Source organism: Varanus komodoensis, unplaced genomic scaffold (genome assembly GCF_004798865.1).
Source record: "Varanus komodoensis strain SLA01 unplaced genomic scaffold, ASM479886v1 scaffold14_1, whole genome shotgun sequence".
Lineage (NCBI taxonomy): Eukaryota > Metazoa > Chordata > Lepidosauria > Squamata > Varanidae > Varanus > Varanus komodoensis.
Window position 1 is genome coordinate 14166284 of NW_025335438.1, and position 72089 is coordinate 14238372.

At 44.0% G+C, this 72089-nt stretch overlaps 2 protein-coding genes across 2 annotated transcripts; one reads left to right on the forward strand and one right to left on the reverse strand.

The window, feature by feature from the left end:
• Positions 1-4537: 4537 nt before the first annotated feature.
• On the reverse strand, positions 4538-13849 carry LOC123020518 (uncharacterized mitochondrial protein AtMg00860-like). Its single transcript, XM_044424345.1, has 3 exons — positions 13732-13849; positions 6908-7226; positions 4538-4976 (listed from the first exon to the last, which is right to left on the reverse strand). Exons 2-3 carry the CDS (start codon positions 6997-6999, stop codon positions 4538-4540), a joined length of 531 nt encoding a protein of 176 aa, XP_044280280.1. The 5' UTR covers positions 7000-7226; positions 13732-13849.
• Positions 13850-14240: 391 nt separating this feature from the next.
• Positions 14241-34863, forward strand: GGH (gamma-glutamyl hydrolase). Its single transcript, XM_044424364.1, has 9 exons — positions 14241-14398; positions 20651-20762; positions 21289-21339; positions 24733-24817; positions 26146-26284; positions 27534-27640; positions 30124-30211; positions 32389-32526; positions 33520-34863. Exons 1-9 carry the CDS (start codon positions 14278-14280, stop codon positions 33639-33641), a joined length of 963 nt encoding a protein of 320 aa, XP_044280299.1. The 5' UTR covers positions 14241-14277; the 3' UTR covers positions 33642-34863.
• Positions 34864-72089: the final 37226 nt, after the last annotated feature.

Below are 72089 nucleotides of genomic sequence, written 5' to 3' on the forward strand. Positions count from 1 at the left end.
GAGCTGGGGGGGGGGGGTTCAGGCCCCCCAGGAACGTGTCTGCACTGGACAAGTGTGGGGGGAGGATCAGGGCTCTTGGAGCAGGGTTTTAGAGATACTGCAGGAACTGACAGGACTCCTTCAGAGAGGGGCCAGGTATTAGGGAGGATGGGAGGAAGGAGGAAGCTGGGAACTCCAAGGAAAGGAAGCGGTGGGAAGGAGTTGAGGTGCATGTACACCAATGCTAGGAGCATGGGTAATAAGCAGAAAGAGCTTGAAGCTCTCCTGGGAATAGGAGGGTATGATCTGGTGGGAATCACAAAAACTTGGTGGGATGAAAGGCAAGTCTGGAATGTGAACATAGAAGGGTATCACCTTTTTAGAAAGGGCGGGAAGGGAAAGAGAGGTGGGGGCGTGGCTTTATACGTCAGGGAAGGGATAAGATGCAGTGAGACAGAATGCAGCACAGATGGAGATTCGGTAGAGGCAGTCTGGGTGAAACTTAGGGGTTTTGACAGGGAAAGAGACCTGACAGTGGGGGTATGTTATTGCCCTCCAGGTCAACTTGAGACCCTGGATGATGTCCTGATGGGTCAGATTCTAAGGATATCTCGGGGGCGAGACACAGTAATTATGGGAGATTTCAATCTCCTGGATATTACTTGGAAGACTCACTCAGCGGTGACAGCCAGGTCACGTCGCTTCCTAGAAGCTATTGAGGGAGCGTTTTTCACACAGAGGGTCCGAGAGGCGACGAGGGGGGGAAACATCCTTAACTTGGTCTTGACCAATAGGGAGGAGCTGATAGATGAAGTACAGATTAGGGGAGCTCTGGATGCGAGTGATCACTCCATCCTTTGCTTTGAGATCAGGGGACTGCGGACGGGCAGCAGGTCGAGCACTAGAAGCTGGGACTTCAAGAGGGCCAACTTTGGCCAACTGAAGGTCAGACTGGGGAAAGTCTCCTGGGATAGGTTACTGGAAGGTAAGCGAGTTGAGGAGGGGTGGATAGCACTCAAAAGGGAGGTTTTGGCGGTGCAAGCCTTGACGATACCTCTAGTCAGTAAGGCGGGGAGGCGGAGGAGAGTGCCGCCATGGATGCAAAAGGAGGTGGTTAGAGGGATTAGATGAAAGGGGAACCTCTGTAGGGAATGGGTACTGGGGCAAATAGACAAAAGGGTATACCGGGTGGAGGAGGCCCGTTGCAGGAGGATTCTTCACAAGGCTAAGGCTGATTACAAGCTGAGACTTGCCATGAATATCAAGAGCAACAAAAAGGGCTTCTTTCAGCATGTAAATAGGAAGAGGAAGGGGAGACAAGTGGTGGGGCCACTAAATAAGGAGGAAGGAGATCCAGTGACTGATATGAGGGAACAGGCACAGATGCTAAATGACTATTTTGCCTCTGTGTTCTCCCCGAAACAGGACGGGGGATATCCGCATAGGATATTAGATGAGGCTGGGGAGTTAGGGGCACAGATTAGAGTCACCCCCCTTGAAGTCGAGGGGCTCCTCAGGGCATTGGTCATTACAAAGGCACCAGGCCCTGACGGGTTACACCCGAGAGTACTTAGAGAGTTGGCAGGGGTTCTCTCACGCCTGCTGGCCTCAATTTTTGAGACCTCGTGGAGAACAGGTGAAGTTCCAGAGGACTGGAGGGTGGCATCAGCGGTCCCAATTTTCAAAAAGGGTAGTAGAAAGGACATGGGGAATTACAGACCAGTTAGCCTACGTCCATTGTAGGAAAAACAATGGAAAGGCTCATAATAGAGATCTAGTGATGCTAGATAGGGAAGGGAGGCTGACAGCCACACAACACGGCTTCCGCAAAAACAGGCCCTGCCAGACAAACCTTGTGGAATTCTATGACAAGGTTTCGAGATGGCTAGATGGAGGGGATGCAGTGGATGTGGTATACCTGGATTTCAGCAAGGCCTTTGACAAAGTGCCCCATGATACCCTGGTGGAGAAACTGAGGAGTTTTGGGATACACCAAAGCACTGTCTGGTGGAGGGCATGGTTGACTGACCGAAAGCAGAAGGTAACCATTAGCGGGGAATCATCAGGATGGCGGCCAGTGACAAGCGGGGTCCCCCATGGCTCTGTCCTGGGGCCAATCCTGTTTAATCTTTTCATTAACAACATGGAAGAAGGGGTGAACAGTCTGCTGATCAGATTCGCAGACGACACTAAAACTGGAGCAGTGGCCACAACTGAGGAGCAGGTACTCCAGATCCAAAAGGATCTGGACAGACTATGGAAGTGGGCAGGAGACAACAGGATGGCGTTTGATGTGGATAAGTGCAAAGTCTTGCACTTGGGGCACAGGAATAGCTGTCACAAGTACAGGTTAGGTGACAAGTGGCTGGAGAGCAGCACTTGTGAAAGGGACCTCGGGGTGCTGGTTGACTGCAGGCTAAACATGAGTCAGCAGTGTGATGCGGTGGTCAAGAGGGCGAATGCCACCCTTGGTTGCATAGCCAGAAGTGTGGCTTCTAGATCAAGAGAGGTATTACTACCACTCTACACGACTCTAGTGCGCCCGCAACTGGAGTATTGTGTTCAGTTTTGGGTCCCTCATTACAGAATGGATATAGCCAGGTTGGAGTCAGTGCAGCGTAGGGCCACAAGGTTGGTGGCCGGTTTGCAGGGGATGGGGTATGAGGCGAGACTGAGGGAACTGGGTCTCTTCAGCCTGGAGAAGAGGAGACTCAGAGGGGATATGTTGGCAACATACAGGTATGTGAGGGGGTGTCACATGGAGATGGGTAGAGACCTGTTCTCCCCTGCAGAGGAAGGCAGGATGCGCTCCAATGGAGCAAAGCTCAGGGAGCCAAGGTTCCATTTGGATGCCAGGAAGCACTTCCTGACAGTCAGGACCCCGAGGGTGTGGAATGGGCTTCCACGAGAGGTCGTTGAGGCCCCATCGGTGTGGGTGTTCAAGGATATGCTGGACGTCCACATGGTGGGCATGTCGTGAGCGGAGCCGGCTGGTGCCGGAGGTCAGACTAGATGCCCCGGGAGGCCCCTTCTGACTCGCTCTGTTTTCTATGTTTCTTTGTTTTACTGCAAGTGTGCAATTTTTTCTACATTTCCCCTGTATTACATTTGCATAGATTTCCCCTCCATTTCCCTTGAAGACACTAAGTTTGCACAAATGTTTCTGATTTTTTAAAATGCAGAGTTTGGTAGAATGGGAGAGAACAAAAGGTGTGTGTGTGTGGAGGGGGTTAATATCTCCCTTCCTGGAATAGCTGCTAGATTGCAGAAATGTTGAAAAGATGGGCTTCACTGAAGAACAGAAAGATCACAATTTATGTTGTTCCCCACCAGTTTGGTGCACTTACTTTCTTAACCTGCAGCCCTTTTTCAGTGTTTCTACATTTGCCGTGAGGTCGTAACTCACGTCTCCAATTAATTCATACAGCAGCTGGCCATAAAACTAAAGTCTTTTATTGCTACTTTCTACAAGATTTACAATGTAACTGATGAGCTCTAATGGGAAGCTCCTAGCAGTACAGGTGCCTCCTCCTTTGTGAAGTCGAGCACTGCTCGAGTGTTGTGTTAAGCCATCTGTTTGGCCATCTATTTGCGGGTAATGAGCCAAAGAGAGGCACAGGTCAACTCTGAGCATGGACTGAAGTTCTCGCCAGAACCGCGAGGTGAACTGACTGCCCTGGTCTGTTATTAATGCAAGGGGCCGCCCATGTGCCTTATAAATATGATGGACAAACAGAGAGGTGGTGCTGTTGGCTGAAGGAAACCCCGTGCAGGAGATGAAGTGGGCCATTTTGGTGAATAAGTCTGTGATGACCAATATGTTGGTGAAGCCACTTGACGGGGGTAAATCTGTGATGAAGTCCAAGGAAACAGTGTGCCAGGGGCCAGGAGGGGTTTCCAACGGCTGGAGTAAACCTGGGGGTTTGCCGGGTTGGCGTTTGGCCCGTTGGCATGCGGGGCAGGAGAGAACATACAAGTTGACGTCGTAGCTCAGGCAAGGCCACCAAAAGTCTCTGGAAATTGTATGCAATGTTTTATAAACCCCAAAATGTCCTGCAAATGGGGAATCGTGACATTGCTGCAATACACGTTCTCTGAGTGGTAATGGTACGTACGGGACCTGGTTGTAGAGCAAGATATTGTCCTGGAAGGTGTAGGCAGCAGGTAGGGTGCCAGTCCCCATTTCTTCCCTCTTGGTCCGGACGAAAGGGTCAGCCTATTCGACCCGGCGAAGGTCCGTATGCCAGGAGGTGGAGGTGGTGGCTGCGGCAACCATTTCCGGCTGCAGGATAGGAGCAGGGTCAGGTTTCACTTTGTTATCTTCAAAGTATTTGGGTTTCTTGGACAGAGCGTCCGCTAGGAAGTTTTTGGAAGGTGGTATATATTCTATGCGAAAGCGAAAATGGGCGAACAAAGCCCACTGTGCTTGTCTTTGGTTGAGGATTTTGGCTGAGTCGAAATGGACCAAGTTCTTGTGGTCCGTTTGAATGAGGACCGTGTGGGAGGATCCTTCAAGCAAATGTCACCATTCCTCTAGGGCAGCTTTGATCGCCAACAATTACTTCTCCCAAATGGTGTTGTTCCACTCTGAACTTGAGAGTTTGCGTGAATAAAACACCACCGGTCTGAGGTCATTGACCGAACTCTTCTGTGGCTGCAATAGGACTGCTTCAATGGCCTTATTGGAGGCATCAGTTTGTAGTACGAAAGGTGCAGATGTGCCAGGATGAATCAGCTGGTTTTCTGAAGCAAAATGGCGTTTAAAGGTGTCGAACGCTGATGCAACATTGGGAGGCCAGTTCAGGCATCGTCCCTTCTCCTTCAAAAGGTCCGTCAATGGTGCTGTCAAGCAAGAGAAGTGAGATATGAAGCGGTGATAGAAATTTGCAAATCCCCAAAATTTTTGTAGTTCCCTCTTCGTTCGTGGTGGTTGCCAGGATAGTACAGCTCGTGCTTTCTCAGGGTCCATCTGCAGTCCGTCTTGGGAAATCTGGTAGCTGAGATATATGAGAGAAGAAGTGTGAAACTCACATTTTTCAAGCTTAGCAATGAGGTGGTTTACACGCATACGTTGGAGAACGGTTCATACGTGGCATATGTGAGAGTCTGGGTTGTTGGAAAAGATTAACAAATCATCCAGGTAAGCGATCAAAAAGACATCTAGAAAATCGTGGAAGATTTCATTTACTAGCCTGCAAAATGATTGTCCTGCATTTACAAGCCCAAAAGGCGTCACTAAAAACTCAAAAGTGCCGAATCTGGACAAGTATGCCATAAGGTGCTCGAACCCAGGGCGGATGCGCAGCAAATTGTAGGCGTTGCGAAGATCCAATTTGGTAAATATGCGTGCTTGGCCCAAGCGTTCTAAAATCTCAGAGATTAGTGGCATGGAGTGTGTGTTGGGGACTGTGATGGCATTCAAGCTGCGGTAGTCAAGACAGACTCTGGGTCCTTTGGAATTTTTCCGGGGGATGATGATGGGTGTGGCCGAAGTAGGCAACAAAGATGGGGGGATGAACCCTTTTTTTAGGTTGGTGGAAATGAATTCTTTAAGGACTTGCAGCTCTTTAGCTGGCATGGCCCTCAACTTGCCATCTGGAAGTGTGGCTCCCGGCTGTATGTGGATTTCCATGTCACACGTGCGGTGAGGAGGCAGTTTGTCTGCCTCCAGTGGGTCAAAAATGTCCCAAAAATCCTGATAATGGGGAGGAAGAGCGGTGGAGGAAGGCAGGGGGGAGATATGAGGAGTTTGGTTGGGAGAATCAATAATTGTATTGAACAAAAAAAAATGTTCAATACAATTGGGAACAAAATGTCGAACTGAAATGTGTTTTTCCAGAGTCCCATGATATCTGGGGTTTGTGTTTGACTAACCAGTGCATGTCAAGTACCAAGGGGTACTGTAAACCCTTCACCAACAAGAAAGCAGTCTGTTCAAAATACTTGCCAATTTGCAGGGTGAGCAGGGAGGACTGGCCAGAGGAAGGGCCTCCCTGTAAGGGGCGCTTCTGGATTGAGACCACCTGAAGTGGGGCTGGTAGCAAGGATGTAGGAAAGGAGTGTTTCTCAGCAAATTTCTCATCCAAAAAGAAAGCAGTGGCACCACTATCAGTCAGTGCTGTGGCTCGTATTGCAGGATGTGGGTGTGCCTGTAAAATGGCATCAATCAGTAGGTGTCGGGTTGGAGAAGGTCTTGTGGGGGAAAGGCACCCTTGTGACCGTTCTATAGATCCCAGTATCACGGTGCTTAACGATGCTGGGACTGGAAGTTTCCCACCTGTTTTTTCAACGAACAAAATCGGGCCAAATGGCCCATCTGTCCACAAACAAAACATGGTCCGGCTGGATGGTGGTAATCACTTTCTCCTCTTGGAATGCGAGGCCTGGCAGCTCCCAGCTGCATCGGCTCAGGCTCTGGCTCTGGCTGAGTTGTTGCCTAGGCCACATAGTAATCAGGCGGGAGTTGACGGGGCCTGGCTGCTGTGCGTGGGAACCATTTTTCTCTAGCTGGCATTGGGCCAGGGCGGCGTTCCCACCTTTCTTGTGCCCGCTCAGTCAGCCTCGCATCAAGGTGTATGGTCACAAGCATTAACGGTTGCAAAGTCTCTGGCATAAGAGCATGGGCTAAATCATCCAGAATCTCCTCCCTTAGGCCCTCCTGGTACTGCACCATCAAGGCCTCTTCATTCCACCCCAAGTCATTCATTAAGAGTTGGAATTTGGTAGTGTAATCTGTAGCTGAGCCTGCTCCCTGCTGCAGGTGTTTAATTTCATGGATGACCATCTCTTTGCAAGATCCCATGACTAGGAACTGTTCCAAGGTATTGAGAAAAGTTGTCACATTATTCAGAATGGGGTCCTGGGCAATTAGCTTTGCTGTCGACCAAGGAACAGCGGCTCCAGTAAGTTGATTAATTAAGAAGCCTACCTTGGTCTTCTCATCGGTGAAGTCGTTTTGGTGAAGATGTATGTACAGCTCACATTGCGCTTTGAAAGTCGTAAATCCTTCTTTTCCCCCATCGTACTTGGCGGGAGGCTCTACCAGGCAGCGTCTCAATTTTAACTCTTGAGCTTGTGGGGGAGTTGCCACTGCCGCTGGCTGAGCAGCTCAAAGTGTATTTAATTCTGCACGCAGGGCGTCTGTCTGTTGAGTGACCTCTGTATATTTGTTCCTCAGAAGGGCGTTTTCATCTCGCAGATTCTGGACCTCTGGTGGAACCTGGGCCGCTGGATCCATTGTTGCAATGCTCCAAAAGAAGAAAGAGAAAAAGAGAAAAAAAAAATCTTCACCTGGCTGTGTGAGATTCAACGCTCCTGTTTGGGCTGGAGTGTGGACGAAGGAGGGGGCAAGCTGTAATGATGTCGTAACTCACGTCTCCAATTAACTCACACAGCAGCCAGCCATAAAACTAAAGTCTTTTACTGCTACTTTCTACAAGATTTACGATGTAACAGATAAGCTCTAAAGGGAAGCTCCTAGCAGTTCAGTTCCCCCCACTTTGTGAAGTCTCTCAGGAGCCCACGTGGGATTAGCTTTTCCTGTCATGTCTTTCAGCTCATGGGTGGGACAAACCTCTGCCCTGTCTTCTCATTTGTTCCAGATGTCGTAAACTCCTCCTAAATAGGGCGTCTGCCAAATTCACTGTTCCCTCTTCTTGATCTCCTGAACTCTGCCCAGCAGCTTCAGAGTCAGGAGGTGGGGGGGGGGGGGAGCTTGTTCAAGCACCTCAGTGTCAGGATGAGGAGAAGCCACCCGTGCAGAAGCCTCATCGTTATGCTGTGGGGTGGCTATTTGCTCAGCGGTCTCAGAGTCATGCTGCAGAGGGGTCGTTTGGTTACTGGGCCCCAAGTATAAGTCCCCTTGTTCTAATGTCTAATTCTCATTGTGAACATTTGACTCTTTCTCGTGAGTCGACGCCTCTGTCGAGCCGTCAGGCATGACAATATTGCAGTATTGAGTCCCCCTCCTTACTGTTACATCTCCTTAGCAACTCTGCACAAATTACCCTGAATGCAAACCTGTCTTGTGAATTTCCTTCTATATTACATACTCCTGTTTTCTGCTCCTTTCCCCAACTAAAGCAGACAAGGAATTTGACCAGGCAATTTTACACATAACAGTTAGCCATAAATTCACATTTGCAAAGACCAACAACAATCATTTTAATATTATGGACCCATATGTGGATTTTTGAAGCAATGAAAACTAAGCCAGGGGATGAAAAGAGGTAGAGGTCAGAGCAAGCTGAAGGAATGAGGGGGAAGAAAGGAGAGAACAAGTTACAGGAAGCACATTCAAATTGCTGGGTACTCCATAGGTTGTTCCAGGCACAGCAAACCCTCCATGGTTTCTTTTCAAGGAATAAGTATTATTACAAGCAAGCATTTATATCCCATCCTTCTGCCAAGTAGTACTAGTACTAGTAAATTTGTTGTAACTAGAGATCATAACAAATATCACTGAATACCTAAAATAATTATAATCCCAATAAGTAAGCAAAATACTTATGACGCCCGCTGAGGATGCCGCTGCCTCATGGGACAGACGGTGCCATCTCGGGACTGGGAGCCGGGACACTGCCGGCCTGCGGGCCCACCATCCTGCCAGCGAGTGCTCCACGGGCCCTGCTCCTGCCCCCTCCCGGCGTGGGTGAGAGCTGCGCCGGTCTGGGGGCAGGGGGCGGGGATGGGGCTGTGACCTTTAACTCATCAGCAGCGACCAGGGCCGGTGGCCGAAGGGCATCGGCCTAAGGGCGGTGACGCCGTTTGGGACCGTTTGGGGCCATGTAGGGGCTGAACTGGCCAGGGACTTTGCTGTTGGCCGGCGGGTGGGATTGGTAAATTGGGCTGCGGAGACTGTGGGGGTGTTTTTAAGTGTTTTTAATGTGTTTTAGTTTATTTCAATGGATTCATCTTTGGCTTTGACTATGGGGTTGCCTGGAGAGCGTGTGGGCACTGCCCCTGGGGTGGTTACGGGCAATGGGTATTATGGCATTGGGGGTTTAACAAGTCTGCATAGAAGGAGGAGGGACAGATGGTTAATACCTGTTCCTCTTTCTGGTTATTCCCCCAGCTGGCGGGTTCCAGGTAGGCTTGTCAACCATCCCCCGGGCCTGTCGGTGCTGTTGCTTAATGCCAGGTCGGTCCATAATAAGTCATCACTCATCCACGACCTGATCGTGGATGAGAGGGCCGACCTGGCTGGCATAACAGAGACCTGGGCGGGAGGGGGGGATGTGTCCCTCTCTCAACTGTGCCCGCCGGGATACTTGGTCCAGCACCGACCACGCCTGGAGGGGAGGGGAGGGGGAGTCACTTTGGTTTACCTCTATTTCCCTCACGGGGCTTCCTGTTCTTTCGAGGCCGGGTCTAGAGTGCCTCTACTTGGTGTTGGGCAACCAAGACAGATTGGGGATTCTGTTGGTGTACCGTGCACCCTTCTGTCCAACAGTCTCCCTGCCTGAGCTGACGGAGATCGTCTCGAATTTGGTGTTGAAGATTCCCAGGATGCTGGTCCTGGGGGACTTCAATCTCCACACCAAGACTTGTTCTGACCGGGGCAGCTCAGGACTTCATGGCCTCCATGAAGGCCATGGGGCTGTCTCAACATGTCACTGGCCTGACCCATGAACGTGGGCACACTCTGGACCTGGTTTTCTTGATGGGGCAGGAAGAGGGGGATCTGAGGGTGAGGAACTTGTGTCTGACACCCCTGTCATGATCAGATCACTTCCTCATGAGGTTTGAGCTTGAGAGCGACCTTCCCTCTGTAAGGGTGTGGACCTGATTGTGTTGGTCCTCCCCCAGAGCCAGATGGATCCGGATGGATTCCTGAAGGCCCTGGGGGAATTCCTGGTTGATAAGGTTGATGCTCCTGTCGATGCCTTGGTTGAACTGTGGAATGGGGAAATGACCAGGGGTATTGACATGATTGCTCCTACGTGTCCTCTCCTGCCTGGCAGAGCCCGTTCATCCCCCTGGTATACACCTGAACTACGGGTGATGAAGCGGGTTGGGAGACGTTTAGAGCATAAGTGGAGGAAATCACGGGATGAATCTGACCGAACACACTTAAGAGCCCATTATCGGGCCTATGCAGTGGCAGTGAGGGCGGCAAAAAATAAATTCTTCTCCGTTTCCATTGCCTCCTCACAATGCTGTCCGGCGGAGCTCTTTCGGGTGGTACAGGGGCTGGTTCATCCGGGCCCCAAGAAAGATCTCGTGCCACCCTCGACAGCTCGCTGTGATGACTTTGCCAAGCATTTCAAGGAGAAAATCGCTCAGATTCATCACGAGCTGGACTCCACTAGTGACTCAGAACCTTCTGGGGAGGTGCCAATGTTGCCGTCTGGTCCAAAATTGATGGATGAGTTCCAGTTGTTGCAGCCTGATGATGTGGACAAGGTGCTTGGACAAGTACGTCCCACCACCTGCTTACTGGACCCTTGCCCATCTTGGCTACTTAACAAAGCCAAGCACGGGATAGGGGCCTGGATCCTGGAGGTTGTCAACGCCTCTCTAAAGGACGGCCGGGTACCTGCCCCTTTAAAAGAGGTGGTAGTCCAGCCAGTCCCAAAGAAGGTATCCCTGGATCCAGAGATGGCTGCCAATTACAGACTGGTGGCCAACATCCCGTTCTTGGGCAAGGTGTTAGAGCGGGTGGTGGCGAGACAACTCCAAGCACTCTTGGATGAGACTGATTATCTGGACCCATTTCAGTCCGGCTTCAGACCTGGGTATGGTACTGAATCTGCCTTGGTTGCCCTGTATGATGACCTGTGCAGGGAGAGAGACAGGGAGAGTGCGTCCCTGTTGGTCCTCCTGGACCTCTCAGTGGCTTTCGATACCATCGACCATGGTATCCTTCTGGATAGGCTGTCAGGATTGGGAGTTGGAGGCACTGCTTTTTGGTGGTTCCGCTCCTATCTCAATGGCCAATTCCAGAAGGTGGTGCTGGGGGACTATGGCTCTGTGCCATGGCAGTTATGCCATGGAGTTCCGCAGGGGTCCATTTTGTCCCCTTGCTATTCAACATCTACATGAAACCGCTGGGAGAGGTAATCAGGAGGTGTGGGCTACAGAATCATCAGTACGCTGATGATACCCAGGTCTACCTCTCATTTTCAACCAATCCAGGTGAGGCAGTAGCTGTACTGAACCGGTGCCTGGCCGAGGTAATGGGCTGGATGAGGGCCAATAAACTGAAGCTCAATCCAGACAAGACAGAGGTCCTGTTGGTAGGTGGCTCAGGCTTCGGGGTAGGGGACCTGAACCTTGTCCTGAATGGGGTTGCACTCCCTCTTAGGGACAAGGTTCGCAGCTTGGGAGTGCTCCTCGTCCCAGAGCTGTCATTAGAAGCTCAGGTGACGGCAGTGGTGAGGAGCACTTTCCTTCAGCTTCGGCTGATCCATCAGCAGCGTCCCTACCTGGAGAACGATTGACTGGCGACAGTGACACATGCATTGGTAACTTCCCGATTAGACTTCTGTAATGCCCTCTACGTGGGGCTGCCCTTGAAGATGGTCTGGATACTTCAATTGGTGCAAAACAGAGCTGCCAGGTTGCTGATGGGGACTGGGCGTTGTTCTCATATAATTCCAGTCCTCCGTCAGCTTCACTGGCTTCCCATTGAAGTCCGGGCCCAATTTAAGGTGTTGGTTATCACCTATAAAGCCCTCAATGGCTTGGGACCTGGTTATCTAAAGGAGTGCTTGTGTCCATATATGCCCTCCCACCCCTTGAGATCGGTGGCAGAAGCCTTTCTCCAGGAACCCTCTGTGAAAGATATTAGGAGGCTGAGTACCCGGAGGAGGGCCTTCTCTGCGGTGGTGCCCCACCTATGAAATGCGCTCCCCAGAGAGGTCCACCTGGCGCCATCAATATTTGTTTTTTGGCGCCAGGCCAAGACCTTTTTATTTAAAAGATATTTTAATTGTTAATTATTGATTAGGGGCAGCATAGAAATGTTCTAAATAAATAAATAAATAAATAAAAACAAAATTCAGTCAAAGTTTGAGTTAGTAGATATAATATTTCTAATTTTAAAAGATAAAATGGTAAAATGGCCACCTGATCACTAAAATGGGAAAATATATCTGCAAGCAGAAAATGAATACATTCTGCTTCTGAAGCTGAGAAATTGTTGATAATCTGGCCCAACGTTCACTCCATTATGGTATTATAAAAGGGGCAATGTAGGTCATCATATTTCAGGTCCTCCATCTGTCCCTGGAGGACAAAGGACAAAGGGGGTGTTCCAGAAGGATCTGGGAAACATCTCCCTAAGATATGCTAAGGCATTGTTTCAAGACATAAGCTAGTAAATGCCTTCTTTAATGGTATGCTAACCAAGCACTTCTTCACATAAAAGATTAAAGGATGACAGATTCTTCACAGAGGAATCCTATGAGGAAGATCCTGCAATATTAGAAAGTGAAGTGAAAGATGCTCTGAAAGCACTCTCAAAGAATGAAGCATGTGGAGTAGACAGAAGGACTCAGAGTGCAGGACCAATTCAAAAGTAACCGTGACACACAACAGGAAGATCTTCTGCAGGATTAGTCTATTCTGCTGTTTCCCAGACCCAGACTAGTGAGAAAACCTCCTCTTTCATTTGTTGTTAGCCTCTCTAAAGCTAAAATTAGAGGTAGAAACAGCTGTTGCTGGCCAAGAAGAAGCAAGCAGGATCACAGATAAAGCAACTGATGACATTTGAATACCTATTCTCCTATTTTGGAAACATCCGTTTGAAACTTCTTGCAATGTCTTTTTGTTTCTACCACCCTAAATAACTTGGCATCGTCAAGAAACTTGGGCACCTCAGTGCTCATCCTTAAGTTCAAATCATTTAAGAACAATTAAATCCTTCCCTTTCATTCCTCTTTTAACAGAATTGGGACATGTTTGCTGTTCTTGCAGCTGAGAGGTTTCATTCCCAGAATCTGAGATAGATGGATCACAGCTTTGCCAGCTTCTTATGTTAGGTTTGTTAGATAATATTTATCTTATTGGATATATAACATTTTATTGAATATATGACAAATTTCAGTGGCAGTTGGGCTTCTCAAGTGGACAAAGAGTATTTTACAGGATGCCCAAGACAGCTAACAAAGCCAAGAATATGCAAGACAGCTGGAGTAATCCCCATAACAGACAATAGGACACTGCGTAATCATACGTAGGATTGCACCACGAAACGACCGGTCAAAACCGCAAATGTCCCTTAAGTGCTGTTACTTTACTATTCTTCACTCTGCTGTGTATTTTGTACTTTGGGCTTAGGAAGTCACTTTAGATTTTTAAAATAAAAGTATGGTACAAATTCATGCCTGGAGAGCTCTCCTAGTTATGCTTTTCTTTAAACAAACAACAAAACAAACACTCTTGGTATTTCTTCCACCACACTTCCTTATTTCCTTCCACTCCCACTAAGCTATTGCAACTTGTGCAAAGGAGCAGGCTGAAAATGTTCACTCCTTTTCTCTTTCTCCCTTCCGCTCCACGATCAGAAAAGTTAGGTTTTTGTTTGGGTACAAATGCTGGATTCCCTGTGGATTGTATTTCAGAGCATACTATGAAAAACAAAACAATACCCGCAACAGCAAAGCAGGAAGTAACTGAAAAGCGTGTCAGCGCTTAACTTAGCGAATGTAAAAAGCTATCAAAACTACGATCTCTCCACCAATTCATTTACACCACTAGTACTCAAATCTCTGAACGCATTAATTAATACACACTTTAGATTGGACTCACTCGCAAAGAGGAGCTTCGGGGACCGAGTGAAGGACGAACGAACTTTGACTGCACTTCCTTCATTCCCAATATGCATTGATATCCGTTATTCACTTTAGGCTTATTACTGTCGGTAATTACAATGCAAACATCGCATAGCAGGCTTCACAAAATACAAAACTACATAATAAGCCACGAGGCGGATGGTTTGGAAAAGGTGCCATTTATTTCCATAAGATTCTTGTCTGGAAAAGCCCCTTCCCACGCACTGTTGCCCGGGAACCATTTCTAACTATTCTTCCTATAGATAACAACAGCGATAAACAACTAGCTCTTAAGCGACAATAGAATGAAACAAGGGAGAAGGAATCGAACATATTTCGCGAATGAAAAGTGGCTTGCCCACGCCCAGCTCTCGCGGGACTACATTTCCCAGAGTGCCTCTGGCGGCGGAGAGCCGTGAGTGGGCGGGCTTGCCTCCTCTTACGGGCATATGAGCGGACCGCGCACTTCAGTCTGGCTACCCGGTGCCGAGCGGCTGGAGGAGCTGCTAAGCGGCAGATAGCCATGGGGAGCCGTCCGGGACTTGGCTGCGCGCTGGGCGCTTGTTGCTTTCTCGCTGTCTTCTGCAGCTTTGCGGTCTTGTTCGTGCTGCCTTCTCGGATTACTAATGACAGACCGATTATTGGTGAGTCTTGGCACCGACGAAGGATAACCGAGGGTGTGCGATCGTGTGTTCCTTAACATAAAGAAACCAGTTGTCTGACTGATGACGGTATATCGATAGAAAAAGGGAAATAACGTTGATGATGATAATGACGACGGTAATAGCAACCTTCTTTCCTCGTCAGCTACATTTCGAAAGCATGCTTTCCCGAGCGGGCATGTCTAAGGTGGTCGTCTTACCCTTTGTACCCCGCGTAGTGTAAGCGATTAATGCATATTGTTTCCTGGATAAATATACGGATCGATCTTGGTGTGGACGCGGTAGTCAAGCTAAACAAACGGAATCCCTGCATCCAGGAAGCTTTCTAGTCTTGGTGCCACACCTCGTCTGAGACGAAGTCCTCTGTATATCCGCTCTGACCCTAAGCCAACTTTTTTTTTTTTTTTTTAATTAGTGAGTGTGTTAGTTGGACAGAGCACTATAGCGGTTACTTCCAAGAGCTGTCAGGTGTCCTCTCACTTTTGATCCAAGATCAGTGACTATCTGTTTAAATGCCCTCTTTCACATATCTGGAGCTCTTACACTTGTCCAGATCCTTCACTTTGGAAGATCCAGAGAAACCCATTGACTTGTACTTACTTTTTTGTTACATTTTTAGCCCACCTTTCCTCCCAAGAGCCCAAGATGGAGCACATAATCCTCCTCATCTCTGATTTATCCCCACAGCAACACTGTGAGATGGGGCAGACTGAACCTCAGCGAACTGGCCCAAAATACATGGTTGACGGTCCATTCTTTTATGCAGGTGCATGTGGGGATTCAGTGAGGTGTACCTTGATGTAAATGAGCACAGGCTTACAGCCTTGGTCCTCAAAATATGTTCAAAATATGTTGTAATGGTTGTAGTTATTGCTGTGCTAATATAGCGTGCTAATAGGAAGAGGTATGTCAGCAGAGATCTATGTGAAAAGAATATATGCATGTAATTTGTGACCTGTTCTCCCTTTCAGAACAAACTTGCAGTCCTTGGCAAGGCTTTTGTAGATGAGGCAGGGAGCAGATTGCACTGAAATATTTGGAGCCTTGTATCCTGGTCAGAACAGCTCCTGAGAGAAAATGCCCCTAGCCATATGCATATGGGATGAATAGCTGGTCAGATTCTAGATTTTTATTGTGTTTGTATTTCCCTCCCCTAAAATTTAACAAAACATAAATTCATTGCTATAGTTGAACCAAATGTTATTGGATATTATGGGCTTGAGGAGAACTTCACTAGAATTCCTTCTGTGAATGAGAAAGCACAATCTCAGTGTTCATGCAAAACACATTTATCACAGTTGAGGCACATGCTAATGAATACAGCACAATTTCCACAGTGTTGAGAATGTGTTCATGTGTCACACACAAATGAAATTGTGGGAGAATTAGGAGTTGGAAAGCTGGTATGTGCAAGGAAATGACACTTTACAGTGCACTTGTTTTTGTGTTTTGTTTTTACTTTAGTTAGCTATGCACAGGTTCCCTGGAGTGAAGGAGTGGGGGCACTTTTAAAGGGGAGATGAATTGACAGCTCTTCCTGCCCTCTCACAAAAATCATGGAGAAGGATGGGGAGAAAAAATGGGTAGCTCTGGCAATTTTTGCTGCTGTCCTCCCACCTTCCCAAGGGTGAAGCCTGCAGAATCAGTGCCCCAATTCCTCTCCACGCAAAACAAATGCAGCTCCCACGCTGACTCTCCCCCTTCCCCAAGTTAGCTCCATGGAAATCAATGTGATTTATTTCTGCATAAGGCCATTTAAAACATGTGATTTATTTCGTGCATTTTTCAGGCTTAAAGATATTGCAACTGTTATTATTTTTCCAAAGGACATAGAGGGGAGGAAAAAGAGGAGACAAAACCATGTGAGGATGAGGGAGGTGGTGAAGCAACTGAAGAATCTCCTCAAAGTTGCTGCTGCTTGCCAAAGCCCCAAAAGGGCATTTCCTCTCCCTTCCCACACTACCCAGTGAAGCCATTCCTCAGTCCTGATAAGCATGTTACAGCTGTGAACAAACTGCAACATGGGAACAAGTTGTGCTATAACTCTGGAGATCTGGGCTCTAGTCCACACTCAGCCATAAAACTTCTGAGGTGATTTTGGGCCAGTCACAGACTCTCAAGCTAACGTAATTCACAGGGTTGTTGTTATGAGGGGAAAAAATGGAGAAGAAGAGAACTTTGTAAGCCACCTTGAGTTCCTTGCAGCAATTCAATGTAATTAATAATAAAAGTAACTTCAACTACCACAAACTGTGGAAGAGGCTTTACTGTATGTATCCTCCTTTCTCATTTGTGAAGAGGCTTCATGGGTAGAAATGAATGACAATGTTTTCTGGAATCCCCAGTTTTATGAAACTTCCTGTCTGAGGAAGTCCAACACAATCAGACACTGAGAGTTTCTGCATTGTAGGGATGTTATTCTTTCTGTTTTGCTTTTGGGCTGTGTATCTGTGAGTCTTATTTTGTTGCTGTTATTATTTAATGGTTCTATTATAAGCTTTCATGTATTGTCAGCTGGTTTGGAGACCCCTTGAGTCAAATGGCTATAAATACTTTTGCACTATGGATTAGATTCTGATTTAGTAATACTTGGAGTAGATCCACTGAACTCAGTGGGACTTCTGTGGGTGTGACTAACTTAAATTCCATTGTTTCATTGTGTCTATTCTCAGTTATTCTAAAATATGTTGTGCCCTACGCTATCTATTTATTTAGGAAATTTATAGGCCGTTCATTACTGTCATCTCTGGACAGCTTACAATATATTATAAATCCTAAACAAAATAAATTGGCTACACCATGACTGAGTATAAAATGACATGGTTAAAATAAATTATATGAATAAATATACACATAAAATTAATTAGCTGTACAATATTGGTCAAATAAAAAGGTCTTGACCTAGTGCTGAAAAGCATATAATGATGTCGCCAGGCAGACCTCTCTAACCCTTTGCTACCATTATGCCAAGAGATGGAACCCAGAATAGAGTTATGCAGAACTATGTCAAAGCAGAACTGTGTTGAAGCAGATGGGGCTGACTTCTGGAACATGGCTGATGAAACAGAACCTGACCCTTTGGCCCAGATATTGTGGCTACCACAGAAAACGGGGCAGGTTTTATCCCAGCTTCAGTGCTGTCCCTAAGTGTACCTGCTTTACTTTCTCCTGAAGTACATGGCCGCCTCGCAGTCTAATGTGCAAAGAAAACATATCACTTGTCTGGCCTGGGCTCCACTCTCTAGCCCCATCAGGAGGTGAGATTATAATATGGGTCTGTACACATGGCAATGTGTTGTGTTCCCACTGTGCTTCCTGCAAGGTGCAGACAATTCCCATTTCAATGCAAGAATATCTAAAGTAAACAAATAGGGTAGTGTCCAAAGTTGGCACACACTAGCAAGACTTACCACTAGTGGAATGGAAAGCTAGCAGCTTCTGAAGTGAGCACAAATGAGCTTTATTTTTTCCCCTTTAAGGGACAGGTTGGTGGAACTGGGAAAGGACACTCCATTGCTTAGTCAGTCCCAGAAACAAGTGTTTCTGCTGATTTCCAGGGTTGCTTCAAGAAGTGCTGGTTTCTAATGTGCTAGTGATAATGGAAATAGTGAAAGCACAGTGGCAGTACTGGATACAGCCCCAAAATTACAGTCAAATGCACTGTAAATACAGCTTTGCTATTTTAAGTGCCATTTATTTATTTCTGTTGTATGTCTGTATTTCCTGATAAGAATGATGTCTCCTGTCAGTGATCTTTTAAGAGGGTGTATCTGTGCAAAACTGTCAGAACTTTAAAATGGTTATGATTATTCAGGCTGTTTTTCCCCCTCTTCATTGGCACTTGTATTCTGTTGTTGGTGAGCTAGAAGAAGTCATTCTAGGTCAAATTTCAACACCTTGGTTGCAGCAGATAAGCTAGCGTACTGGACAGGTTAAGTTGTTTTTTGAAAATGGTGGCAAAATAGGTCATGTGGCAACATTGCCAAGATGAATGAAAATCTTTGCTTTGTATGCATCTAGGCTGATAAATGTTTGGAAACATGTCTCCAGATATTTTCATAAATATTTATTAGGGCTAGTTCATGATATACCAAGTGTAACAGAATAATTGTTGGACTCTGCTTGCTTTGTGGGTCTGGCTGTATGGATTAGACCATGGGTCCTCAAACTACAGCCCATGGGCCAGATCTGGCCCACCATGCCCATTTAACTGGCCCGCCCCAGAGGTTTTGCACTCTCTGTGTGTCGTGCCTGACAGCTCGACAGAAACATCACCTCGCGAGAAAGAGTCAAACATTCAAAATGAGAATCGGACATTAGAACAAGATGACTTATACTTGGGGCCCAGTAGCCAAACGGCCCCTCCGCAGCCCGACTCGGAGACTACTGAGCAAATAGCTCACCCATGCCCTGACTCTTTGCCTTCTGAACTAATAGCCTCGTCACGGCCCGATCATGAGGCTTCTGAACGAGAGGATTCTCCTCATCCTGACTCTGAGGTGCGTGAGCAAGATGCCCCCCACCTCCTGACTCTGTAATTGCTGGACAGAGTCCAGGAGATACAGAAGACATGATATCTTTAGCCAACGCCAATCTTAGACGCAGTTTAAGACGATTGGAACAAATGAAAATAAGACAGAGGTTTGTCCCGCCCACGAGTGGAAAGATGTGACAGGAAAAGCTAATCCCACGTGGGCTCCCCAGAGTCTTCACAAAGGCGGGAGAAACTGATCTATTTGGACCTTCTCATTAGAGCTTATCTGTTGTATCGTAAATCTTGTAGAAAGTAGTAATAAAAGACTTTAGTTTTACAGCCGACTGCTGTGTGAGTTAATGGGAGGCGTGAGTTACGACCTCACGACACCGTGCGTGCGCATGCGGCTTGCTCGCACAGAGATCAGTTTGGATTCACTCGGAGAAATGATCTCGCAAGCAAGCCAGCGCCTTGCCGTGTGTGTGCCCAGCCTGCTCACGGGGAGATCATTTCGGACTCGCTTGGAGAAAATGATCTCTGCTCGAGCAAGCGCTGCCTCGCTTCGCGCGCCCCCCACCCCCACCTTGCCATGTGTGTGCACCCTAGCCTGCACTCCCCACCCCCACCGGCAGTGCCTTGGTGGCCCCCGCCCACCGTGGGCACCTTTCAACTGGCCCCCTGTTGGAAAAGTTTGAGGAGCCCTGGATTGGACTGTGAAGAAGGAAGATAGTTAAAGAAAATCTGTAAAAGAAACTTTGACAGCTGACCTTTATTTTTTCAGGAATGGGACCAAGTCACTGCTTTTCTGTGCTAGAATCCTAGATGTAACCTAAGCCCTTCAGCATTAAGGCACAATCCTATTAAGCATGCTTTGATATAAACAAATACTAGAACTTCCAGCATTTCCTAGCTAGCCATGCTCCACTAGGGAATATGAGGAAGTCTTGGGCCTTTTAATTGTCTAAACATGCACAGGATTGCAGTGTTAATTTTTCAGTCTTCAATCTCTATCTTGGAAATGGGTCTAAAATGCAGACCTTATATATGTTTTGTACTTCTTCAATTTCACCATTATCCCCTGCATTTGGTATCATGCAGCCTGAAGAAGAGTTCTGCAGAACACAAAGTTTGTACATTCTTTTATGACCATTTATTTGTTTCTGTTAAAGTATTGTCCTTTTATGTTTGACATTTCAACAAGCTGAATTAGAAACATAAGTACTTTGAAGTTAAAAATATGCAAAATATACTTTAAAGTTGCCACATTGTAGTCTCAGTATTCACTCCCTTGGACTGTTAAGTCATTTCACACATTACACTTTCATTTGAAAAGCATCTCAGTACAGCATAAAATAAATTTGTTGATGTTCATGTATGATAATCACAGATTTGTACAGAAAGAACTCCCCACATATACAGAGTAAGATACACATAGGACCACTGTACTAATCATCAAACCCAGGTTTCAAGCTATTTTCATAGGCATTATTTGGAATAGAAAATTAGTAACATGCAAAATGGTCTCTGATATGGTTGTGCTTAATTTCTTGGGAAAAAGTTACCTTTATGATGGTTAGTCAAACACCATGGTTGTTAGTTCTTAGTTTCAAACATTTATGAAAAAGTATGAAAAACATTAAGGTTAATTAATTTTAGATATAACTATTACAGCATGGGCTACTATTTTATCCGAAGCATGTAAAAATATTTATAGCAATATAAACATATAACACATGCTTTATTAATCTGTGTTATTTTAGGAATATTGGTACAGCACACTGATAAAGTGTTGCAAAAATTTGGACAATTTTACATTGCTGCTTCGTATGTGAAGTTTCTTGAATCTGCTGGCGCACGAGTAGTACCAATAAGGTAAGTGCACATGAATACTGTGCTAGTATTACATATAAATCCACAAAGATGTATGCCATTATACATGCATTAAGTCTTTAAAGTGCCACAAGACATTTTGTTATTGCATGCCATGTAAAATAAAGTATACAGTATGCATGGGCCTTTTGAGAGCTAGAATAGCTTTCTTTAGGACAGGAGATTGCATTCTCCCATATGATTGTATTTGTTGATCTCGTGTGCTGTAGCAGTTAAAGTGTTAGACCAGATCCTTATGTCATGCGGTACACAGGGTTACCCTGAACCAGTTGAAATAGCTTAACTAAACTGGGTTGTTCGGAAGATAACATGAGATGAGGAAAGCTTGTATGCTGCCATGAGTTTCTTGGAGAAAACTGTGAGAGGAAATGGATTATTAACAAGACCTGCAGCACATCAGGTTCAGGAAGGCTAATGTAGCCTTTCTGTTACCATGCTAAATATTGTTCTAATCTGATGAGGGGGAAGTCTATAATTATGTTAACTTTTTTTATTTGAATTGTTTCAGATTAAATCGTTCTGATGAAGAATATGATAAGATTTTCAAGTCTATTAATGGGTAAGTGTAATAATGAACAGCTTTTTGTAGCCAAAGGCAATGTAGTACAGTGGAAAGGGCTGTTAAGATCAAATATGACCTAGACAACAGTGTACTTGAGGGTATGGTGTGAGCAGTTGACGGGTTAGGAATTAGTCCGGGTTAGTCTGGGGGCAGGGGAGAAAGAGGGGAGGACTAGAAGAAAGTTATAGCGATCCTTTTTTCTGTGGCATAACCTTAATTGTCTGATGAGGATCAGGAGTGGGGAGCAAAGGACTGTTATATGAAGAGGCTACCCAAAGATCTCACCAAAAGAAGGTTATACAAGTAGGAAAAACCCATAAAATTGTCCAGGAAGGCAGTAAGACAAGAGGAGTTTTTGTCAGATCAAGACTGTACCCTGGTTGAAAGTTTATTTGGCTGGGGTAGAGGTTTAAGGAATTTTGCCTGAAGGAAAAGACAATCTTAATGCTTTTAACAGCACCAATGTCTCTTGAGTCTTAAAGAATTGTCACTAAGCAGCCTCTGAGAATCCCCAAATAAATATTACATACAAATTATTCCTTTAATACATCATTTGTTTAATAGTTCATCTTGCCTCTAGTATTGGTGCCCTTCTCACACTTAAGCATCTTGTATCAGTTACTATTTATATTTAAAGCATTATAATAAAATTAGGGTAGTGGGAAGGTTCAGTCTGTAGATCTCTGAGTCATAGTGGCAGAGAGTTCCTTAGACCCTGAAGTACTCATATTTGCTCTAAATAAGAAGCTGTCTAGGTGGGACTGCTCAGTGAAGAAGCAATGATGATAATGGCATGATTATGATGACAGTGGGGAGAGGAAATTTCCCCATACGTGAAGCAAACTCTTGTGGTTTGCTTCATCAGATAAAGTGTTCGCGTATGTGTGCACAAATGTGTGTGTGCAGCCTGCTCCTTATTGCACAATCTGTCATTCATTGCTTCTGAGAAGCACTTTCCTTTCTGGATTTTTGTTTGTGAGAACAAGTACCGTAATATCTAAACCTTCCTATGACTAGTCTGGGAAGAAGTGTTCTCTTTTCTTCCTGCCACAGCCATAGAATAATAGAATCATAGAATAGAAGAGTTGGAAGGGGCCATGAAGGCCATCGAGTCCAAGCCCCTGGTGTTGCAGGACACCACGTTACACCATCCCACTCAGATGGCTGTCCAGTTTCTTTTGGAATGTCTCTAGTGTTGGAGAGCCCACCACCTCTCTAGGCAGCTGGTTCCACTGTCATATTGGTCTGACAGTGAGGAAGCTTTTCCCGATGTCTTCTCTGAATCTGGGTTGTTGCAACTTGACTTGATTATTCTGTGTCCTACACTCTGGTATCAGCAAGAAGAGATCTTGCCCTTCCTCTTTGTGACAGCCTTTGAGGTACTTACAGAGGGATACCATGTCCCCACTCAGTCTTCTCTTCTCCAGGCTGAACACGCCCAGTTCTCTCAGTCTCTCCTCACAGAGTAGTGTTTCCAAACCCTGGACCATTTTTGTTGCCCTCCACTGGACCCTTTCTAATTTACCTGCATCTTTCTTAAATCTTGGTGCCCAGAACTGGAGTTGAGTTCTATATTGAGGAGTATAGAAGAACTACAATTCTCGTGATTTGAAAGTAATACTTCTTTCTGTCAGTGCATCCCAAAGTAGATTTTGCCCTTTTGGTGGCTGCATCATATTGTTAGCTCATATTTAACCTATTGTCCACAATTACTCCAAGATCTTTTTCAGTTCTCTTGAGCCACATATTCCCCATCTTGTATCGATCAATTTGGTTTCGTTTTACTAGGTGGAGGACCTGGTCCTTACCGAATCTCATTCCGTTGCTCTCAGCCTACTGTTCAAGTTTATCAAGATTGCCCTGGATCATCATTCTGTCTTCTAGGGTGTTTGCTATTCCACCCCGTTTTGTATCATCTGCGAATTTGATTATCTTTCCTTGTACTTCCTTATCCAAATCACTAATAAAGATGTTGAAGAGCACTGGACCCAAGACTGAACCATGTGGCACCCCACTAGTTACCTCCATCTAATTTGAGAAGGTGCCATTGATGAGCACTCTTTGTGTTTGATTTAGCAGCCAATTTTGGATCCACCTAATATTTTTTTCATCTAGTCCAGTTTTTGCTAAATCAGAATGTCATGAGACACTATGTCAAAAGCTTTGCTGAAGTCTAGGTAAATTATTTCCACAGTGTTTCCCCTGTCCATTTGGGAGGTTACCTACTCAATGAGATTAAATTAGTCTGACAGAGATTATTTTTGATAAATCCATGTTGGCTTCTATTAATCACTGCATTTTCTTCAAGATATTTGCAGATGGATTTTTAAATAATTTGCTCCAGAATTTTTACAGGAATTGATGTCAGACTCACTGGTCTGTAGTTCCCAGGTTCATCTTTTTCCCCTTTTTGAAGATAGGGACATTGTTATCCTTTCTCCAGTCATCTGGCACTTCTGTGTTTCAAGATTTATCAAAGATAATAGCCAGTGGTTCTGGGAGCTCCTCTGCTAGCTCTTTATGACTCTGGGATGGAGTTCATTGGGCCCTGGAGATTTGAACGTGTTTATTCCACTTAGGTATTCCTTGACCATTTGTCTGTCAGTCTTGGGTTACCATCTCTCACTTTCAGCTTATACTTCCTCTTGATTGTAGATTTTCTTGTGGGAGAAGACTCAGGCAAAGTAGGAATTAAGAACCTCTCAGTCCAGTATGACTGCCTGAATGATGCTTAATAGCACTCAGAATAAAACAGAAGTGAAGTGAAGCAGAGTTGGATGTGACCTAGAAGACCATCGAGTTCAGTGCCCTGTTCCACCTCCCTATGTGGTTACCCATTTGGCTATAGGTCCCTGCCTTTTCAGCTTAGCAAAGGTGACATGCTAACTTGAGGTATAGCTATGCATGCTGGCTAAAGACTGGTGAAAAAGCATTCAGGTGACTGAACAGAATATATCGCAGCAGACAGCTGTCTCTTCCCAGATGCTTTAGAAAGCTCCCATAAGCCCTTGCCTACTTGACCAGTGGTCAGGCATTTTGGGAGTTGGCAGAAACATCTGGAAGGCTCCAGACTGTGTACCACACCTTTAGTATGCCACTTTTTAGAAGTTAGAATCCAAGTTTATCCAGATCATGCTTTGTGTTACTTAGGCTAAGGTAAGAGTAAGCAGCCCTGAGTAGGATAAGGATCAATTCACACAGGAGGAGAGGTTTAACTATTTTGAAATAATACTACACCCAGCACACACATACACGTTTAAAAAAGTTAAGTTCAGAGAGGAGTCAGCTGCATGCCGTGTAATTCACATAATTAATACTTTATCTCAATGTAGCCCATTCAATTGGTAGTTCATTTCTGCCAGTAAAACTGCTGTCATCTTATTTTTGCAGGATACTTTACCCTGGAGGGGGTGTTAGCCTTGAGACTTCTGAATTTTCCAGGGTTGCAAGGATATTCTACAATAAAGCACTGGAGGTAAGCCTTTGGGTGTGTGAAGGTTCTGCATTGTGAGGGTGACAGTACTGAGGAAAGAAGACTAGTTGGCTCTTGTGTGTGAAGTTTCCAGCTGGCCTACCTCATGCAGCCTTACCTTTGTGTTTTATCGTTATGGGGCTGGTAAGCCTTCACTGCACCAGTGTTATTGAGTCAAAAGGTACAGAAAAGCTCCATCATGATGGCAACATATATATGAATAAGAGTTCAGTGGAAAGTGAGTCTGCCTGAGATATACAGAGATCTAAAGAAATACAGAGATTTAGTATATTAAAAAAGAGTTTTTTCTTCTTTTTCTGAAAATAACTAAATAGCTTGCATATGTTTTGACTAATTTCATAGAGGTGGCCTGCCTGCATACAGCACTTGCTGAGGAGCTTGGACTGGTGGCATTCTTGGGCTCATCCTGCTTAGCAATCCTGTGGGGAGCTGGTTTGCCACCGTGTGACTAGGTGAATGTTTGGTCTGATCCAGCATGGCTTTTCTTATGCTCTTAACTAGGCAGAAAACTGCAAGCATACTTTGGTTCTTTCCAAGCTGTGAGACAGAATATTTCTTGAACTCTTCCATTTATTTCTCATTTAATAAAAGCACTGAACTCTAACCCTGAAAAAAGAATGGCAAACACTTAGTGACCGGATTATCACTGTGGTGCTAGGCTCCACATTTCTTCTCCTGCTTCAGCAGGTTGCATGCTTAACCAGCTGGAATGAACAAGCCAACATGCTAGTTCACAAGGTTTATTTGCCCCTGCTTGACTCTTCCTGCCAGCAAGTTAACTGGTTAGCATTGCATCTAGTACTAGATTTGGCTTATCTCACCCCTGATAAGTCAAACCTGTTTCTCTGGGGCTTCAAATCTGGCTTGCCTAGGAAGAGACAAGCCAGAATTCTAGGTTCAAGTATAACACTAACCATGCTGCTTTCACTGCAGAAGGAGCAAATTGGGAGTGATTGTGCTATGAGATCTATTGTCTAGACTTCTAGGTAGATCTAGTAGGAAAAATAAATGTCTAAGGGTACAATCTTATGCATGTTTAGACATAAAAATCCCTATAAATTTCTGTCGTGAGGTGTGCTGGGAATCGTAGGATTTCACTCTGTGTAAACAGATATGGGATCGCACCATACATTACCCTTCAATAACCTGGATTCTTCCAGATGGGTTGGCCTACAACTCCCATCAGACTCCCTGTTTGGCCTGAGGGAATCTGTCCTCCAAAACATGTGAAGTGACTGAGGTTGAGGAAGGCTTATCTAAGATATGTATGTATTGATCGTGTTCTACTTTTTCACCTTGTTATTTTCAAGGCAAATGACAACGGGGACTATTTTCCAGTCTGGGGGACATGTCTTGGACACCAGTTGCTCAGCTACCTCACTAGTGGAGAAAACTTGCTCACTCGAACTGATACGAACAACATTGCATTGCAAATGAACTTTACGCAAGGTGAAAAGTCACAATTTTAGTTCCTAAAACACTTCTGAGTTGGGCAGAGAGGAGGAATAGGAAGGCAGCTAAATGGAAATAATAACTTGGAGAATACTTGCCTCCTTCTGGTATTCTTGGGTTTTTATTTAGATGTCATATATTGATGCCCTGAACCTGTGCTGTACTGGAAACCAGGAGCGGAAAACAACACTTTAGAACAGGGGTCTCAAACTCAACTTACCTGGGGGCTGCTGGAAGTAGAGTCTGGGTGAGGCTGGGCCACATCAAGTATTCCACCACCGCGGTGGTGCTGGGCCGCTCATCCGGAGGCCGGCCCGGGCGCCGCTGGCGCTTTGAAGGCCGCAGGGCCCCTCCCCCGTGCCCTGCCCGTCCCGGCAATTGGCCTGCGGGCCGCGAGTTTGAGACCCCTGCTCTACATCATTTACATCTGGAACGTGAAGCTACTGGTATTAGTTTTACATCAGTGTTGTGACAGTTGCATGCTACCTTCAGGATCAGAGGCACCATGCCTCAAAATGCCAGCTCCTGGGAGAAGATGGCCCTTTGCTTCACACTCTCCAATGGGCTTCCTAGTGCCGTCTGCTTGGCTCCTGGCAGAGATCCTGTGTGGACTATGTAGCCCCCACTCAGAGCTGCTTATATCACGGAAAGAACGAGAGAGAGAGAGAGAGAATGCATGTTTATATCTGTCTGAAAAGGTCCTGAGCTTAATCCTTTTGTGATGCCTCTTCCCACATGAATACAGAGTAAGCCATAAAATTATGAACAATGAATTCCTCTAAAACTTATGGTTAACAAAGTGCTTCTGAATGCCTGTGGCTTTAGGTAACCCTTGCTATGTGCTAAAATTCAAAAACAGGTTGATTGAAGAAGTTTCTTATATGATCTGTTTATGATAGCTCTGGTTTGATAAAAGGTTGATCAGGTTTCCTGGCTGGGGCAGTATCCAGTGCTGTCACAGCGCTAATGCTAAGGATGCTGAGTTAGAGTAAGCCGTTGCTAGTGCCATGCCTTTAGTGCTTGCTATGCAAATGGAAAAGGGTGATTTGCTGTCAAATTCCTGCTTTGCCTAGCAAGTGTTGATGCTGTGTTACATATGGTTTATGCTAGGGCTGTGTGACAGCACTGGAAATTGCCACAGCTTAAAGGCTGTTAGAGTTCTCCTTAAATGCACAGGTGATGAAACTGAACAAACAGGCACTCTGCAGATGGTAATATTGATGTTGCTTGCCTTTTTTGGAATAAGTTGCCAAAGACAGCAGGATGTTCCAAGGTTTTCCTGATTATTTGCTGAAAGAAATGGCTTCTGAGCCTGTGACTTCACATTTTCATCACTGGAGCCTTTCTGTGCAGGTAACTTTATTAAAATGTATTTATTTAAAGTTTTTCTATACGGTCCTATTTACAAAAGATTAGGATAGTCCTACATTAAGTAAAATAAGATACAGCATTACAGTATTCTATAAAGCTCCAATTAAAATAACAATTAAACCTTAATATTGGGAAAATAAAAAGGTTTTGGCCTGGTGCCAAAAAGAATAAAGTGTCAGCACCAAGTGAACCTCTCTGGGGAGCATATTCCATAACTGGGGCACCACCACCTAATCTCCTTCACTCTCCTAATCTCCTTCAAATCGGGCTCACATAGAAGGACCTCTGACCCAGATCTTAAGAGGTGGGCAGGCACATAGGGAAGGAGATGCTCCTTCAGGTCCTAAGCTATTTATGGCTTTATAGGTCATCACCAACACCTTAAATTGGGCCCAGACTTCAGTTGATAGCCAGTGTAGATAGTAAAGGACTGGCGTTATGTGAACGTATCTGCTGGTCCCTGTTAAAATCATGGCTGCTCTATTCTGAACCAACTGAAGTATCCGGACCAACTCCAAGGGAAGCCCCACATAAAGCACATTACAATAGTCCAGTCAGGAGGTTACTAGAGCATGGGTCACCATTGCTAGGCACTGCTCATCCAGGTAAGGATGCAGTTGATGAACCAGCCAGAGCTGAAGGAAAGCGCTCCTTGCCACAGCCGCCACCTGGAGTTCCAGGGACAGCTCTGAGTCAAGGAGCACTCCCAAACTGCACACCCTATCCTTTAGGGGGAGTGCAACGCATCCAGAAGAGGGATAAAATCACTTACCTGGAAGGCTGAACCACATATCAACAGGTTCTCCATCTTGTCATGATTAAGTCTCAATTTATTGGCCCTCATCCAGCCCATCACACTGGCCAGACACCGGTTAAGAAAAGCCACTGCCTCACATGGATTAGATGTAAAAGAGAAGTAGAGCTGGGTGTCATCAGTGTACTGATGACTCCACAGCCCAAAGCCCTGAATGACCTCTACCAGCGGTTTCATGTAGTTGTTGAAAAGCATGGGGGATAGAATGAAACCCTGTGGAACTCTATGGTAAAGCTGCCGTGGCACAGAGCCACAATCTCCCAGCACCACCTTCTGGAATTGGCCAGCCAAGTAGGAGTGGAACCACCACAAAGCAGTGCTTCCAACCCCCAACTCGCCCAGCCTATCCAGAAGGATACCATAGTCAGTGGTATCAAAAGCCACTGAGAGGTCCAGGAGAACCAACAAGGATGGACCCTCCCAATGCAGTTTCAGTCACATAGCCAGGCCTGAAACCAGAATGGAATGGGGCCAGATGATCAATTTCTTCCAAGAGAGCCTGGAGTTGTCTGGCCCCTACCCAGTGGAGCACCTTGCCAAGAATGGGATGTTAGCCACCAGTATATAATTTGTGGCTAACTCTGGGTCCAGGTTCACCCTCTCCAGGATGGGCCTGATCACTGCTTCCTTCAAGTGTTAACAACTTCCTAGACCCTGTCCTTGGCTTTGGTGAGCGCCATGAAAGGCAAGGGTCTAGTAAACAGGTGGTGGGACAGACTTGTCCACATCCTCAGGACGCAACAATTGAAACTCACCCAACAATAGCATACCAGATGGCACTCTGGACACTTCCTATTTTAGGGCCACATCAACTGTTGAGTCCAGCACATGGCAAATCTGAACAATTTTATCCCTAAAGTGCTGGGCAAGGTCGTCTCAGTGAGCAGCTGATGGTGCAATAGGATCTATCTGAGACCCAGAATGTAATAGGCCCAGCACCACCCAAAAAAGCTCAGCTGGACAGCACTGTGAGGATGCAATGGGGGCAGAGAAGAATTCCTTCTTTGCCACCCTCACTTTCACAGCATAGGCTCGATAATGAGCTCTAAGCAGTGTTTAGTCAAATTTGGCATGGAATTTCCTCCACCTATGCTTTAGTTGTCTCCTAGCCTGCTTCATCATCCGCAAATCAGGTGTGTACCAGGGTGCTGCGTGGGCTCTGCATGGCAGGAGAGGACACTTAGAAGTGAACATGTCAGTCACCCGGGTCATTTCCCCATTCTACAAATCAACCAGGGCATTGACAGGAGCACCAGTCATATCAACTGGAAATTCCCCCAGAGCTCTCAGGAATCCATCAGGATCCATAAGATGCCAGGGGTGGACCAGTTTAATAGGCCCGCACCCTTACGAAGGAGAAAACTGACCCAAGTTTAAACCTCACAAGGAAGTGATCTGACCACGACAAAGGAAATAATATCAGATCCCTCACTTCCAGATCACCATCTTCCTGCCCTGTCAAAAAGATCAGGTACAGTGTGTGTGGCCTCTTTCATGTGTTGGGCTAGTGACATGTTGAGACAGCCCCATGGTTGTAATGGCAGCCATGAAGTCCTGAGCTGCCATGAATTTCCCAGGACCAATATCCTGATGCAGAATTAAAAATGCTTTCTTCATAAGAGGATGTTAATATATTTTTCTTCTCTTACAGAATTTCACAAATAATAAGAAACTGCAAAAGTTCTATAAGATATTGACAACAAATTTTCACAATGTGGACTTCATATCCACCATGGAAGGTAATGGTTTGATCAAACTAAATTCTTGCCAGACTTTACTGATATGTGTGTGTGTGAAAGAAAAAATGAAAATATAGCAATTTCTTCCATGTGATTTAAATATTTCTATTATTTCCCCCTATATATTTTAAACATTGCGAGTTATGTTGTTATTATTGAAGGTGTTCATGTATGGACTTCAGAAAGGCAATCAAAATATTTATGTATTTGTCCATTTGTAGATTACACCTGAAAACCACCCATTCAAGAAAGTTTCATCAAGTTCTCCACCCATTGTGTCATTGAAGGTGGCCATTTATCATTTCAGTGCTGAATTATTAGTCTTTTAGCTGTCAATAAGACACAGAAAATTCATTTATACTGCAGTCATTATTACGTTCCAAAAGACAGGCAGCTATTTATTTATTTATTTATTTATTTATTTATTTATTTATTTATTTATTTAAGATATTTGTATGCCGTCCTTTGCGAAAGCCTCAGGACGGCTTACACAAATAAAATACATAAACATAAAAGTATGTTGTTGATGTTAGTCGCGAAGTCTTGTCCGACCCATCATGACCCCATGGACAACATTCCTCCAGGCCTTCCTGTCTTCCACTATCCCCCAGAGTTCACTCAAGGTCACACTAACTGCTTTAGTGGTGTGTATCTTTCTCTTTCTTCCTTGCCTTTCACTTCCTTTCTTTCCTCAGCTATTTGTAAAGCTTCCTCAGACAGCCATTTTGCTTTCTTGCATTTCTTTTTCTTTGGGATGGCTTTAGTTGCTACCTCTTGTACAATGTTGCGAACCTCCCTCCATAGTTCTTCAGGCACTCTGTCTATCAGATCTAATTCCTTAAATCTATTTGTCCCCTCTATTGTATATTCATCAGGGATATGAATTAGGTCCTACCTGAGTGGCCTAGTGCTTTTCCCTACTTTCTTCAATTTAAGCCTAAATTTTGCAACCAGAAGCTCATGATCTGAGCCACAGTCAGCTCCTGGTCTAGTTTTTACTGACTGCATAGAGCTTCTCCATCTTTGGCTGCAGAGCACATAGTCAATCTGATTTCTGTGTTGACCGTCTGGTGATGTCCATGTGTAGAGTCGTCTCTTGGGTTGTTGAAAGAGAGTGTTTGCTATGAGCATTGTATTCTCTTGACAAAATCCTGTGCCCTGCTTCATTTTGTACTCCAAGGCCAAACTTGCCTGTTATTCCAGTTATCTTTTGGCTTCCTACTTTAGCATTCCAATCCCCCATGGTGATAAGGACATCATTTTTGGGTGTTAATTCTAGAAGGTGTTGTAGGCTTTCATAGAACCAGTCAACTTCAGCCTCTTCAGCACCAGCAGCTGGGGCATAGACTTGGACTACTGTGATGTTGAATGGTTTACCTTGGATTCGAACTGAGATCATTCTGTCATTTTGGAGGTTGTATCCCAGTACTGTTTTTCCTACTCTTGTATTGACTATGAAGGCTACTCCATTTCTTCTGAGGGATTCTTGCCTGCAGTAGTATACCTGACGGTCATCTGAATTAAATTCACCCATTCCTGTCCATTTTAGTTCACTGATTCCTAAAATGTTGATGTTCAGTCTTGTCATCTCTTGTTTGACCACATCCAGCTTGCCTTGATTCATGGATCTTACATTCCAAGTTCCTATAGAGTATAGATCTTTACAGCATCCTTTCACCACCAGATACATCTGCAACTGAGTGTCCTTTCAGCTTTGACCCAGATGCTTCATTCTTTCTGGCGCTGCTAGTACTAGCCCTCTGCTCTTCATATTGGTCACCTTCCGACCTGAGGGGCTCATCTTCCAGCATCATATCTTTTTGCCTTTTGGTACTGTCCATGGGGTTTTCATGGCAGAGATACTGGAGTGGGTTGCCATTTCCTTCTCCAATGGATTACATTTTGTCAGAGCTCTCTGCTATGACCTGTTTGTCTTGGGTGGCCTTGCACAGCATAGCTCATAGCTTCATTGAGCTACGCAAGCCCCTTTGCCATGACAAGACAGTGATCCATGAAGGGGCATCCCAATATAGAAACTTATGATTACAAATGAAATAATTTTGTGTGAACTCTGTAAAAGATTTGAGTTAATACTACGCTATTGTGGATCCAAGTTCTTAAGAGGCTTGTTCACATGCAAGCATGCAGGCATGAATTAAAACTCCTTTGTTTCCTAGCCTACAGATACCCTATTTATGGTGTCCAGTGGCATCCAGAGAAAAATCCATTTGAATGGAATATCACAAAAAGCATTCCTCATTCCCGCCCAGCTGTACAAGTAACATTTTTCACAGCTGACTTCTTAGTAAATGAAGGTATGGAATCTTTGCAAAGAATATATGAAAGCATTTATAAATGGAAGTTGTGACATTCTACTTTCATGTGCAGAGGCTTATTTTTGAAGGGTTAAAGTGTAAAAATATAAATAGAATAGTTGGTGACAACACAACCACATTTTCTCATTAGAGGAAAATTAAAGAAAGGTCTGTGACCTTCTGTCCATAAATTCAACAAAAAAAAACATTTGTTTTTTTAAATGGAACCTTGAGCAGACAGACCCATGCAAAGGGTATAATTTTTTAGAAATCTGTAGTCTAGATGTTTGATAATCAGAAGCTGCAGTACTAAAACTGCCCATGTTATTGATGCCAAGAGGACTACTCTAGAGCAGCCTTTCCAAACCTGGTACCTTCAAAATGTTTTGAACTACAATTCATGGCATGCCACACCATTGTTCATGCTGACTGGGGCTGATGGGAACTGTAGTGCAAACCATCTAGAGGGCACTAGATTGGGGAAGGCTGCTCTAGAGTAATTTCTGTGCCATTGCTGTGTGTTTTTTCATAATGTAACAAGAATAATAGAGTAGTAGAGTTGGAAAGGGCCAAGTCAGAGTGGTATAGTGGTTAAGAGTGCAGGACTGGAACTCAGGCAATCTGGGTTCTAGTCCCCACCCAGCCATGGAACTAACTGGATGTCTTTGGGCCTGCCACAGACTCTCAGTTCAGTCTGGCTCACAGGGTTGCTGTTGTGAGGATAAGATTTTAAAGAGGAGAATTATGCAATTATTCTTGAATTCAATCATCTCTTGAAATGTGTTGATCTGGAGGCACATGGAGGGTTGGAAAATGGAAGGGGTAAGGGCATTTCTTACATTGCTCTTCTGAAATTTCTCTTTTCATAGACGAGACCATGACGTCCTAGTGTGCTCTTTAGTTTTAGGATGTGCATTTGGCAAACAGAGGGAGAAGAATTAGTCATAAAGCTGGAAACAAGGAACTAATTAATATTTCTCCAATATTTTTCAGCCCGAAAGAGCAACCATCGTTTTTTAAGCAAAGAGGAAGAGACAGATGCACTGATTTATAATTTTACTCCTGTTTTCATTGGAAAACATTATTCCTTTGAGCAAGCTTATTTTTTTGATTAAATTTCCAGACAGAGAAAGAACTGAGTGGCAGCATTTTTAAGAGTTTAACTGAAACAATGTATTGCAAGAAGTAAGAGGTCAAATTGCTTATAGCTCTTTCTAAAATTTGTTTTTTCCACTCTCTTTAGAATTGCACTTTTTGTTTGTATGGCAATGGAGCAATCTACTCCAAAGAACTTTTTATTAATTTTTATTCTCCCATTAATTACAAATAACACTCAAGACAACTAACAGCATTAAAATTTAAACATAAAAGCAAAACTCTTAAATGCATCAATCCACAGGAAATAACAGCTATTTCAGTAAACAGCTAAGCTTGTTTGAATAAAAATGTGTTTACCTGTAAGCAGAATTAGCTTGGACTGCTTTTGTAGAGAGAAACCACCAACAATACCTTTCCAAATGTGTATCTGATGGTGGCAGGGCAAGGATAAGGGCCTGTGCCAAGGATCTTACAATTTCCAGATTGGTACTTTGGGGAGAACTTAACTTTTTCAAAATTGGAATGAATGGCATGTGTATAAGATGGGAAGCTATAGTTCCAAATGTTGTTGGACTACAACTCTGATTACCCCTGATGATTGGCCAGACTGACTGGGGTGGATGGCAATTGTAGTCTAACAGTATCTGCTCCTAGTATAAGAGCACTGTAGTATTGCCGAGGCTTATGCAGAAATATTTCAGTGTCTCTGAAATAACTGTTCAGTTCAAGGATGAAAGCTGCAACTTGACAGTAAACAAGAATGGAACAGGAGGAGGACTTGGCAGCTTTTTCCTCTACAAACTATGGAACTGCTTTACCATCTAATGCAACTATTGGTCAGGTGAATTAGCTTGTATATCCCCATCACTGTCTGTAAGATGACTTCGTACTGCTGAGCATACCCTCTTTCTAAAGATGGAAGCACTGCAGATATGTATGGTGCTCTATGCAAATACAGGCCCACCACCTTGTTATATTGCTGGCTGGCAAACACAGTGACCAGCCATAGGTTTTTTTTGCAGATTGTGTCTGCCACAATTACATCATTAACACACTTTTTGGATGCACAACAGAAATTGCAGTCCTCTTTTCCCATGCATGAGAGGATTTTAAATTGTATTTATTTGAAGGCATCTGAAGAAGCCTGTCTTCATGTGAATAGGAGCAAATGACTTTTGTCTGTGATCACAGATTATCTCAGTATAATTGTTTCCTGTTGATAAAAAAAAATGCAGTATTGTTACTGGCTTGATGTGAAAATTGTCAGGTACAGGATTTGCACATGATTTCTCCTTGAAAGCACAGAAGGGAGACTTTTGCACACATGTAGCCGCTTAGGAAGTTCCTTTTATCTATCTCCCAACCCACCTAGATTGATCTGTTGTCCCTTGTCCCATTCCTTTGAATTTGTGTGCTTGCCATTGTGTTGTTCTTCTGTGCCTGGAACAGTCTTCATCACCCACGCTAGTGATCAAGATGATTTTATTGAGATGCTTCTCTTCCTTAGATCCACCCCTTCTACAAAGCTTTTTCTGAACAAGATTGGTTTTTGTCAATGCTTTATTTGTAGAATTCACCAAGTTTGGATCAGGGCCATGTCATATAGCCTCATCACTGCTGTAGGGCTCAGCGGTCCTTGGCTAATCACTGAATTTCATTAGGCTCTTCAGCCTACAGTGTATCTTCTACTTTTAGCAGACCCTTTCTTCTTCCTGTGCTACCCCTCCAAGAACAGGGTGATAGGAGCACTGTGGAGCTATAGACACTAAGTACTCCTACACAGTTTACTGCACAATCTTTATATATTTATTCAAAACTAAATTTCACTGGATTTAGTAAGTGTGCACAGAATTGAAGCCTTAGCTGATGGATCATTTAGCTAATCAACTCAAAACAATTTGATCGGTCAAAAGCACCCCCTCAATTAATTTGATTATTTTAAAATATGAATATTTACAAAACTATGGTAGGTGTCCACTCCTTGCTCACACATCTAGAAATTGCTCTTCTAAGGTTCTACCTTCTCTGGGATATGCAGACCTCTTGAAAGTTTTGTTTTCCTTCAGAGTTACGGGATTTGTTATATAGAAATATATGCTGAGGGAAATGGTTAGGAGTGCAGTTCTGTGGTCCAAGAGTGATTGTCTCAGGGACCACAGGATAGTTCAGATACTTCCCTCTGTGCTGCAGCCTTGGAATGGGGAATGCTGTCCCTCACCCCTTCAGTACTTGTGCAGTGACAGCTGCACTGGATGCTTCTCTGAGGATAGAAGCTTGACCTTGAGGGGTGGAGAGACGGTCCAGTGAGCAGGGAAGGGAGGGAAAAGAAAGGATAGGATGGACAATATCCCGAACCTTCTCCAGCCTCCTTCCCCATGTCTTTTTTTGGCTCCAGCCTCTTGGCAGAGCAGCAGAGGCACAGGCTGGGAGAGAGTGCTGAGTGGCCGGGGGACTGGCGAAGGCAAGGTAGGAGCTGGGCAGGGGAGCAGAGGGCCAGGAGCAGCGGAGAGGAAGCGGGGCGGGCCAGAGAGGCTAGAGGAGCCAGGAGGAAGTAGACAGGTGGGGCCACTGGCCTGAGGGACTGATAAGGCATCCTCCCTTGTCTGCGTCCATTAGCTGTGGCCTGGGCTGTCCGGAGACTCCCTTTCCTGGGACACAGAAGTTTTTTTGTTTGTTTGTTTTTGTTTTTTTGTGCTGTGCTTTGCTTTGTTTTTCCTCCAATTTAAATTTAAGTTTATTTTACCCGTGTGTGTGTGTGTGTGTGTGTGCGAGTGGGTTTTTGTCTGGGAGAACTGGGTGAGTGAGAGGGACTGCAGGACAAACAAGGCAGGGGACCAAGGTAAGGTCTCGGAAGGGATACCGATGGCAGACCAGGAGATGGCCTTGGTGGGAGTCATGGGTGTTGCTGTCCACTGCATGTTCGCCCTTCTATCCCAGGAGAGGCAGGGTTACACTTGCCGTCGGTGCAAGCTGATGACCCTGCTAGAAGAGAAGGTGAGGTGCCTTAGGGCCGAGAGAGCTCTCCAGGCCGCCCAGGAGCAGCCTCCCCCTGGACAGAGGGTTGAGGGAGAGGCCACAGGAGGAGCAGCCGCAGAGACATGGTCTGTCACCCACAGAAGGAGGAGGCCAGCACAGCCTCCTCCTTCTTCTGGCACCAATCTGGAGCTGGGAAAGAGGTTCTCTCCACTTGGGGAGACTGGGGCTGATGAGGCCTCGGGGTACCCGCAAGACCTCCAGCCTGGGAGAACAAGCGGAAAGGGGGCCGCTACAGGAGAGGCGAGGGCCAGGGCACAGCCGCCTACCACCACCAGGAAGACACGTCGGCAGGTGATTGATGTTGGGGACTCCCTGCTGAGGGGCACTGAGGCGGCGGTGTGCCGCCCCAACCTGGAGACAAGGGAGGTTTGCTGCCTGCCGGGCGCATGCATCCGGCATGTGAAGGACAGAGTGGAGCGTCTTGTTCGCTCCGGGGGTCACCAGCCGCTCCTGGTGATCCATGTGGGCACAAACGATGCGGCCAGGCAGGGTGTGGTTGGGACCGCCAGGGACTTCGAGGCCTTGGGGAAGAAACTCAGGGGGCTAAAGGCCCAAGTGGCCTTCTCGTCGATCTTACCAGTCCGGGGATTTGGGCCAGGAAGGGACAGGAAGGTCTCCGAGGTGAACGACTGGCTTAGGGTGTCGTGCCAGAAGGAACGCTTCGGGTTCCTCGACCACAGCACTCGGTTTCTTGCCAATGGGCTTCTGGAAAGGGATGGGTTACACCTCACGAAGATGGGGAAAAGGTCCTTTGGAGATGCTCTAGCGAGCTTCGTCCAGAAGACTTTAAACTGAACTGGGGGGGGGGTTCAGGCCCCCCAGAAATGTGTCCGCACTGGACAAGTGTGGGGAGAGGATCAGGGCTCTGGGAGCAGGGTTTTAGAGGTATTGCAGGGACTGACAGGACTCCTAAAGAGAGGGGCCAGGTATCAGGGAGAATGGGAGGAAGGAGGAGGCTGGGAACTCCAAGGAAAGGAAACGGTGGGAAGGAGTTGAGTTGCATGTACACCAATGCTAGGAGCATGGGTAATAAGCAGGAAGAGCTTGAAGCTCTCCTGGGAATAGGAGGGTATGATCTGGTGGGAATCACAGAAACTTGGTGGGATGAAAGGCAAGTCTGGAATGTGAACAAAGAAGGGTATCACCTTTTTAGAAAGAACAGGAAGGGCAAGAGGGGTGGGGGCGTGGCTTTATGCGTCAGGGAAGGGATAGGATGCAGTGAGATAGAATGCAGCACAGATGGAGATTCGGTAGAGGCAGTCTGGGTGAAACTTAGGGGTTTTGACAGGGAAAGAGACCTGACACTGGGGGTATGTTATCGCCCTCCAGGTCAACTTGAGACCCTGGATAATGTCCTGACAGGCCATATTCTAAGGACATCTCGGGGGAGAGACACAGTAATTATGAGAGATTTCAATCTCCCGGATATTACATGGGAGACTCACTCGGCGGTGGCAGCCAGGTCACGTTGCTTCCTAGAAGCTATAGAGGAAGGATTTTTCACACAGAGGGTCCGAGAGGCGACGAGGGGGGGAAACATCCTTGACTTGATCTTGACCAATAGGGAGGAGCTGATAGATGAAATACAGATTAGGTAGCTCTGGATACGAGTGATCACTCTATCCTTTGCTTTGAGATCAGAGTACTGGGGATGTGCAGCAAGTCGAGCACTAGAAGCTGGGACTTCAAGAGGGCCAACTTTGGCCAACTGAAGGCCAGACTGGGGAAAGTCTTCTGGGATAGGTTACGGGAAGGTAAGCGAGTTGAGGAGGGGTGGATGGCACTCAAAAGGGAGGTTTTGGGGGCACAAGCCTTGACGATACCTCTAGTCAGTAAGGTGGGGAGGCGGAGGAGAGTGCCACCATGGATGTGACAGAGGTGGTTAGAAGGATTAGATGAAAGAGAGACCTCCGTAGGAAATGGGTACTGGGGCAAATAGACAAAAGGGTATACTGGGAGAAGGAGGCCCATTGCAGAAGGATTCTTCGCAAGGCTAAGACTGATTACGAGCTGAGACTTGCCAAGAATATCAACAGAACAGACCCCTGAGGAACTCCATGCGGGAGAATCCAAGGGACTGGACAATATTCCCCAAGTACTACATACTGGAAATGGCCCTCCCAAGCAGAAGCAGAACCACTGCAATGCAGTTTTCCCAACTTCCAGTTCAGAGTCATTCCCAAAGGATACCCTGGTATATTAAGGGGCATAATGCAATATCATCTGGTTTAAGTATGTGTTTGTGTGGACTTAGGTTTGCAGTGTTATGGGAGAGGGGTTGTTAGGCTACCAAAGGGTTTTCTGAGGTTTTAAATTTTAAACAAATGACTACTAAGCAAGAGGTACTGATTCAGCACCTGTACTTCTCACTTGGGCCAAAAGGGATCTTTCAGATCAGAAATGGAAACATGGCCACACTATATGTGCTTTGTTTCACACAAATAACTGGGATTATTGTGCCCATGCTAACTGGGGAGGGTGTGAGGTGTAGTCTGACATATCTGGGGATCATCAGGTTGGAGGAAGTCTGTTGTACATTTAGGCCAGCATATGTGTAGAAAAAAGGAACTGCTGGTTGCATATTATTGTGATTTTCTGCCCATCTGTCATAGGACTGCTTCAGTGAGAGATGTGACAACTGCAGTCGATTGTACTATTGCATGCTGGGCACTAGATGGCCCACATGAGCTATATTACCAAATTTGCACTTTGAGATACACCAAAGACTTTCCTCGTATCTTCCTAATGAGCCTGTGGCGTGGGTTAGGCTGATAGGCAGTGACTGGTCCAGACAAGAGCCTGGATCTCCCAAGGGCTAGTCCAACTCCAAGTCCATGGCCTTTGGTGTAATGCCATCAGAACTGTCTCCTAAGAGGCAGAAAGGGATACTGAGCCCTCTGATCATGGCCTCAGGAGGCAGGTTAGTAGGAAGCATTTACAAGGAAGTACTTGGCTACCGAAGAGGTCTCATCAGGAGGAAAGACTGCTTGAGCACAAGGCTGGAAGCATTCAGCTGAGCCCGGATTGGGACTTTGCTAGTTCTCCATTTTCAGCTCTCGTTTGTAACTTGAGAGCTGCTACAAATTTCTGAGCATCAGTTCTGGTTTCTGTATCCTGTTTTTAACTTGGCCTTGCAGTGCATTTTGACCTCCACACTAGCAACACATGGACTTGTACCTGTCACTGCCTCTGGGCCATGTTTTTGATTGATTGCTCTCTGACTTTGGCCGTGCCACAGACCTCACCTCGAAAAAATTCCTAATGACCAATTAAACCAGGGGTCCTCAAACGTTTTGAATAGGGGGCCAGTCGAGAAGCTGCGGTGACCGTTGCAGGCAGGTGAGGTGGGGGCACCTGGAGTGCGGGCCAGTAAGGTGCTGTCGGGCACGCGCAGCGGTGGCTCACTCGCTCGGAGATCTCCCAGTGAGTCCAAACCATCTCCAAGCGGTCAAGCCACCACCTTCCCGCCTGTGCTGCGAGGCAGCAGCGAGTGCGCACGTATGGGAGGCAGGTGGTGGCTTGCTCGCTTGGAGACCATCTCCGAGCCACCACCTCCCCGCCTGTGCTGCGAGGCAGCAGCAAGCCTGCATGTGGGCGGCAAATGGCGGCACGGGTCGGATGGATGGCCATGTCGGGCTGGATCCGTCCCGCGGGCTGTAGTTTGAGGTCCCATGAATTAAACTGTGCTTAACTATTGCCCTGTGGAACTGACCAGTCTACATGTCCCTGTATTTGTTTAGCAAAGATGCAGGACTCAGTTTGGAGCAGGACACCTTGTTTCTAGCTGCTTTCAAGTCTCAGCTGAGGGCTGATACAGCTAGAGCTACCAGCCCCCCACCCAGGGAGTCCTCTTTCGCAGTGCAAAACTACTTAAAGAGCCCTACTTGGCTGCCTCTCCAGGTGACTATGCTCTGGGAGGGGCCAGGTGACCAAGTCAGCACCCTTCTGTGCCTCAGAAGCTGAGTGTCCTGTCTCTTGAGGTACACATCTGAATGCAGCAGCCCTGAAGGGCCAGGACCCTGGGTAAGGGCAGGGTCCTCTGGAGCAACCTCTTCCCTGGATCTGAAGGTACAAGCTCTGCCTCTGACAAGGAAACCTGCAAGAGAGTCATGGCACTGTCACATACTTCCACTTTTAAAATAGCCCAAGGCACTATGCAGTCATAGGTGTAGAACCATTAATGGGGGGCACAACTTAACCAAGGCAGATGCATTTTCAGTCTTACTGATTTTTTATGTGAGGTATGCAGCTGGTTGATCTGCATATTTGCTCAGAAGTAAGTTCTTCTAAGTAAATGTGTATGAGGCTTGCACACTTAAATCATCCTGATGAAGCTGATGGAATTTCAAGATGCTGGAGTTTAGTGGGATTTTGCCCATAATTTCTAAATTTATAAAAACACATTAGAAGCTCAGCATGTAGTTACTAGTGCACGCTCAGCAGCAGAACATGCTAGCTCAGCATGTGGCACATTACAAGAATAGTCTGAACAAATTACAAAGTGCAGTCTTGTATGCAGAGCACAATTCTGCGTACAGTTCCAAATTCTGGACCAAAGTCTGCCCAGTTACTGCAATTTACTGTCCAGGTCATGGGTCCTCAAATTACGGCCAGGGGCCAGATCCAGCCCACCATGCCCATCTGGACCTGCCGCGTGCGCGCCTGCACCTGTGTGCACACCTGCTGCTGCCCACCTCACCCCGTGCATGGAGAGGCAGCAGTTTGCTCACTTGGAGAAAACAATCTCCAAGCGAGCCAGCCGCTGCTTCATGCGCCTGCCTCGAGCCTCGTGCTCGCCCATGCCTCGCCTTGCCGCCTGCCCCCCCACCTCAGCGTGCATGCCTGCACACGTTGCCCCCCTGCTGGCCCGGGTGCACCGTTGGCAACACCTTTCCGGTCCGCGCCCAGTACTGGCAGCTTTCCACTGGCCCCCTGGTGGAAAAGTTTGACCCTTGGTCTAGGTATATGTATAGCGCTAATGCCCATATATTTAAATAATGATCATTGTTCCATTTATGTGTAACGGGAATCCTATTTAACCAGTTGGGTATTCCCAATACAGACTATTTGTGGAGAAATTAGACTGGGATTTACCAAGAGTAGATACGAAATATCTCCGTCATCTCAGTGTGTCAAAGGTAGATAACTTGTTGCTTTTAGTAAAGTGGAAAGGAAGGCAAGGAAACAGAAGCTGAAATTTCCCTAATTCCAAATTTTCTGAAGGACTGAGCTACAATTCTTTAAATATATGTCTGGTAAGTTCACTAGAGAGGTAGAATTCCCCCATCGCCCCCCTACCCACACACACACTATTAGTTCCTTCTTTTATAGCAGAAATATCAAAATTACTGTCCTTATAATTTATCTTTTGCATATTATTTTACACCTCCTCTGAGTATTGCAAGTCTATTTATTGGTGACTATATTTGGCACACAGCTGAAAACAACTTAAATTGATGATTATGTGAGTAGTAATTATGAAGGAACACGATCATACTGTTTAGCTACTAGTACCTTTCTGAGTAATTGTTTCTTCCTGTTTTTGCTATAGCCTTGATTGGTAAATTATAATCTAGATGCTAAGTATTCCTAACTAAGGAAGAAAACTTAAAGCTGCTTATTGAGGCAATTTTAAATTGGATTGCACTGCTAAAGAAAGTGAAGCAATGAAAATTTGGGATGCCTTTTCTGCTTAATTAAAAATCTGACATGATGTGCTTAGTACCATGTCTCTACATTTTGTTTATTTATTTAAGTACACATTTTTAAACGTGCATAAGCCATCTGCTTGTTGCTGCTGACTCACGGAGTGCTGTAATCTTATGCATCTGCAAAGCATTCTCACCTTAATGTATTGAGCATGGACATGTGTTCTGCAGCAGCTTTACCCTTTACCTCCAGGTGTTTTGAATGACAACTTCCAACTTTTCTGACAATTGGAAATTTGGCTTGGGCTGATGGAAACTGTAGTCTAAAACTTGGGGAAAGCCCACTATAGGCAGAGCAGAGTGTAAGGCATTTCCAGTTGAAATGTACAATTTATAAATAATGCAAAGAAAACCTTGCATTCATCTCAACATTCCGCTAGGGATATATGACAATTTTGCTTCTGTTTGCAAATAATATGAACTTGTCTCATTCACAAACTTGAATGAAAACATGAAGAGGACCAGCACTCTTGAAAAAGAGTTTCAACATTCCCAAAATTGCAAGGACATTTAAAAATGCTTTGGGAAAAAACAACAACAGGGTATTGCTTATACCCATAGCACTGCTGTAGCACAGCAATAACATTGAAGAAAAGTCCTGTATGATAGCCTACATTAATTTTGAAGTTTTTGGCTTGTGTCTTCATAAGAACTTCATGAATGCATGCCACATGGATGCCATAATTGGCCTGGGGTAGCAATACCTCCAAATTCTGTGGCACACCTTGTACTCATCTTAGTAAGATGAGTAGCTTTTAATTGCTTTTTCAATGTGTATGATTTTGTGTTGCAGGTTGCTAGGCATCTAAGTGCACACTTCAGACATCTCTTTGTAAGGAATGGTAGGAAGCCTCTTTTACTAAACATATGCTTGAAGATGTTCTTTGAAATTTTGTATTCTGGATCATATTTTGAAAATTCACACTAGGTGACATTTTATTCCTTATTTTACAAGGACCAGGGACTTCGGGAAGGCTAGTGGGGTTGACATGGGGGGCAGGCCTCTGGTCCCCTCATAAATATTCTCTATTCTCTGATTCTCTAAATTTTCAACTGTTAGAAAGTCTTTAGCATTTCTACTTGTGAAGAAATAAAGAAAACCATAAAGCAGAGTTCTGCACAACTGCACAGTATGAGGAAATACAATTAAATTACTTTAGACTTGTTGTAATGATATTCTGGCTTTTTGGCAATTATATTCCAACCCCTGTTGTCCTCACTGCAAATTTCTGTCAGACCCCCACCTCCCATTCTAAATCTGTACTTATGTCCTCTCACAGTTTTCTCCAGCATTATTAGGGAAATGTAAAGCTGCTATATGTCAGAAGCAGAGGATTTCCCTAGTGTGATCAAAGCCAAAGCTAGGACATTGTAACCCTCCAATCATTCACACTGTGTTATTTTAGTGGAATGTAAATGACAAAGACAGTTGCTCAGCTCCTTCAAAGGATCAGACTTGGTCTCTCAGTCAAAGTCTGACAATCTTATGTTTCTATGCCTAGAAAACTTCCAAATGTTTGGTACCAATCCTTGGTCTAGACTGGATCTCTTTTCACAGCTATCAACTTTCCTGCTTAAGGGTGAAATCCTGTACATACTTGGGTAGAAAAAAGTCCCACAACTCCCAGCATGCTGCAGAAAGTGTTGCCACACTAGGCCAGTCAACCACATTTACTGGGCTAAGACTCAGAAGGCCATTGTCTGCTCTAAGAACATAATAGCCCCAAAGGAGTCCTGCTGGATCACAAGTCCACTGAGTCAGCATTCTGTCCCCACAGCTCCTGCCCATGATCCCCACTAACTGGTGTACATAGGCATGGTGCTTCTGATACTGGAAGTAACATGGAGTCATTGGGACTAGTAGCCATTCATAGTGCTATTCTCCATGAATTTATCCAATAAACGCTGGCCAAATTAGTGGGCATTACTATTTCCTGTGGAAATGAGTTGCATAGTTTCATTATGCACTGTGTGAAGAACTGCTGTCTTCTTCTGTCCTGAATTTCCCACCAATCAGCTTCATGAGATGAGCCCAGGTACTAGTATTATGAAAGAGGAGAAGAATGCCTCCCTATCCACTTTCACTGCACCATGCATAATTCTGTACACCTCTATCATGTCTCCTTGCTCACGTTTTTCTAAGCTAAACAATTCCAACTATTGTAATCTTGCTTCATAGGAGATATGCTCCAGGCCCTTGATCATTGCCCTGTTTTGCACATGTTCCAACTGTACAATGTCCTCTTTTTGGTGTGGTGACTAGAATGGTACAAAGTATTCTAGATGTGTATAAGATTTGTATAAAAGGATGATGATTGTGGCAGTTTTATTTTTAATCCCTTTGCTAAATATGTCCAACATAGAATTTGCCTTTTTCACGTCACTGCACACTGGGTTGACATTTTTATTGCAATGACCACCACAATCTCGAGAGCTCATTCTTGGTCAGTCACCACGCTGGTTCACCTCTCATCACCTAATACATGAAGCCCAAAGTATCACATTACATTTTCTTACATTGAACTTCACTTGCCACTTTAATGCCCATTCTCCCAAGTTGGAGAGATATTTTCATAATCCTGTGTCTTTTCAACCAACTTAAATAATTTGGCAACTTGGCTGCCCAGTTGAAATCTAGATCATTTACGTAGCAAGTGGAAAACCTGTGGTACCAGTAGAGATCCCGAGATCCCATTGCTTGCTGTTCATTCTTACCTTGGGCTTTATGTGGCTTAACCAGTTACTGATCCATAAGAGGACCATTTTTTAATTCTGTGACTGTTAACTCTGCTCAGGAGCCTTTTGTGAGGTACTTTATCAAATGCCCTCTAGAAGTCCAAGTAAACTATATTTGCAGGCTTACCCCTGTCCATGTGTTTACTGCCACCCTCAAATATCCCTAAAAGATTAAGCATGACTTACCTTAATGGGGTCAGCTTGTCCTATATTTTTATAAATTTTAGCTTTAAAAATGTTTTGAACAAGTTTACTGGAACAGGTTTTAAACTAACCACCCTGTACATTCTTGGATTCATCCTTGGCTTGCTTTTAAAAAATTACTTTAGCCATTTTCCAAGCCCCTGTGAACAATCTATGTAATTTTATTAGAAGGTCAGCAATTTCATATTTGAGTTCTTTAAGAAATCTAGGCTGGATACCATCTCTGACTGTTTACATAGTTAGTAAGGTTCAGAACTTTATCCTTTGTCATCACTCTCTCTCTCTCTACAGGAAAACATCAGTTCAGGCCCAAGTATCTCTCCTATATCTTCTACAGTGAAGACAGACTAAAGAATTCATTCAGCTTTTCACAATCTCATTTTTGCCCTTTTAACTCCAATTTCCTCCCTAGCTGATTTCCTGCTTCTGATAGATTTAAGTGTTGGGCTTGATGTTGCTAGTGATATACTCCTCAAGATGTTTTTTTTTCAATCCCTTATCATCTGCTTACATCCCTTTGTGCAAGCATGTACCCTGTTTTGCTTTCCTCATTGGATCCTTCTATTCTCTCGTAGCTTCCTTGATGCTGTTGTTAATCATGCTGGCAACTACCTTTTGTGCTATTTTTCATAGTGTGTGATATATATTCTAGCTGAATTTCTATTAGTTCGGTTTACAGTAATCTCCAAGCCTTCTGAAGGGGGAGCCCTTTTGGCTCCCCCCTTTAACCAGTGCCCTGATTTTAGAAAAGCATCTTCTCATGAAGTTAAATGTGACTCTGTTGGAATTCCTTGGCAATTGTCACCTCAAATATAGTAAGGATGTAGATCTAGCACTCTGACAACAGATGCTCATAAGCTTCCAAATCCATATGCTTGTGAGCATCTGACGCAAGGGCTAGGGGCAGTAGCAGTGAACTCTCTCCGTTGTGCCTTATGCCCTTATTTTTCTAGATGACCAGTTTTGGCAATCTAGATAACATGCCAGTGGAGGGAAGAAAGCTCAAAAGCTGAATGGAATTGTTGCAACTCCACAGCCCCAGGTACCTCGCTGCCTTTCAGCATGCACCTCTGCTCCCCTCCTGAAGCCGTTGTGACCTGGGGCAGGGGGAGCTGGCACAGTCCTTTTTGTGCCAGTTGTGAAGAGGACAAGGAGTGTGAGCTCAGTCTTCAGAATTCAAAAAATCCTATGGTCTCCTGGGCAATGTCAGGAGACCATAGGATTGTGCCCTGTATCTGATACACTAGAGTCACTGTTTACCACTGGTTCAACATTTCTGTCTCATACTATGTCTTGGGTGACTCCACCTAGGAATAAATCTGGGGTTGTTTCTCTTCTGGTTGGTTCCATAACCAGCCTTTCTAGGGCACAGCCATTCCAGGCATCAAGAGATGTAACCACTTTGTTATGAATGGAAAAATGCAGTTATCCTGTTAGTGTAGGAAAAATTGACTCACCCATTGTTACAACACTTCCTCATTTGGAAAAATGTCTGATTCCATTTTCTATCTCAAGATCACCTTGGGCATTCTGGTCTGGTGCACAGTAGCATGTTCTTAGTGCTAAATTAGTTTTGGATCCTGGTATTGTTAACCCCAGTGCCGCTGTGGAAGGTTCTGTCCCTTCTAGTTTTCCTAATCTGCACAAAACTGTGCCTTCTTTGATGTACACAGCAACACCTCCTCTAGCATGCCCTTCTTGGTTCTTTCTAAAGTTTATATCCAGAGATGATAATATCTCACTGGTCTTCTCCATTCTGCCAGGTTTCTGTAATGCTCTAGGCATTTTCCTTTAAAACCAGGCATTCCAACTCTCCTATTTTGGCTCAGAAGTTTCTAGCACTTGCACAGACACACCTATACACATGCCTTGTATAAATTAAGTGGGATGAGGCATCAAACTGATTCTCTTATTGAGGGATGCATGACTTTTCTGTTGTTATTTTACATTGCTTTCTGTTCCCGACATTCTGTTTCTGCCAATTTGTCCCTTTCTCTCCCTTCTTTGCACCACCATTAGTTTTATTAAATTAGAAACAGCCTTAACAGATGATATTGAATAGAAAATGTAAAATTGCATGACCTATATCTCAGCATCATTGTCATACTGTTAGTGCAAAAACTCCTTCTTATGAATGCTAGAAAACAACAAACCAAAAACTGATAATATAACTACTAGGATAGGAGAATTCAAACACAAACTAAAACAGTTGGAAAGGGAAAACAGAAAGGCAAAAACTGAGAGTGCAGCTTACTTTTTACAGATACACCATTCTGAAAAAGATACATCAAGAATCTCCAGCGAAAAAATTAATCTATTTGTTTATCTTGTACCTAGAGAAACCAAGGGAGGTAAGTTGCATCCTCATACTCAACAAAAACTCTATTGTTCTAGGCGTAGGCCTTGGTAACTTCCACACAGGCTTCCCATACAAAATTTCTGTTATAACCATTGCAATGGAATAAATTGATCTGTAAAATAAATGAAAAGCAATTAAAAGAACATTTATCCAGAAGTACAATAAAAGTCCCAACGTGTATGAAGTTCTGTTCTGTATTATATCTAGAGCTCTTAAGCCTTAAGTCTTTAACTCAGTGTTAGGAGTGTGTGTGTGGCGAATGGGGCGGGCGGGATTTGTACAAGAATCTCATATCTGCCATCCAGCATGGCAGGAGGTGTTGCCCTGAACTCGTATTTACAATCCATTAGGGGACTGAACACATGTACGGTCCAGAAGGATCACCCTGTGTACCAAAAATACCCTCTGGCCAGAAAATATGAAAGGATCCACTTATATCTGACCAAAGGTTCTGCACCTATGGAGGAAACCCTACCCATACTGAAGGAGTTCACTTGACACTGAGCTGAACATGTGCCGCCTGGTAGGTATTTTCAGCATATGTGAACTTGACAGGGAAACTTGTCTGACACATTTCCAATGGTGCCTTATACATTTGATACCAACAAGTACCAGCTGCTGCAGCAGGTCTGTCTGTGAATGCAGGCCTATTTACCAATGTTGGCTTGCCACACAGAGCAGATTAAGCCTTGTGAATCTGATCATCTGGCCACATTCTGCCAAGTGGCAACTTACACTTCACTGGCTTACCCGAATTCCTGCTTGGGTGCATGACAAGAAAAATCATAACTACATGGTTCGCAATAGGTTCCGCAAGCAATGATACACATGTGTTGGTTGATTCTTGGTAGATAGCCAATGCTTTTGCAATTGTAACTTAACTCGAATGACTCAAGGCAGCGTGAACTGTTTGGGGCAGACTGGTGAGCACATGTGTGACTCTGAGGACATGCCATGGGCGCTCTCTCAAGTGGCTGCTATGGTAGTTGCACATTCATAGCATGGCACTTGCCAGTTTCCTAGAAGGCAAACCAGTGAGACTAAAAGTAACCTGTCCAAAAACTTAAGAATTTCTGAACTCCAAAACACAAAAATATTCTTTAAACCTAAAGGAAGATGGTGCTGGAGAAGTATCTATCTAATGTAATCTATCTATTAAAGACACTTCTGAAATAAAGTAAAATTAGGAAAGACAAGGAGCCTGCTAAAAGAGGTGGGCATATTAGTGGCAAGTGGTACCTCATTGAAAGCCCCTATCTTAGAGAGCCTAAGGAACATACAAATATCAGAGAAAAATTCAATATACAACAGGAAGAGGCGACTGCTTTAAGCTGAGGTGATTCATACAAAGGTTATTGTTATTTATTATCTCAAGGGATTTTACCGCAGTGGTGCAAACTAATTGAATCATAAAACAGATTCATCTTGTAAGCCTTTGGAAATGCAGACATAGTATATATTTCTTCAGCAAATCCATTCCTAGGACAAGGCATATGGATGGTTGCAGCAGCATTTCACAACACAAAGACATTTAAGCTACCATTGTACACTGGCTGGCTGATACAAATGTTCAGGGTAAAGGGTGCCAGATGGACAGAGGAAACATGCCACATAGTCACTTTCTGCTCTAAGGATTTTTATGCTAGAAATGGGCTAAAGTAGGTTCTCAAAGGGAGCATCTAGAAATAATGTTTATACATGATGAATGTTTTACAGGGCTAGGAGGCAATTTTTTTTTCCATTGCATAAAACAGCTCCAGGCTTGTAATTTATTATAATGAAACTAAATGAGACAGAATTTAGGAGGAGGGAGGCCAATTAATTTGGCACATCAATTTTTGTTTGCTGCTGTCAAATACTGTTACAGGAACTTGATGGATTGCAGGCCTGGATTTTCTAATCAGGTGATTCTTAAGCAAAAAGAACAGAAAGAGCTTGGCACAAGAACACACATATTAAAGAAGGAACGGCCACATCCAGGCATTCATTCTTGGGTGCTTTGACTTTTCTGAAGGCAGCATTTCTGGTCTCTTAAGGCCAAGATCAGGGACTCATATAGAGACCCTAATGATATACTCACAGCGTTTCACATACTGCCAGAAACCTGTGCATCCAGATGCTGTCTTCTGGCCCTTGAAAATGACATCAAAGATATCCAATTTGATGGGAAATTATGCAGAAATCTTACCTTTGGCACTTCTGTTGTGTGAACAGTTGGGAACTGGTATAGGCATAGCTAGTAATTTACTATGTGAAAAATGGCCCAAATAAATATAGGATGTCTTACTGCTAAGTCTTCCAAAGTGCAATGACTGCAGTCTGGCTACCACCCACAGGAACCCACAGGAACAGCTGGTTGCATCCTTCTTGACCACCCTCTATTTAACAGTGCTGTCATTTCTTTCCTTCCTAACTTCCAGTAATATATTCCAGAGTGACTTTATTTATTTAAACATGTTCTGCAGCCCTTTCCTTTTTGCTGAATCTTTGCCTACTTGGGCACCTCCACAAACTTGCAGCATTACTTGCACCATGACAGGCCTTTGACTTTCTTGTGGTTGGCATCAATGCACACCAAAAGTATTTAAATATGCAATAGCACAATTGTGAAATATTAATACCACCAAAGGAAGGAGAACATGAAACTATTTCTTTGCCCTTTGAGCAATCGCTCAGTTATTCCCAGGCTGCGCAGACAGAGAAAATAAATGGTAAATTTTAGAGAACCAGATTAATATAGGAATATACAAAGGGCCTGTTGGATCAAAGCAAGAGCCCATTAGTCTAGCATGCTGCTTACACAGTGGCCAACCAGCTGCCTCTAGGATCCCCTACGCAGGAACGGAGTGAAGCCACACACTCTTGTCCATGTTCCCCAGCATCTGCTATATGTAGACATGCTGCTTCTGATATTGGAAGTAGCCACTGAAAGCCTTTTCCTCCATGCATTAGTTTTTGCTACATGTGGAGGTGTAGATGGGAGATTCTGTGAAGAACAGGCCAGTATAATAAAAAAGGATGAGCAATCAACTCCTGAAGAATTAATCTGCCTTACTGTATACATGCCAGGTCACAACTGTTATGACAGTTCAGAGTTAATTCACAGTTTCTTTTTCTTCCCCTGCACACACTCAGCCTTATATTAGGTAGCAAAAAGGTTTTGGTATAGTCACTGTCAAACAAAGAGATTGAAAAGAGAAGGGAGGGTAGGGGTCAAAGCTGCAAATAAATTAAATAAACAGATGAAATTTCTGGGTTTTGAACTGGCAATTCTATGCTTATCTTGCACATATTTTTAGAAACAAGCAGTAAAGTCCAAATTCCAGTGGAATTTAAGCTCTCTCTTCTTTTCATTGACAAGTGACAACTCTGGCTATGTGGGAGATGAGAGAGACCAAAATTATGCTAATGATATTCAAGAGTGATAGTGGCTTTGGACCAACAAAATATTAATTTTAAATAGAAATAGAGTTATACAAAGGAACTAAGTTCCTTCTGTGCCTTTTATCTAAATTTGCCAATTCTGTTGATGTAAAACAATTCAAACAAAAACAAAGAAGGAACATTTGTCTTCTAGTTCAAGTTCTCAGTTCACGATGAAACAGTAGATGCTCAAAGATGGACTATTGCAGGTATATTTATGTGAAAACGATTCTATGCTTATTATCATGCTAGTCTGTTTATCTGGACTCTCATTCCATGTTGTTTTGTCACAGGGCAGTCTTTTCATATTGCATTTGTCAGTCAGGAAAGAGGTGTGAGATAAGAGCCCTATAAAGTGGCATAGAAAGGTAATACATACATACATACACAAAATGGTTTACATGTCAGGTTGGTGACAGGTCATCTGAATCCACTCTTTCATACAAGAAGACACTGGGGTGCTTCCACAAGTAATTTGTCTGCAAATATGAATAAATTATTAGGACTCAACTACATGCATTTTCAAGAAAATGTTTGCTATTAGCTGCATATTGTATTTTCATGTATCCTCAAGTATGATCTATTTGAATGATAGCTGCTGCCATTAAAAGCAATGTGAAAGTCTATAGTTTAAATCACAATGTGATGGCCTTAGTTTAGCTCCTACAGTACAGCAGCAGCCTCTCCCACCATCAGTTAGCAGGTAATTATGATGTAAATTGGCTATAAGAAGACATAACTTATTATTAGCAAAATAGGTCTTGGAATGATACATATGCATATATTTAGCTTGGAGTGCTACAGATATAATCCTCGATCCTTGCAAACCATTGATTATAACTAGGAAACCAACCTTGGGAACCTGTTGTCCATCTCCCATCTACTTAAGTCATACTTGGATTTTTTGCAACAAGAATAAAAGTGGGATATAAATGCAATCATGTGATGAACGTGAAAGTCTCTTTCACTTTGTTTCATTTATAGTTCTTATAGTTGCAGCAATACCAATCACAGTTACATAGAAACAGAGCGAGTCAGAAGGGGTCTCCTGGGCCAAGTAGTCTGACCCCCAGCTCCAGCCGGCTCTGCTCACGACATGCCCACCATGTGCATACCTAGCCTAGTTACTGTAGAGCATTTCCTGACTAGAACTAGTAAAGTCATTTCAGATCGTGGTATTAAATTCTGACCATGAAAGGTGAAATACTGAACAGCGTTAACCATGGCTGACATAGGTGCATATAGAACATTAAGGCAAACAAAGGAAGGAAGAGCGGAAAACAGATTGAGAAGGTGCCATAGTGCTTCTAGCTTGAAAACCATGGGCTAAATCCAACAAATAAGAGCTGGAATCAGCTAGTGCAATGGAATTTTGTCATTTTTGCAGCTGTCTTACAGCCTGTTTTACCACACAGAAACCTGCTTCAGAGGGATTCCCAGCCTCCAGAGTAAATGCTGAGGGAGTGTGTGTTGCCAGGTTGGGGTGGGTGTGTGTGACCACAATCTTCTGATGATGGAAGCAGTTCTGCCAACGGATTCAGCACCTTTGTTTTAAGGACCTAGAAAGAAACCTGAACCCTGGACGAGTCAGGATAGCATGGATGACCCCTTCCATAAAAAGCATGCTTGTATGTATCTATGTGAATGATATAGGAAATCAAGTTGTGGATGCAAAACATTGTTACAGTGATTTTTCCTACTACAGAATTAAACAAACAGAGATGAACTTCAGAAAACAGTTCTAAACAGTTCAGTGTTCTCTCCCAAATTGAATCCAGGCCCAGGAAAGTTTACAGCCCTGCATGCTGTAAAGGAATGGTTTTGCAGATAGCTAGAAAGAGTTCTCAGGACTATGCATCACAAGGATTACTTACTTTCATACAGTAAACAGAAGAATAACAAAGAGAATCAACTAATTCAAAGAGTACAAAATATCTACAGAAAAATCACACGTCCCACTTTTATACCATTGGAAACTAAATAAACGAAATGTCACATTGATACATATTTGTATTCTAAAGATATTTACAAATAACTTTACAAAATATTATATACAATTTCATAACTAATGCCTTGTAGTCAGTTTTTAAATTAAGGCCATCATGAATCCTCAGAGGCTCATAAGGCTGTCATTGGTGCCACCCCTTGACTCTTTACCCCGGTGTAGTTCACATTCATGTTTGGCTCCTTCCTAGGAGAATTGTTTTTAAAATGTGCAAATTACAGGCATCTGCCCTGATTTTCTGGAGAAGGAAACTGAGTTTCCATTCACTTCTCTGCCAGTGACTGACAGCTACAGTTAATGCATACAGAAACAAGAAGGGAAAACAGGGAGAGGAAGCCATATGCAAATAGGCTGCAATCTTTATGCATACTTACTTGAGAGAAAGCACCGTTGAATTTAGTGGGGCTTACATATGAGTAAACATGCACAGACCTGCACATTCAGACAGCAATGCTGATGATTATAGCAACTGGAAAATAACTCTTACTGGTCAGGTCACTGTGCAATAGGTTGAACATAATATCCATAACAACCATAGAGGGTGCCTAGTTTCCCGTTGGCCTGGTTCGTATGACACAACAAGCCACAACAAACCAGCGTGCCCCATGGTGGGCTGCTGTGGCATCTGAACTAGGTCAACAAGAGCTAAAATATATTTTGCTGTTGTTTCCCAGTTTTATCTCCCCAAACGCTGGTGCTTTTGGGGAAGTTTGTATATGTATCTCTCTGTGTGTGAAATTACCACTAGTACATGCAGGAACAGTATGATTGCATTAGTCCAAAATACTGGTTACATTTCTGGAAAAGGAGATTTTTTCACACATTCAATCATTTCATGCCTTAAATACTAGCTATTCGTGTGTGAGTGTGTGCGTGTTTTAAAAAACTATAAAAAGGAAGTAAAGGTTACAATTTACAAGTGTCCATTAAAGTGAATCATTAAAGGAAAATTCAGTGTAATCTAACAAGGATCCACCTAACAACAATAAGAAATTTGAGGCTGTGGCTGAGGAATGTAGTCACATGTTGGTTGAGTAATCCACAGTCCAGGTTCAATCCACGATGTGTCTCTTCTACAGAGTTGCAGAATTGGTGCTTTCCTTGAAAACTCCAATTCCTCCATGAAATACTGCTTAAGATCAGTGTCCATTATTTAATGTCGACCTGAAATGAGAATAAATGAATTATTTAAGGAAAGATGGAAAAGATGCTATTTTAAATTAGCTGTGTGATGCTATCGGTGTTAGAATTATTAAAATTCTAACACCAATAGCGTTGTTGTTAGTCGTGAAGTCATGCCCAACCCATTGGAACCCCCTGGAGAACATTCCTCCAGGCCTTCCTGTCTTCCACCGTCCCCCGGAGTCCACTTAAGCTCACGCCAACTGCTTCAGTGACTCCATCTAGCTACCTCATTCTCTGCCGTCCCCTTCTCCTTTTGCCATCTATTGTTCCCAGCAATAGGCCCTTCTCCAGTGAGTCCTTCCTTCTCATTAGGTGGCCAAAGTATTTGAGTTTCATCTTCATTATCTGGCCTTCTAAAGAGCAGCCAGGGTTGATCTCCTCTAGGACTGACCGGTTTGATCGCCTTGCAGTCCAAGGGACTCGCAGGAGTCTTCTCCAGCACCACAATTCAAAGGCCTCAATTCTTCGGCGCTCAGCCTTCCTTATGGTTCAACTTTCACAGCCATACATTGTAACTGGGAAAACCATAGTCTTGACTATATGCACTTTTGTTGGCAGGGTAATGTCTCTGCTTTTTTAGTATGCTGTCTAGATTTGCCATAGCTTTCCTCCCCAGGAGTAAGCGTCTTTTAATTTCTTGGCTGCAGTCCCCGTCTGCGGTGATCTTGGAGCCCAGGAAAATAAAATCTGTCACTACCTCCATTTCTTCCCCATCTATTTGTCAGGAAGTGATAGGACCGGATGCCATGACTTTAGTTTTCTTAATGTTGAGTTTGAGGCCAACTTTTGCACTCTCCTCCTTCACCCGCAGCAAGAGGCTCTTTAGTTCCTCTTCACTTTCTGCCATGAGAGTGGTATCATCTGCGTATCTGAGGTTGTTGATATTTCTCCCAGCAATCTTAATGCCATCTTGTGATTCATCTAGCCCCACCTTTCTCATGAAATGCTCTGAATATAAGTTAAATAGGCTGGGTGACAGTATACAGCCTTGCCAAACTTCTTTCTCAATTTTGAACCAATCAGTGGTTCCATGTCCAGTTCTTACAGTTGTTGCATTATAAAATTGATAATTCTGAAGAAAACAAATATATTTATTCCTTGCTTAGTGTGAGAAAGGTGTTTGCCTCCACCCCGTAAACGCACCATTCCTTACACAGCAGTCATGCTTATTTATGATAGGCTGTTTTTCTGCATTTTAAGTACTTCCATTTAAAATAATTAAATAATTAACTTTTCAGGTGATCAAAATATTTCTCATCAATGAACACTGTTGCAGCCCTTGTTACAAGGATTTCACTTCTTCCTCTGAAGGTATAATTTTTTAAAAATCCCATGATAATTTTCTACTTGTTGATTCAATAACATTAATGCAATAATTAATTCAGTATAATATACCAGTCTCAGATTTACTATCTTATTTAATCCTTTTTTGTATTTTACACTGTTTATTGCACTCTATTCAATGCTGACTAACACTAATGATGCTATACTGACTTAAATAAATAATCATGCAACATAACTAGTGAAACGGGGGAAGGTGGCAACAAGAAAAAGTGGTAGTGTCAAATTTTGGAAACAGATTCTCTCTTTTCCCCCATCGTGCTAGTTGCATTGCACAAGTGCTGGTGGCCCAACATTACATCTAGTGCTGGGCCACCACTATGTACTACTTATGTACTATGTAAAGGTAAAGGTTTTCCCTTGACCTGAAGTCCAGTCATGCCTGACTCTAGGGGGCGGTGCTCATCTCCGTTTCCTAGCCAAGGGAGCCAGCGTTTGTCCCCAGACCATCTCCGTCGTCATGTGGCCGGCATGACTAAACACCGAGGTGCATGGAACGCTGTTACCTTCCCACCAAAGTGGTACCTTTTTATCTACTTGTATTTGCATGCTTTCGAAGGGCGAGGTTGACAGGAGCTGGGACGCAGCAATGGGAACTCACCCCGTTGTGCAGATTTGAACCAGCAACCTTTTGATCAGCCAGCCCAGCAACACAGCAGTTTAAACCACTGCGCCACCTGCATCCCTCATGTACTATGTACTACACCACTAAGTACTTACTACTTATAGAAACATAGAAACAGAGCGAGTCAGAAGGAGCCTCCAGGGCCATCTAGTCTGAGCCCCAGTGCCAGCCAGCTCAGCTCATGAGATGCCTACTATGTGCAATGTGTATTTAAACTGTATTTTGTGAACTACCCAGAATGCAGTAAATAAGTAATATATACAGTCACAGTGATTTAAATGAAAGTTAATTTATAAGGAAATGGTGTTAAAGATCTTTCACACAGGAAGAAAAGCACTGCAGATATAGAAATTGCTGATGTCAAGAAAATAGAAAAGACAGAATAAACTTAACATGGTCCATCACAGGGAGATGCTTTCAGAAAACCCAGAAAGTGCCATTGAAATCCCATCTGAAAAGGTCAACCTAGTCTTATATTGTATTATAAAGTGCACATATTCCTGACAGCAGGCTGAAAAAACAAGTTTGAGTCAATGCACAAGGAGGTGGTAACACAAGCATCTTTATGTCCTGAGCAGAATGAACAGGAGGGTCCCCAAATGCAGTGGGCATTTGAAGTAAGTGAAGCAATGCACATTTCCTTTGAAGTGTGTGACATCATTAAGTCCAAAGTCTAAGGTGATTTAAGTGCACCACTGGCAGTGTACCCAAGTCTAGGCTACTGAGGGAGGCCAACTCAAAGTATGAACCTTGTTCAAGGCAGCACCCCCAACCAAACCTGGAGCCAGGTTTGGTTTGATATTTATTTCAGTGTCTGGTTTACTTTAGAGCAAGAACTGTCCATATGAATCATTAAAAAAGTGAAAATGTATCACCCAAAAGAAAGACAGAATTGTCCACAATAGTTGTAATTTTATATGTATGAGGTAAAGTAAAGGTTTCCCCCTGTAAGGAATGAAATCCAAGCAATGACGATACGGGAGGCTAAGTACCAAGCAGCACCAGTTTAATACGTTCTGGCCAGACCGGGCACTCACCCCAAAGGTAGTGCACTGGAGGAGCAGTTTACACAGCCTCTTACTGCCTACTTCACACGCAAAGTCCCTGCCTCCTTTCTCCCATTGGTGGGATACTGGGAGTTCACATTCTTCCCGTCCGCCTTCATCATACTACTCCTTGGTATGTTGCCCCCACCTGCTCATACGTCCCATGTTCATGTTAATAACCCTCTGAGTCATAGCAGGAGGCACCACTAATATGCATTAGCTTATTACGCAGCCGTACCTTGGATTCCAAGTACAAAAGTTTAATGCCATGTCTGCCAATTACATTTTGTAGTCTATGAGTTTGTGTTGGTCACAATACTCTTATTAATCACGAAGTGATCTGTACAGCTTTACCCATTCTAGTCCATTAATCACAATACCTTTATTAATCACTAAGTGATCCATAGCTTTACCTGTTCTAGTTTGTTAGTCACAGTAATCTTCTACTTCTCACACCCCTGACGTTAAGTCCAGTCATGCCTGACTCTAGGGGGCAGTGCTCGTCTCCATTTCCTAGCTGAGGGAGCCAGCGTTTGTCCCCAGACAGTCTCCGTGGTCATGTGGTCAGCATGACTAAACACCGAAGTGCACAGAATGCTGTTACCTGCCCACCCAAGTAGTACCTTTTTATCTACTTGTATTTGCATGCTTTCGAACTGCAAGGTTGACAGGGGCTGGGACGCAGCAATGGGAACTCACCCAGTTGTGCAGATTCGAACCAGCGACCTTTCAATCAACCAGCACAGCAGTTTAAACCACTGTGCCACCTGCATCCCTTTACGTGTAAATTTAAAAATAATTGTTATAAATTAAATAGAATAAAACTGTTGGCAAATTTGTCTTGTACATGAAGGATATCAATCTGAAGCTAGAATGCTGCCCAGGGACTCTTAAGTTGCAGAAGGAATTCTGTGTTCATTGTCTCAGTCCCTTAATTAATTAATTAATTATGCAATGTGTCCTTACAAGACTTAGACTACACATTTCAGTATGACAGGAAGTCCTGTGTGCTTGTCCATTCAATTTGCTGTCCAGATGATAACTTTTGATGGGAAACAGTTTGCACAGTTCTTTGTCTTAGATTAGAACTGGACAGGACAGCCCTTCAGCAGAGGACATCTTCACATTAAGGTCTATCCTCTGTATTGCTCTTCCCAGAATTCTCACTGCAATGGAAATCATACCACCCTGATTGTAGAATGCTGGATGGGGAAAAACCATGGCATCATTGCTGTTGTGCCATGTTTATGAGCTTTCTAGAGACATGTGGTAGTGACCGTTGCAGACCGTGCCCTGCATTTCGCACAGCTTGGTTTCTTACCACATCATTCAGCAACATAAAACGTTTGTTTTGTTCAACTGCAGTTTGGCATGCCCCCTGCCCAAGGGACACAAGTAACATACAATATTCTAGTGCGGTAGTGACAAAAGATTTACCTTTTAACCTCACGTTTAAGCCTGTACATTATATAACTTCTATTCATTTTTAACTGAATACTTTGCTCGTTCTTAATGGATTCTTATCTGTGCTGAGGCTGAAGGGATGGGAAATGCTGGAAACCCTAAATGAGTAACTTGGTAGCAAGAGTGCTGAAAAATCAAAAGGCCCATCAATGCTTTCAGGCCTTAATGAAAGTTAGCAAATACCATTTCTCTTTAACCTCTAGCTTACAGCTTAAAGTTTTTCACAATTTGGATAGTGAAAGGCCCATTAGTTCTGAACATAGTTTTCCTGGACCATTTGCAACAGATACTGATACCAATTATCTTATTGTGAAGCCATATGGGCAGACTGCCACACAGCAGAAAGATAAGCATCTAGAAACTGGTAGATAGCACAGTTCACTGACTACCCAAATTGTTTTCTACAGCTTGGCTTTTAATGGAAATTCACCTTCATCATTGAAATTCTTCATTCTTTAGAGCCTATTTGTACTCTGTGCCTGTACAGGCACACAAGGCACAAGGTCCTTTGGAAAACAGGTTTTTGTATTCTGTTTCTCTCCCTCTCCCCTTCCCTGCCCTGGATAACCAGCAGTGATAGGAATGCAAGCAGCTGCCTCAAACCAGGCCAAATAATTTTTCCTTCCAACCTGGTACTGTTAACAGCAGCACTCCAGGGTTTCAGGCCTCAGGTGATATTCCATATCATCTGTGTTTGAACAGTTAAATCCTAGAGATACTTGTGACTGAACCTGCAAGCTTTTGCATGCAAGCATCTGCTTTACTACAGAGCTCTGCTCATTAACCTGGTTGGTAAATATGTGGACATTCAATGCAGAAAGGGGTGCTGAAAGAGCTAAATATGGAACATATAGGCTACACACTTGCATTTTAATTCTGTGTTGTAGTCGACATAAATCCTTCACTAAGGCTAGATCCCTAAGGGTGTAATCCAATTCACCTTTAGATAGAAAAAGTCCTACAACTTCCATACTGTCTGGGAGAATTTTGGGAATTGGAACTTTTTGCTGTCTCACAATGCATTGGATTACATCTTAAACCTCTCTGTACAGAGCTATATCAGTGTTTAGTCACCTTTAAAACAGCCTACCCCATGATTTTTCAACTTATTGATAGCTACAGGTATACTTATATTTATGCATATATTGCATACAAATATGCATATACATGTATTTTTGCATTACTACAGGCTGTGTTTTGGTACAATAATCTTAATAGTGAATCTTTAAAAATATATTCACTATTTAGATTATTGCACCAAAACACAGCCTGTAGTGATGCAAAAATATTTCTGGAATCTGCCTAGAGAGTATGTTTTGCCATTTCCCTTTGTTGCTGATAACTTGCTCTGCCCCTGCTGTTCTACAAAGACAGAACATCATCTGGAGTGTCAAGGTGAACTTATAATCAAGAACAGAGACATATCCTAGGAAACTTGTGGCCCTTCAGATGCTTTGGCCTAGAACATTCATCAGTCCTAGCCATCAAAGCCAGTGCTGACAGATGATGGGTGCTCTAGGTCAAAATGGGTAGCTCCACAAGTAATCCACCCTATCTTAAGTCTCATGTCTTCCCATGAGACTTTCCATACAAGCTGAATGCTGTGCACATAAACTGTGGAAAACTGCATATGTGCACTGGAAGCACTGAAAAGGCTAATGCATGAAGTTAACCCATCTCAAACTATCCTTTCAAAAAATTGAGAAAATATTCCACAAAAATACAAAATGACCATACTAGCATATTTTGAATGGTTTTTCACAACTTGAAGCTAAGTGATAATGAAATCATTATTAATCTCATGCCAAATCCATTTGAGCATATATTAGTTTTCAATACAGTTAGAAAGATTAATGTTGTGCTTTTTACCAAACCCTTACTTACAAGATTTACAGGCTTTAACTCAATATGTTCTTGGAGTGATTGTTGGTGGAGGTATGTGTCAAATCCAGCTATGAAATCAACTGAAAATACAACATAGTTCAACATGACTTTGTGGAAAGCAATGTGTACATGCTGGATTAAAATAAAAATAAATGGAAAACAATGACAAATAATAATTGATGAAGCAGTACATTATTCAAATAGAGAAGGGTGGGCATAGTTTGACACTGATTTGAAAGTCACCAGCCCAAGATAAGCTCAGGCTGGTCAACAGCAGTGAGACAGCTTTTATATCAAGAGCAGGGAACCCTTTTCAATCTGAGAACCAAAAAGAAAAATGGGAAAAGTCTTGTGGCTACATTCTGCCCAAGGATGGGCCCAAAGGCTGAGTGGGCAAGGCCAATTTAAGCCTTCTTCAATCTTGTACATGGAACAAAATTGAAGCACTCTCAAATAGCACTGTAAACTTACATGAAACCATGGGAATTGTCTTTTTTAAAACAGTTAATTGAAGACCCACTTATAGAGGTGATTTGAGTCAAAGGCTAGATTTAATATAGGATTATTCAATGTGATTGATTGATTGTATTTGTATAAAACACCCAATAGCAAATGTTCTCTGGCAGCTCACCACCACCACCACCTACTAGTGCTCTTTTTGTAGGCCTTTTGTAATTACTGCATGTGTCAGCTTTCTGCAGCTCACACAGAATTGATGCACAGGTAATGACTAAGTACAGGTTGTTTAACCATAGCTAGGTGTGGCTATATGACAGTAAGTGAACATACTGCCTCCTGGGTACTTGACAACCCTGCTTTGCTAAGCAACCAAGGATTGTATTGTTATATCCAAATCCAGAAACAAATAATGGGTTAATTCTGGGTTGTTAACACCTGAAGTACCAAGAGTTTTCAGATTCAAATAGAGTGAGAACAAGCCAGGAACTATTTTTCCAGAGTTTTTAGGAAAGTCATGCAATAAGCACAAGGGAGCCAGAACATTTGCTTGTTTCTGTGCACTTCCAAATGGTTTTTTTAACCATAGGTTGCTTGATTGCACAAAGGGAATCATAGAGAATGAGACAGAAAGACTATGACCACATACACATGACCAGTATTAAACTGGAAGTGACCATGAAAAATGGCATTCTATGGTTTCTTGCTGAGACTTGGCTATCGACAACAAACTCCTTTTTGTGAGGAGGAACTGGCACACTCTCATTGCAACTTTTTCTCTGCTTTATGTAGCTTTTCTGCTAGTCTTTTCTCAAGCCTTCAAGGCTGGAGTTGGAGGCCTGCTTAAAGTGCAATGGAATGACTTTATCTGGGTGGCAATAAGATTTTTACTAATCCCCTTTTGTGGGTTGGAAACTGAGGACATTATCCAGTTTATACTGATTGACTATTGAGGCTCACTCAAACTTGTCAAGGGTCTGGGGGTATAAAACAAGGGGTTACTGGGCAACACAAAGGAGAGGCTAGACAAGGTTTTATTATTTTAGACTGTGGCATGGTTTCATAGGAGTTTACACAAAATTGCAGACTGGTTCTAAGGTTTCTCCAAAAATGATATTTCAGTTTATCTACATATTTGGATCTTTATACAAATTTTCACCCCTTTGTCCCCACTTCCTCACTGAAAATAACATTCACTGTTTCAAGCTTGTGTGCACTCAATTCTAGATTGGGTCTCACTGCCAAATTCAGCACCTTCTGCTTTGGGCTTGCTACTGTATAGACTCGAGGGCTAGAAATAGAGGATGACCAGGCAATCCCTTATTTCTGTGCTGTCAAGCTGTCTGAAAAATCTGAGTATCCCCTTGCTTGGATTGTAGTCTACCAGGTGGTTTACTTCTGTGCACCTTTCAGGGAGCTTGGAGTTAGGCATTTTGCCCACCAGTCTTCTCCCCCAACCTTCCAAATAGTGTTTCAGGACTCTGCCAAACATGGCAATTCTCCCATGTTTAATATAATACACAAGGTTCCTTTGATGTTATGGTATTTTTAATATTGTTCAGATGCATGATAAGAGCATAAAAAAAGCTATGCTGGATCAAATCAAAAGTCCATTTAGTCCAACACTGTATACCCACAATGGCAAACCAGCTGCCTACAGGATCCCTCAAGCAGGATGGGTACAAGGCTCCTCCTGCCCAAGCTCCTCAGCAACTAGTGTGTGGAGGCAGGCTGCCTCTGCTAAAGGAAACAGCACATAGTCTGCAAGGGTAATAGCCACTGATAGCCTCTTCCCTCATTAGTCTGTCCAATCCCTTTCTAAAGCCATCTATATTGGTGGCCATCACCACTTCCAGTGGCAGCAACTTCCATCATTCTAAGATTTGTTGTGATTGAAGAAGGATTTCCTTTATCTAAACCTCCTGCTAATCTGCTTCATGGGATGTCCCTGGGTTCAAGTGTTATGAGTGAAAATTGTCTCCCTCTCTATTTTATCCACACCATGCATTATTTTAAACACTTCTATTATGTCTGCCCCTACGCTCCTTTTTTCTGAGCTGAACAGTCCCACCTGTTGTAGCCACTCCTCACAGGGGAGCTGTTCCAGCCCCCTGATCATTTTTGTACTTCCTCCAACTCAATAATGTCCTTTTTCAGTTAGGGTGACCAGAACTGAACACAATATTGTAAGCATCTGTATAACCTGCATCATAATGGAGATATGATATCTCTGTCTATTGGTATATGTACTTAGTAGAAGTACTAAGCATCAGTGCCTGGAGGGTCATAATGGCTGACTAAAATTCAAATGTAGCCATAGGCTTTACACTTGTGTACATGAGCTTTGAGACAATAGATGTGATTAATCAGTTTTCAATTTCAGAAATGATACATTTTGTGGTATTATTCAGATATAACCTAAATCTGGGTATAGAACTGGATATATCTAATCAGGTTCAAGCATTACAAACCAGAGTCCACAAAACAGGCTTTCACTGCATTAAAAAGATTAATGTGTGGACAATATTGACTTTGGAGTACTCTCATGTACTCCAAAGGTGCCATAAGAAAACCTAGTTTATCTCGTGCCTGGTGGATGGCTACAGTCAGTTGCTACTATGAATTCTCAAGATGATAGAAATAAACTTTAATATTAAAGATCACAACTGCTGGGAATATAATCAAATAGAAAGACAGCTTTATGTTCTATATAGCCAAACAGCCCATGAATTAAGAAACAGTTTAGCAGTGCTGATACTTATCCGCTAGAAAACAAGCGCTGCGTGGAGTGGAGTTATTAAGTAATGTCTTGCAGTGCTGAAGAGAAGAATTTTCAACAGCCTGCAGATCACTGTTGGTTGTAGAAGAAACTAGTTATTTTAGCTGTAACTGGCTGCAAAATATGATTTATTTTCTGTAGGCAACTGCTTTGTGGCTCAGCAGGATACACAATGGCTGATATATATGTTGTGGTAGGAAAAATAGCAAAGTTGCCTGAAATACCGTGAGTAACACCATGGGGAACAGCTACCAGGAAGATGCAACAAAATGGTGTAGGAAGAAGACAGGTTCTTTGATTGCCCTTTTGCCCCTTTTCCTTTGGTGCCAGCAGCTGGGTAATGTTAACAGGGCACACCAGCATCTTTTCTGAAAGGGAGACCACGGGGCACAGCCTGAGTGCTTCTGGCATTTTCCTATTGCTCTTAAAAACATTTGTAAGGATAGTGGCTAGCAAAAAAGTCTCTATTTATTTAGGCAGAATATAAATGAATAGTAGGTCAACTAATGCATGAACCTACATTTGGTAGGTTCTGCTACCAATAGCTGCTAGCTATTTTATAAAAAATGCTGGGTGTCTGTTGTTCCATTGGTATTAATTCAGCATTTGCCTCCCACATTTTTAGCATTCAGCTGACATTAAGAATGAAAAGTAAAACATAATCAAAATAACTTAAATTCAGAGGAGACATCCGGAGCCTATAACTCTACTACATCGGCAGCTTGTATTTAGTATGATTTCTGTTCAATGGAAGTATTTTTTCTAAGAAAAGTCAAACACCACCTGATGGGCTGCGTCCTCCCTTATATTCTTATATGATTGAAGGGGCAATCTTATGCATGCTTTGATGGAAAAGAGTTCTATAACTCCCAATATGCTCCAGGGATTCTGAGGTTTGGGAAAGGCTGCCAGAGCCTAAGAACAGAAAAGAAGTCACAGCAACTACAAAAGGATAGTTTTGCAGTGGTAAACACTGAGCCATGTTTTTTCCCCATGCACTTGGGCATTGGTGGGAGTCTGTCACTGGTAGTGGCCTAAGTGAGCTTTGAAAGAGTCAGTAGTCACTTCCTGCAACCCACAATGGAGTTGATCCATAAGTCCGAATGACATGACTTTCAACAACCCCAAGAACAGGCCATGTGTTGCCAGGGTGGCTTGTTGCTCACAAAGAAGCCACCCTGCAGGAAGTAGTTTTTGCCTGCATGACATGAGAACCCCCACCTCCCATGGCTGCTAGCTACTCATGATAGGTTATTGTGTTCTGCAAACCTAGTCTATAGGTAGTTGCTGCATCTGAGTATGATAGCAGACAACACCTTTTTTTCTGCACTTGAAGCAAACTCACAGGATCATAGGAAATCACCTATAAATATAGTTTCAATGCCATGGAAAAAAGACATTTCAGGAGGTAATGGCCAACCTGCTACACCTCCAGTTTCATCAGAGCGGAAGACATAAAATAAAAATGTAACTTAGTAAATGTGCTGGGTGAAACAGATCAACCAAATGCCAAGCTTTATCATGGGGCTTGCTAAGTTAAAAGAGCCATTTTGCAACTCACCTGATTCACATAATTTATCAGCTCCTCATTACAGAAGGGTTTCAGAGGTCTTTTGCCTCCCCTAACTATTCTAGAAGAAACTGTTTTGTTTCTGAAAGAATTACAATGGTGCCCTTTCTCACTTTCAATGGCATTTAGACTGAAATATTCTAGGCAACTCAAATGTCTGTCAGCTGAAAATATGCTAAAGCAGAAAAAAAGAGAATCAGAAACACCATATCATGCTATCCCATCTGATAAGCATAGTCCTTGGTGGTATGGGCAAATACCAATGGCCTTTAAAAGAAACACTCAGAGGACAAGCTGTCAGGCCAGTTTGGTGTGAATCATTTTCCCCCCTAGACATATATTCAGGAATTTTCTTCCTCTTGTCCCTTGAAATGAAAACTGAGACTCTCTTTCATACTTTTTAGGTGTTCTAAAAAGCCCAAGCAAACAGAAAAAGGCCCAAGAGGAAAACCAAGCACTGCATGCTAATATGCTGAGCACAGTAAACTAATTTGCTTGTGAGTCTCTTAAACAAAACAGACATGCAAAATATCAGTGGGGAAATTTATCTAAAGTGAATCCCAAGATCATTCACCAGTATATAATTAAAATAATTTATGGTCAGGGCACGTCAGGTGTAGGGACTGATTAATTAACTCTATAATCTATTCTACTCCATACATGACTTCATAATACGTAATTACCTTTCTGCCAGGCTGCCATATTAAAAGCAGTATTGCTGTCAATGTGGAGTTCTCGGGAGCTGGAAGCAAAAAAGAGGCAGACTCCAAATAATGCCTGGAGTGCAGAAATACTTTAAAAGATACAAAATACCCACAATAAGTGGGATAAAGGCTTTACCTCTATTATGTTTTATTTTCTTCTCTGGCTCTACTACCTCCAAGATAGGCAAAACTGCCTCTAATTTTGGCTGGATTCTCACAACGGGAAGGTGGTTAATAAGTCATGGTGGCTTGTAAACTACCCCTGCATGTGATGTGGTGACTGCACTACCCTTGCTGGGTCTAGCTTCTCATGTCATCTGACCCAGCAAGGATGCCATATCCAGATTGGGATGTGGAGATTCCCTTGGGCAGATACTGATCTGTGCATAGGTCAAATGCTTAGCAAAATGTTTCAGGAGCAGGGCTGAGAGGAAAACCAATTGCAAAAACAGCCTGTCTCTGGGGTAGCAGAAGTGCAATAGAAACTGGATGGGGAATGGGGAATGAATGGGACCTGAGCCATCAGGCTGCAAAGGGAAGCAGTCTGAGCACAAAAACATGGGAATAGAAGGAAGCAGAGCAGGGATGTGAAAGCTATGGACTTCCAGCCATTGTTGAATTCCTTCATTAGAAGAGCCAAAAACAGCAAAATGGTCCCCTGCAATGGAAAGGTATTGCCACTATTTGCTTGAAGCCACCTTGGGATTATAAGACCAGGATAAGCCTTCCTTGACTCCTGAGCAGTTTGAAATAGAGGAAGCATTACAAGACACTTTAAGATATGCCACTGGTAAGTAAGAGGATATAAGCAACTGGTAAGAATATGTTTGCAGAGAAATATGGTAGCATAGCCATAAAGGTTTTATGTTAACACAATGGGCTGTTTTGGTGTGCGAAAGCTCTAATTAAATTTGATTTTACCCTGATATGTTTGGCAACAGTTTTATAAATGGAAATTACTTTGCATTAACAATTGAGTCAGTGTTTTTTATGTACTGGCAGGTGAAAGCACAAATAAGAATTGTCATCTAATATAAAAACTTGTAATGTTTATACATCATCATCAATAGGAACTTTGGATGCCCCTGTAAGAATGTAATGTTATAATTTTACATCTTTTTTTTAGCATGTCTGAAACACATCAGACTCATTAAAGCTTTTCCTGGCACTTTTGGACATTTTCTGTTTTGTTTTGTTTTGTTTTTGGGTGGGGGGAGAGCCTGGCCAATGGGCACAGATGGTGTGAGCTATAGCTGGAAGGTTCCCCACTTCTGCCTCACCAAAGCACTCCTCATTTATTCAGTCGATGGACATTTTGCTAGCCTATTCAACTGGTCTATAAATCACAGGGTGCTGCGCCTGTGCAGTGCCTGTAGCTGGGAAGATTTAAAAGCTTAACGGTTTTGGCGGGAACTCTGCACCCCTCCCTCCCACAGTATAAGAAGGCAGAGTGCCCGCCATTTCCTCAGTCTACTGAAGACCGACCATTCACCCCCAAGCAGGAGTGAAAAATATTACACAGCACATGTTGAAAACACTAAGGCAAGCATGTGTGTGTGTGTGTGAAGATACCCTTCTATGGATCCGTAAGCAAGTGAAACACAGTACCATAGAAACCCAGTCACCGACACCGAGTGGGGCCGGCAGGTGGGTTGTGTGAATGCACAGATAGCCACTTGAAGAACGACAGTTACAGGTGAGCAACCTGCCTTTCTTCGTCGTGGCCTCTGTGCATCACACACATGGGTGATTAGCAAGCTTACCAGACCTGGAGGCGGGGTGGTGTTGTCACTGAAGAACAGAAGAAAGGACTGCATGACCAAAGGAGCAATTCTGTCTGGCACACACATCAAGGCAGTAATGTCTGGCAAATGTGCAAGGGGTAGTCCAAGTGGCCGCCTTGCAAATGTCATGGAGCAGAATGCCAGCGGAAAAAGCAGAAGAAGCCACAACAGCCCTCGTGGAATGGCCTCTGGGCATGACAAGTAAGTCCAGTTTAGAAAGTTGATAGGCCAACTCAATGGTCTGGACAATCTATTTCAAGAGCCTTTGGGATCCGATGGGAGAACCCTTGTCATATTCAGAGTATTGATGAAAATAGGTGTGATATTGCAGAAAGATTCTGTGTGAGACCTGTAAAAGGCGAGGCAATGATGAACATCAAGGGAGTGTAGCGAGCGCTCTACCGGCGTAGACAGAGTAGGAAAAAAGGCTTGTAAGATAATGTCCTGATTGACATGGAAGGGTGACACGACTTTTGGAAGGAATGCTGGGTCAGTATGCAGAACGACCTTCTCCTTGTGGAAATTGAGATAAGGAGGGTCTATACAGAGTGCACAGAGTTCACTGGCCCTTCTGGCTGATGTGATAGCAATGAGAAAGGCAGTCTTCCTTGACAAGAGACGTAAGCCGGTACTTGCCAAGGGCTCGAAAGGAGATTTGGTGAGCACTTGTAGAACAACAGAAAGGCTCCACATTGGAACAATTGACCTAATCAGTGGCTGGAGATTCTGTAATCCTCTAAGGAATCAATGAATAAGGACGTTAGAGAATACCGATGAGCCTGCCATCTGGCCACGGGTAGTGAGAAATTGCGGCAATGTAAACTTTTATGGATGAAGGTTTCAGTCCAGTCTGGTGTAATGATAAAATTGAAAAATATTTTCAATAGAGGCTGAATGAGCAAGGAAGTGGTTGGTTTCCGCAAAAGATGTGAAGTGTTTCCATTTAGCTGCATACAAGTGGCGAGTTATAGGTCTTAGCACAGACTGGAGAATGAATTGAATATCAGGATGCAGAGCACTTGAATCTGATGGAGCATTTGTCGGTATCTAGAAAGGGCGAGCAGTTGTGTCCAGACACTTCCGCGTTAGTGTCAGGACCGAGGGAACCAGCGGTCCTGAGGGAGTAGTGTGACTTATTGAATGAGCCAGGCTGTTAGATTGAGCAAATGAAGGTCTGGGTGGCGTACCACCCTGTTCTGCTAAGTTATGAGATGAGGTATGAGAGGCAGTTGCTGAAAGGTGTTGCTGGACAGACGGAGAACTGTAGGAAACCATGGTTAGTGAGGCCACCAGAGAGTGACAAGAATTCCCTGAGCCTTGTCGAAGGTAATCTTGGTGAGAGTTCTCATGATGAGTGGTGTCAGTGGTAACACATAAAAGAATGTGTTCGTCCATGGGATCATCCCCTCTCGAACCCAGACCAATGCCTGCTTGGGAGTAGTAGGTTTTGCTTACCGTATTCGCATGAGTGGCAAATAGGTCTATGTCCGGGGGCCCCAGGTCTGAAAAAGGTGATGACAGACCTGACAATCCAACTCCCATTCTTGGGTTGTCGATATCTGTCTGCTGAGGGCGTCTGCCTCCTCGTTGTCGGTACCAGCTAGGTGAATGGCAAGGAGGGTGATTTCCCTCGGAATGCACCAGTCCACAGTCTCATAGCTAGATGAGCTAGTGTTGTGCCTGATGGTTCGACAGAGACGTCGACTCACGAGAAAGAGTCAAACGTTCGCAATGAGAATCAGGCATTGGAACAAGGAGACTTATACTAGGGGCCCAGTGCCCAAATGGCCCCTCTGCAGCCTGACTCTGGGACTGCTGAACAAATAGCCCCCTCACACCCTGACACTTTGGCTTCTGAGCGAATAGCCTTCCCACAGCCTGACTGTGAGGCTTCTGAATGAGTAGCTTCTCCTCATCCTGGCTCTGAGGTGCTTGAACAAGTTGCCCCCTCCTTCCTCCACACTCCAGCACAAACAGGAGCATTGAATCTCATACAGCCAGGCAAAGATTTCTCTCTCTCTCTCTTTTTCTCTTTCTCTTTTTGGAGCATCGCAACAATGGAACCAGCAGCCCAGGTTCCACCAGAGGTCTAGAATCTGCAAGATGAAAACACCCTTCTAAGGAACAAATATACAGAGGTGACTCAACAGATAAATGACCTATGTGCGGAGTTAAATATACTTCGGGCTGCTCAGCCGGCAGCAGCGGCAGCTCCCCCACAGACTCCAGAGTTAAAATTGAGACGCTGCTCAGTAGAGCCCCCCACAAATACGATGGGAGGAAAGAAGGATTTATGACTTTCAAAGCACAATGTGAGCTGTACATACATCTTCACCAAAATGACTTCACTGATGAGAAAACAAAGGTAGACTTCTTAATTAATCAACTTACTGGGCCAGCTGCTCGCTGGGCGACCACAAGGCTGATACCTCAGGACCCCATTTTAAATAACGCGACAACTTCCTCAATGCCTTGGAACAGATTCTAGGCATGGGAGCTCACAAAGAAATGGCTGTCCATGAGATTAATCGTCTGCAACAGGGAGCAGGCTCAGCTACAGACTACATGACCAAATTCCAGCTTTTAATGAATGACTTGGGGTGGAACAAAGAGGCCTTGATGGTGCAGTAACAAGAGGGCCTAAGGGTAGAGATTCTAGATGACATGGCCCGTGCTCCTCTGCCAGACAGTTTGCAACAGTTAATGCTGGTAACCATCCAACTTGATGCAAGGCTGACTGAGCGGGCACAAGAAAGGTGGGAAACCCACCGTGGCCCAATGCCAGAACCCAATGGTTCTTTTGGACAGAGGTCAGGCCCTGTCAACTCACATCTGATTACTACGTTGCTGAGGCAACAGCTCAGCCAAAGTTGGAGCCTGAGCCGATGCAGCTAGGAGCTGCCAGGTCTCACATTCCAAAAGGGGAGAGTGATTACCGCTGTCCAGCCGGACCATGTTTTGTTTGTGGACAGATAGGCCACTTGGCTGGTTTTGTTCGTGGAAAAAGCAGGTGGGAAACTTCCAGTCCCAGCGTCGTTAAGCACCGCGATACTGGGACCTACAGTCCGACCACAAGGGTGCCTCTCCCCCACAGAACCTCCTCCAACCAAACACCTACTGATTGATGCCACTTTACAGGCACACCCACATCCTGCAATACAAGCTACAGCACTGATTGATAGAGGTTCCACTGCCTCGTTTTTGGATGAGAAATTTGCTGAGAAACACTCCTTTCCTACATCCTTGCTACCAGCCCCACTTCAGGTGGACTCAATCCAGAAGCACCCCCTGCAGGGAGGCCCTTCCTCCCACCAGTCCTCCCTGCTCACCCTGCAGATTGGCAGACTTCACGAACAGACTGTTTTCTTGTTGGAGAAGGATTTACAGTACCCCATGGTACTTGACATGGACTGGCTAGTCAAACACGAACCCCAGATATCATGGGACTCTGGACAAATAAATTTCAATTCAACATTTTGTTCCCAACATTGTATTTATTCTCCCACCCAAACTCTTCAAATCTCCCCTCCGCCGCCTTCCACCACCGCTCTTCCTCCACAGTATCAAGATTTTTGGAATGTCTTTGATCCGGAGGAGGCAGACAAACTGCCTCCTCACCGCACGTGCGACATGGAAATCCACATTCAGCCAGGGGCCACACTTCTAGTTGGCAAGTTGAGGCCCATGTCACCAAAAGAGCTGCAGGTCCTTAAAGAATTCATTTCCAGCAACCTAAAAAAAGGTTTCATTTATCTGTCCTCATCACCTACTTCTGCCACACCCATCATTGTCCCCCGAAAAAATTCCGAAGAACCCAGAGTCTGTATCAATTACAGCCACCTGAATGCCATTACAATCCCCAACACGCACTCCATGACACTAATCTCTGAGATTTTTGAACACCTGGGCCAAGCACGCATTTTTACCAAATTGAATCTTCGCAACGCCTACAATTTGCTCCGCATCCACCCTGGGTTCAAGCACCTGACGGCCTTCTCGTCCAGATTTGGCAAATTCGAGGTTTTAGTAATGCCATTTGGGTTCATAAATTCGGGACAAACATTTTCCAGGCTAATCAATGAAATCTTCCATGATTTTCTAGATGACTTTTTGATCGCCTACTTAGATGATATGTTAATCTTTTCCAATGACCCGA

Coding starts and splice junctions, on each gene's coding strand:
- LOC123020518 (XM_044424345.1), bottom strand. CDS start 6,999: ATGGGGGAAAAGAAGGATTTACGACTTTCAAAGCGCAATGTGAGCTGT. Junction 4,977..6,907: donor TCACCGATGAGAAGACCAAG/GTAGGCTTCTTA, acceptor CATATATCTCAG/CTACCAGATTTCCCAAGACG.
- GGH (XM_044424364.1), top strand. CDS start 14,278: ATGGGGAGCCGTCCGGGACTTGGCTGCGCGCTGGGCGCTTGTTGCTTT. Junction 20,763..21,288: donor GCACGAGTAGTACCAATAAG/GTAAGTGCACAT, acceptor GAATTGTTTCAG/ATTAAATCGTTCTGATGAAG. Junction 32,527..33,519: donor TGACTTCTTAGTAAATGAAG/GTATGGAATCTT, acceptor AATATTTTTCAG/CCCGAAAGAGCAACCATCGT.